The sequence below is a fragment of the Engystomops pustulosus genome, chromosome 1 (assembly GCF_040894005.1).
Source record: "Engystomops pustulosus chromosome 1, aEngPut4.maternal, whole genome shotgun sequence".
Taxonomy (NCBI): domain Eukaryota; kingdom Metazoa; phylum Chordata; class Amphibia; order Anura; family Leptodactylidae; genus Engystomops; species Engystomops pustulosus.
In genome coordinates this window covers 280,637,084-280,709,172 of record NC_092411.1, presented here as the reverse complement: position 1 = coordinate 280,709,172, position 72,089 = coordinate 280,637,084, and the positions used below count along the sequence as shown (strand labels likewise).

The window sequence follows — 72,089 nt, the reverse complement described above, 5'->3', positions numbered from 1 at the left end:
CGCACCTTCGTGAGCAAATCAGACAGATTGGGGTATGTCTTGAGGAAACGCTGCACTATCAGATTTAACACATGGGCCAGGCATGGCACATGTGTCAGTCTGCCGAGTTGCAGAGCCGCCACCAGGTTACGGCCGTTGTCACACACAACCATTCCCGGCTTGAGGTTCAGCGGTGCCAGCCACAGATCAGTCTGCGCCGTGATGCCCTGTAATAGCTCTTGGGCGGTGTGCCTTTTGTCGCCTAGGCTCAGCAGTTTGAGCACCGCCTGCTGTCGCTTAGCGACGGCACTGCTGCTGTGCCTAGAGCTACCGACTGATGGCGCCGTGCCCACGGATGGTAGTTCGGAGGAGGAGGTGGAGGAGGGGTGGGAGGAGGAGGAGGCATAGTAGGCCTGAAACACCTGGACCGAGGTAGGCCCCGCAATCCTCGGCGTCGGCAGTATATGAGCAGCCCCAGGGTCAGACTCGGTCCCAGCCTCCACCAAGTTAACCCAATGTGCCGTCAGCGATATATAGTGGCCCTGCCCGGCAGCACTCGTCCACGTGTCCGTGGTCAGGTGGACCTTGTCAGAAACGGCGTTGGTCAGGGCACGGATGATGTTGTCTGACACGTGCTGGTGCAGGGCTGGGACGGCACATCGGGAAAAGTAGTGGCGGCTGGGGACCGAATACCGAGGGGCGGCCGCCGCCATGAGGTTGCGAAAGGCCTCGGTCTCTACTAGCCTATAGGGCAGCATCTCCAGGCTAAGCAATCTGGAGATGTGCACATTAAGGGCTTGGGCGTGCGGGTGGGTTGCACTATATTTGCGTTTCCGCTCCAGCGTCTGGGGTATGGAGAGCTGAACGCTGGTGGATGCTGTGGAGGATCGTGGAGGCGACGATGGGGTTTTTGTGCCAGGGTCCTGGGCAGGGGGCTGACTAGCAGCTGACACAGGGGAAGGAGCAGTGGTGTGCACGGCCGGAGGTGAACGGGCTTGTTGCCACTGAGTGGGGTGCTTAGCATTCATATGCCTGCGCATACTGGTGGTAGTTAAGCTAGTAGTGGTGGAACCCCTGCTGAGCCTGGTTTGGCAAATGTTGCACACCACAGTCCGTCGGTCATCCGGTGTTTCCTTAAAGAACCTCCACACTTCTGAAGATCTAGCCCTCGCCGCAAGAGCCCTCACCACGGGAGCTTCACTAGTTGACAGTGGCGCTGATGCACCAGCTCTGGCCCTGCCTCTCCGTCTGGCCCCACCACTGCCTCTTCCAACCTGTTCAGGTCGAGGACTCTCCTCCGTCTCAGAAGCACTGTGTTCACCCGGCCTCTCAACCCAGCTTGGGTCTGTCACCTCATCATCCTCCGATCCCTCAGTCTGCTCCCCCCTCGGACTTCCTGCCCTGACAACAACTTCCCCACTGTCTGACAACCGTGTCTCCTCATCGTCGGACACCTCTTTACACACTTCCACTACGTCAAGAAGGTCATCATCACCCACAGACTGTGACTGGTGGAAAACCTGGGCATCGGAAAATTGCTCAGCAGCAACCGGACAAGTGGTTTGTGACTGTGGGAAGGGTCCAGAAAACAGTTCCTCAGAGTATGCCGGTTCAAATGCCAAATTTTCCTGGGAGGGGGCAGACTGGGGGGGAGGAGGCTGAGGTGCAGGAGCTGGAGGAGTGGGGATTTCGGTGACATGGGTGGACTGCGTGGAAGACTGACTGGTGGTGGACAAATTGCTCGAAGCATTGTCAGCAATCCACGACATCACCTGTTCGCACTGTTCTGGCCTCAACAGTGCTCTACCACGAGTCCCAGTAACTTCAGACATGAACCTAGGGAGTGTAGCTCTGCGGCGTTCCCCTGCTCCCTCATCAGCAGGTGGTGTCTCACCCCGCCCAGGACCACGGCCTCTGACCCCTGCAGTAGTTGGACGCCCACGTCCCCGCCCTCGTCCTCTACCCCTAGCCCTCGGGTTAAACATTTTTAAAATGAGAGTTATAACTTTTTTATTTTTTTTACTTCTTTTTGTTTTTTTTTGTGTTTTTTTGTGTTTTTTTTTTTTTTTTGTGTTTTTTGTTTTTTTTTGAGTTTTTAAAACCAAACAATCCTATCCTATTGCTATGGCTATTTTCTAGCCAAGTATCAAAGGAAGCACACTACTATGCCAGATGAGATGACACTGAGTTAGTGCCTAATAGAAATCCAACCCCTACTGAATTTTGCCACTTCGGCCTTTGCTATGGATATGTGCGCCACTAAGCGCAGAACACAGCGGTCGCAAGTCTCACTACAAATTGCTCAGAATTGGCAAGTACATGCACTGCAGAAACTACAGCCACCAGCAGATCAACCAGAAATCAAATATATAGAACGCTACTGTAGGCTTCAAGAAGCTGTTTGTATTCTCCTATGGCTATTTTCTAGCCAAGTATCAAAGGAAGCACACTACTATGCCAGATGAGATGACACTGAGTTATTGCCTAATAGAAATCCAACCCCTACTGAATTTTCCCACTTCGGTCTTTGCTATGGATATGTGTGCCACTAAGAGCTAAACACAACGGTAGCAAGTCCCCCTGCTAATTCCTCACAAAATGGTAAAAGATGCAAATTAAAATAAAAAAAGTAGAACGTTATTGTAGCCCTAAGAAGGGCTGTTGGGTTCTTTGAGAATCACTCCTGCCTAACAGTAAGCTAATAGAACACCCTAACGCTTTCCCTGACCAGCAGCAGCTCTCTCCCTAGCGGCATCCAGAGACAGAATGATCCGAGCAGCGCGGCCAGCGGCTAGTCTATCCCAGGGTCACCTGATCTGGCCAGCCAACCACTGCTATCGACGTGTAAGGGTACCACGTCATGCTGGGTGGAGTGCAGAGTCTCCTGGCTTGTGATTGGCTCTGTTTCTGGCCGCCAAAAAGCAAAACGGCGGGAGCTGCCATTTTCTCGAGCGGGCGAAGTATTCGTCCGAGTAACGAGCAGTTTCGAGTACCCTAATGCTCGACCGAGCATCAAGCTCGGACGAGCATGTTCGCTCATCTCTAGTTAAAACCAAACACGTTAATAGACCAAGGCTGAGAGTCGAAAGCTTAGTCGTAATTCAAACCGAGGTCAGAAACATGCAGTTGAGAATAAACATCTTTGAGGGAACAAACAAGCTGGGGAGCGTCTGTATAACATGTAGAGAATTTTTGTAGGAAGTCTGCATGAAACTGTGGAACATCAGAAGAACTTTGGTGGCAACTCGAAAAGATGCCAACCCTGTGGAGGAAAGAAGCCTGTCAAGGGAGTAGAAGGAAATCAACCACATAAAAAAACAAACAAAAAATATTATACTCAACCTCTTCACCTTGATCCTGGCGCTGTCCGTCGCTAATCTTGGCACGCTGGGATCACCAAGAAAAGAAAGTTATAATTAGTAGCACAGAGTGTAAGGACAACATGTCCGCACCTCCCTCTTCAATGCCTCTCGCGTGACGTCACCTCCCTCTCTCGTGCTCCTATGAATTCACAGCTAAGCTTCATGGTACTTGTTGATCTGAGTTTATGTACGGGAGATAGTTCTAGTTATCCATGTGCTCTCTATAAGAAACATCATAGCATCCAGTCTCCAGCTGAACAGCATGTAGATGGGAAAACTGGGAAGAATCTGTTTGCGAAAACAGTAGTCGTGGCACTATTGCCAATTAACCCCGATCCTCAACAAAATGCTGGGGGTTAACCTACAAACAGTGAGACCAGTGGCCTACGGAGGGACGGAGTATGCTTTGTGGGGAAACGGCTTTCATATGAAGATTTGAGGCAGTTTCTAGTCTGCAATGCGACAAATGGCGCCCCCAAAGCCAACGCAATTGACTCTCTGAGAGGTTCTGCCAGGAAAAGAAACCCTTATGTGACATAAGTAACATAAAAGGTTTCCAATCCCTTTCCAGAGTGATTTCCCAGACTCTTACTCACTCTCCTAGCAGGTATTCTTGGGTGACAACCATTGTGCTTTTTAAAGTAATTTCCTGGTGTCCTCTCCTTGTCTTAATGTGAGAACAAGAAGTGGGGGAGTCCATGAGAAGACAGGATGCAGCTCCTTAATAAGCTCGGCCTCTGCCATAGCGTCGCGATAGATATTAAAACCTCCATCGGTGTAAAGGGAATTAAAGAGAACATTAAAGGAGCAGAACAGAACACGATCAACAACAGCCACAGTTCAATGAGTAAATTAGAGAACAATGTTTGTGGCCCAATCACCGGCCGCAAGACGGAAAGCAATTAAATCCCTGCATAGACTCTGTCAAATGAAACAGATGAACCTGAAGAGCTGAGCCCAGCACCAAAAATTACACATTTTTTTTTCTTAACTCCGTCTCATAAAACTGGAGGAAAGTGCAGCGAGAAACACTGAATAAAATGGTAAATTGTGTATCACCAGACGTAATTCCTGCCTCTTCAACCAGAGGGTAATGTATACGAGAAGGAACATAACTCACAATCATAACTATTCACTGGGAAGACAGGAGGCAGGCAACACACACTGGAGATAAAAATTAGAGAACAACGTATGACCACTTGATTTTCTCAGAAATAATGTAATTTCCATTGATGAACATTTGATGGATATTTTGTGAGGGGTCACCGGGTCACTAGAACAGGGTTTTACAAAATTACCAAAGTATCAACATAAAACCTTTATTTTGCAAAGAATGTGATGATAATTAGGGAACAGAAATGACTGGAGCACAGAGAAAGATTATAATTACCGTATTTTCCGGACTATAAGGCGCACAAAAGATCCTTTGATTTTCTCAGAAATCAAAGGTGCGCCTTATAGTCCGGTGCACCTTATATATGAACCATACTTACAGACAACAGCTGCCTTGAACTGTGCACAGGTCTGCCACCTGCTGGTCATTCATCCTTATAATCAGGTGCGCCTTATAATCCGGTGCGCCTTATATATGAACCTAGACGTTTTAGCTGGCATTTATTGATGGTGCACCTTATAATCTGGTGTGCCTTTAAGCCCAAAAACTACTTTACATTTACTGAAGGTCCCAGTAGTCACCAATCAGTAGGGAGAGCACAGGACCTCAGCCCCGGCCACAGGACATCGCTGGTCTCTCTGCTCTGCTGGGATCTGCTCGGCTCTTCTTCCAGTCTCTTCCACAGTTCTGTGACTGTTGTGGGTTTATTGCCCATAATTTTGTCACCAAGGATGTTCCAGGGGTTTTCTATTTGGTTTAGATCAGGACTCTGGGCTGCCGCCATTTCATTGTTTTAATGTTTTAATTTCAAAGAACTGCTTTACCCATTTTGCTGCGTGACAGGGGGCATTGTCCTACATGAAAATTGCTGGCTGATTGACTGATGGACATGAGGAAGAAACCACGTGTTGTTGAAGGAGGTTCTGATACACACTTGCATTCATTCTGCCATGTAGCTGTATGAGAGGCTCTTCTCCTGCTGCAGAAAACATTCCCTAAACAATGACACTTCCTCCACCACCTTCCACTGACTTCTTTACACACTATGGGGGAAATTATCATGTACTGGTTTATGATAAAAGCCACACCGTTCCTGTCCTGGCAGATACATCAAGACGTAAAATCTTTTGCTGTATCCGTCGGAAAGCCTCACCGCCATGCAAAACTATGCAAGGTCCGACCCGGCATAGTTTTGCTTAAAAACCTGTGAATAAATGTTCACAGGCTTATAGAACGTGTGAAGACACAGGGCAGGAACATAACATCATTATTTCAGTTCTTCTATGCCGGAAAACTGATAAATGTCCTGCTATTAGGGTTGCACCGATACAAGAATTTTGAGTGTGATACAATACCCAGAGAAGTATCACGATCCTCGATACCGATACAATATTTTCAAGAAAAGAAAAAAGTATTATCTGAATGTTTAGGGTGTGGTCACATGGGGCGTTTACATTGCGTTTAGAAATGCAATACAAATGTCTGGGGGGGCGGGGCTCAGCCTGATCCCATATGTATTTTAATTGAAACACATGCGATCGATAACGGTGAGCAGTGAATTGGTAGGAGAAGCTTTAGTGTTTTGTGACAGTGTAGTATATGTGTTGTAAAGGTTATCCTGGGAATGTTAACATAAATTACATAATTTAGGGATCATTTCGATCAGCGTTTTTTAATGTCTATGGGAAACGGACTCGTTGGGGCTCAATTACTAAGGGGCGCCCTGCACTTTTGTTGGACTGTTCACCGTTTTAGCGGCTAAAACAGCTTGCACAGGTACATATGTTAAAAAACGGATGGCCTATGAACACAGATATCATGTTTGCAATTTTTTACAGATGCGCAGCAGATACGCCCGTCTGAATGAGCCCTTTTTTTTGTCTTACACATTTTTATTAATTTAATTTAACTGAATGATATGCTTGAAAAATTATTAAATAATTTAGAGCCCTGGGAGATGTAGTGACAGCATATTTGGACAGATGGTGATATCTCTCTGCCACTAACCTGACACATCTTTACAAAGGATTCCCCGACCCGACACATCTACACAAAGGATTCCCTGCCCAAAAGTCTTCTGTGGGGAAGCCCTGTGAGATGTAGAGACACCATATGTGGACAGGTGATGATATCTTCCTGATGACGTTCTCCCTGCTCTGCCGCTAACCCTACACATCTAAACAAAGGATATCCTGCCCAATGTCTGCTGTGGGGAAGCCCTGGGAGATGTAGAAACACCATATATGGACAAATGGTGATATCTTCTTGATTACATGGTCCCTGCTCTGCTGCTAACCTGACACATTTAATCAAAGGATACCCTGCCCGATGTTTGCTCTGGGGAAGCCCTGGGAGACGTAGAGACACCATATATGGACAGATGATGGTATTTCCTTGATGACGTGGTCCCATCTATTAAAAGGATTCCCTGCCCGATGTCTGCTCTATGGGAATCACCTGCAGACAGATAATAGGGTTCTGTAGAACAGTAGAAGTCCCTCAGTACCACAAGTTACAGAAACCTGGTATTGAACTGTTCTCACACAAGTATCGATGTTTATGCATCGTGCAACCCTACCCCCCTATATTGGGGTATATGAGGCTGACACCATGTGGGGGGTAAATGTCGTAGACGCTATATGAGAGAGGCACTATGCAGCGGATACTTAATGGGGTGCACTACATGGGGTTTACGGTGAGCCAGACAATAGTATATATATATATATATATATATATAAATATATATTGTGGGAGATTTGGCCCAGTAGAGACCGTGGTAGCAGGGTGCTGTGATGCAGTTCACGACAGTGACACCAAAGTACAGTCCAAAACAGGTCTTGCCTGCGTTTATTTCAGCAGGAACAAAATAAAACAGCCTTCACATTCAGGCATAAAAAACAAAATAATATCCTACCCGTCAGGGTGCTAACTATACAATGGTTCTCTGACTCACCACTAACAAAACACTTTTGCTGTTTCAGGCACAGAGGTCAGGGCTGCGTGCTCTCCAGCCTCCTTCCAGAGAGACAACACTTTCAGCTCTGCTGAGCGGCTTTATGCGGGCTGATTGGGCTGTTCCCACCACCTGTGTCCAAGGTGCTGGACAACACAACCTCAGCACTCAGGCCTCGCATAATAGCAAAACCTAGGGGAAACATACCGCCCATCCACAGTTAACCCCTTCAGTGTCTCACATACCCTCCCCCTCTGTTTGACCCTGTGGGGGAGAACACTTTTGGCCATCAGACAGTGGGTACGAGACAGGGCATTGGCATTCCCATGCAGCTTTCCTGCTCGATGTTCCACCGTGAATTTGAAATTCTGCAACATTAGGAACCACCTTGTGACCCTGGCGTTCCTCTCTTTAGCCTGACTCATCCAGGTGAGGGGAGAGTGATCGGTCACTAGTGTAAACTGTCGCCCTAGCAAATAATACCTCAGGGATTCCAGAGCCCATTTTATCGCCAAGCACTCCCTCTCAACTATGCTATAGTTCTTTTCAGGAGGTGTGAGCTTGCGGCTCAGGAATGTCACAGGATGTTCCTCACCCTCCACTACTTGGGACAGGACAGCCCCTAAGCCTACGTCAGAAGCGTCAGTCTGCACAATAAAGGTCTTGGTGAAGTTAGGGGTGATGAGTACCGGTCCCTCGCACAAAACCGTCTTAAGTCGCTGAAACGCCCCTTCAGCCTCTTCACTCCACTTTACCATCACCGCCCTGCTACCCTTGGTCAGGTCAGTCAGGGGTGCCGCTATGGTAGCAAAATCTGGGATAAATCGGCGATAATAGCCCACTATGCCTAGGAAAGCCCTCACTTGCTTCTTGCTCATAGGTCGTGGCCACTGCTGGATCGCCTCCACTTTATTTACTTGGGGTTTGATGACACCTCGCCCAATACGGTACCCCAGGTAACGGGCCTCTTCCAGACCCAGTGCACATTTTTGGGGGTTCGCTGTCAACCCTGCTGCCCTCAGGGAGTCTACCACTGCTTGCACCTTGGCCAGGTGACTCTCCCAATCGTTACTATAATTTATGATGCCATCCAGGTAGGCCGAGGCATATCTCCGGTGAGGTTTTAGCACAAGATCCATTAACCTCTGGAATGTGGCGGGAGCCCCATGTAGCCCAAAGGGGAGTACCACGTACTGAAAAAGCCCATCAGGAGTAACAAAAGCGGTCTTCTCTTTGGCCCTGTCAGTAAGGGGTACCTGCCAATACCCTTTCGTCAGGTCAAGGGTGGAGAAGAACCTAGCCTGTCCAAGTCGTTCTATCAACTCGTCAACCCTGGGCATGGGATAAGAACCAAATTTGGACACCTTGTTCAACTTCCTAAAGTCATTGCAGAACCGTAGGGAACCATCAGGTTTGGGAATCAACACAACAGGACTCGACCAGTCACTTTTGGACTCTTCGATAACCCCCAGGTCTAACATCTGCCTGATTTCTTCGGATATGGCAAGCCGGCGCGCTTCAGGGACCCGGTAGGGTTTTTGGTGTACCCGGATGTGGGGTTCGGTTATGATGTCAGGCTTGATGACTGAAGTACGACACGGTAACTTAGAGAACACATCCACGTTTCGGAGCACAAACTCCTTCGCTTCCTGAATCTGGGCCCAGGAGAGGGACTCCGAGATCCGTACTTCAGGCACCTTGGCATCGGGTACACCTACCTCCGGTGTCCCCTTCTTGGGGACAGACGATTTTTCTACTCCCACGGTCATCAGGGACTCTCTTTCCCTCCATGGCTTTAGGAGGTTCACCTGGTATATCTGTTCGGGTTTCCTCCTCCCCGGCTGAGATACCTTGTAGTTTACCTCCCCCACTTTCTCCATGACCTCATATGGTCCTTGCCATTTTGCCAAGAACTTGCTCTCAACGGTGGGCACCAGAACTAGCACTCTGTCGCCTGGGTTAAAGGTCCTGAGTCTGGCTGACCTATTGTAGACCCTAGACTGGGCCTCTTGTGCCCTTGTCATGTGCTCCTTTACAAGGGGCATTACTGCCGCTATGCGGTCCTGCATAAGGGAGACGTGTTCTATCACACTACGGTGGGGGGTCCTCTCCTGTTCCCAGGTCTCCTTGGCTACATCCAAAAGCCCACGTGGGGAACGGCCATATAACAGCTCAAAGGGTGAGAAACCCGTGGAGGACTGGGGAACTTCACGTATGGCAAACATCAAATAGGGCAACAAACAATCCCAGACCTTCCCATCTTTGCTGACCACCCTCTTTAGCATCCCCTTCAAGGTCTTGTTAAACCTCTCGACCAGGCCATCTGTCTGAGGATGATACACAGAGGTGCGGAGCTGTTTAACCTGGAGTAATTTACACATCTCCTTTATTACTCTAGACATGAATGGGGTACCCTGGTCAGTCAAGATTTCCTTGGGGAGGCCTGTACGGCAGAATACCTGGAACAGCTCCCTAGCAATGTTTTTGGAGGAGGTGTTCCTTAACGGGATTGCCTCCGGGTACCGCGTAGCATAGTCCACGATAACCAGGATGTACTGGTGCCCCCTTGTGGACTTGACTATGGGGCCAACCAAATCCATTGCAACCCGTTCAAGCGGTACCTCTATGATTGCTAACGGTACCAGAGGAATCCTAAAGTGGGACACCGGGGCAGTAAGTTGGCACTCAGGGCAGGAGCTACAATACCGGCTTACCTCCTCCCACACCCCGGGCCAGAAAAATCTCTGCAGGATCCTCTCTCGGGTCTTCTCAGCACCTAAGTGCCCTCCCAGCACATGTTTATGTGCCAAATATAGCACCAGCCTACGGTGAGATTGGGGTACTACAAGTTGCTCAACCTCCTCACCCCGTATCTGGTCAACCCTGTACAACAGTTCCCCAACAATCACCATTCGGGGGTATATTTTGTCAGCCCCTGGTATTTGAAGTACCCCATTTATCACTTTAACATTCTCCCGTGCTTTAAACAAGGTAGGGTCCTGTAGCTGTGCAGCCCCAAAATTTTCACGGGAAATCTCAAGGTCCGGCAGGTCGGCTACCTCCTCGTGGCCCTCGACCTCACCAGCAAGGACCTCTAGGGGAGAGAATTCATCACATGGGGTCACCCCTACTGCTGGTGTGGGTACATCGGCCTCAAAGGGTTCAGGGGCCAAGGCTGGACATACCTGATGTCCATTATCTGCAACAGCACCTGAGGAGGGTCTTCGTCTCCAGAGGTCCCAAAACACCGGTAAGTCTCTGCCGATAATAGCCTCATGAAACAGGGTCCCCACCACCCCCCACTTCATGGGTAATAGTACCACAAGGTGTATGTAGGTTGATGACAGCAGTGGGATATTCGCGAGTGTCCCCATGTATACACAACACTCCCACTTTCCGCCCACTGTATAGTCCAGGATCAACCAAAGTTGACCAGACTCCCTGAGTCTAGCAAGGCTTCCACTGTGTGACCCCCGATTGTGACCATACACACTTGGGGTTCTGCATCCGTGACCGACTCGGCTGCCAGAACCGGCCGGGCAAACAGTGACACTCACGGGGTCTGGTTGCAGTCCATTGGCTCCACTGACAGTGGACAGTTGGCAGCAATATGGCCCATTTCATGACATCACCAGCACTGGATACGGCTATGACCTCTGTCACGAGCCTCACTGGGTTTCTGGGTATCCACGCCCCCCAATGAACCCCCTCCCAACCTGACCTGTCTCCCCTTTTCCGCAGTAGTAGTCTTGCCAGATGGTTTGGTGACCTTGTCACTGGCACTGCTTCGTGTGGGAGAGGTAAGTAGAAGATCCTCCGTAGCCCGATATCTCTCTACTAGGGACACGAGTTCCTCAGCATTTGTGGGACCGGCCTGTCCAACCCATCGCTGGAGCCGAGAGGGCAGAGAACGGGTGAACTTGTCAAGAACCACTCTCTCTACCATCTGTGCTGGGGTGCAGTCCTCTGGTTGTAGCCACTTCTGGACTAGATGGATCAGGTCATGCAATTGGGAGCGTGGGGGTAGTTTTTCTGAGTAAGCCCACTGGTGGACCCGGCTGGAACGAACTTGAACGGTGACCCCAAGACGAGCCAGAACCTCCGCCTTTAGCTGGGGGTACTCACGGGCCTCCGTTTCACTCAGGTCGTAGTAAGCCTTCTGCGCTTCGCCCGTCAGGAACGGTGCCAGGACATCTGCCCACTGCTCAGCTGTTAACTCCTCTCGCTCAGCTACTCGCTCGAACACAGTGAGATACGCCTCCACGACGTCGGTCGCCGTCATTTTTTGTAAAGCCTTTTGTACTGCAGCCCGTGCGGAACGCTGGACAACCGGGTACCCTTGCAAACCAGTATGGGACCCCTCAGTAGTTATCGCTTGCGGTGCTGCCATAATGCCGGAAAACTTTTCCATCATCAGCTGGAACATGGCTCGGGACTCTTCCTGCTGCTGGCGGGACCTCTCCTCCTGCAGCTGGAACATGGCTTGCTGCTGGCGGGACCTCTCCCCCTGCTGCTGGAGCATGGCTTGCTGCAGCTGCCGATTAGCCTGGGACTCTTCTTGCAGGTATTTAATAAAGTCCTCCATCTTGGCTTTATCCTGCAATTTGCCTGCTGCTTTCACCCAGGCCATGCAATGTTGCAGGATGTAGCGAGCCTTTCAGGTGTGTGTCTTTTGAACTGCCCGCAATCCGAAGCACCATATGTGGGAGATTTGGCCCAGTAGAGACCGTGGTAGTGGGGTGCTGTGATGCAGTTCACGATAGTGACACCAAAGTACAGTCCAAAACAGGTCTCGCCTGCGTTTATTTCAGCAGGAACAAAATAAAACAGCCTTCACATTCAGGCATAAAAAACTAAATAATATCCTACCCGTCAGGGTGCTAACTATACAATGGTTCTCTGACTCACCACTAACAAAACACTTTTGCTGTTTCAGGCACAGAGGTCAGGGCTGCGTGCTCTCCAGCCTCCTTCCAGAGAGACAACACTTTCAGCTCTGCTGAGCGGCTTTATGCGGGCTGATTGGGCTGTTCCCACCACCTGTGTCCAAGGTGCTGGACAACACAACCTCAGCACTCAGGCCTCGCATAATAGCAAAACCTAGGGGAAACATACCACCCATCCACAGTTAACCCCTTCAGTGTCTCACAATATATATATATATATAGTGTATGGACATCTGAGGAAGGCAGCAAAACTTTGACTACCTCAGTGGGATTTTTTTTGACAACTTTGCAATATTTTTCGCCTTTCCAGAAAAAAAAATAAAGCGCCTGAAGTATCTGAGGTTTATTACATAAGTGGAAAATGATAATTATGCAAATCCCTGTGTGATGATTAGAAGAAATGCTTGGCTCAGCACCGGGCTGGATACAGACGGCTTCTTGTCTCACAATAACCCTTCAATCTTCTCCGCAATATTAATAAGGCAAACAAGTCAATATCGCAGTGATAAAGATAATGGGGCAGATTTATTTACCCGGCCCATTCGCGATTCAGCGGCGCGTTCTCTGCGGTGGATTCGGGTCTTCCGGCGATTTACTAAGGTAGTTCCTCCGACGTCCACCAGGTGGCGCTGCTGTGCTGAAGTTCCCCGAGGTCCGCCAGAATGCCCTGAAGTTCACCGGCCTATTCCTAGTCCAGGTAAGCGCGAGTCCCGCAACACTTTTTTTTTTTTTTAATGCAGCGGTTTTTCCGAATCCGTTGGGTTTTCTTTCAGCGTGCATGGCAGCGCCGATGCGCCACAATCCGTTCGCGTGCGCCAAAATCCCGGGGCAATACAGGGAAAATCGGCGCAAATCGGAAATATTCGGGTAACACGTCGGGAAAACGCAAATCGGGCCTTTAGTAAATGACCCCCAATGTATCACAATAGCGCAGGTGGTTACCATCCCTGCACCATGATGCTATGCCTCTCGTCCTATGTACTCTGCCAATGCAGACCGGATGGATCGAGATCATCCGTGGGACACCCGAGGCGACACAACTTCTGATTTTATACAGAAAACTTCTCACAACCTTGAGGATGATATACGGAGTCTTTTTGCCTTCTGTTGACTGCATTACGGTGTTACGGTTTTATATGATTTTTTTATTAGTTTTTTTTTTTTTTTTTTTTTTAGATTTAGGCTCAGGGATATAATAATAGCAAATTGCACGTCAAGATAAAGAGTTATTTCATCCGATATAAAATGATGTGCCTTTTGTTTTATTTTTTTTTCCACGGTGATACGATGTTTCACTGCATAACATTTAACATTTTATATTACACCTTAAGACAACAAACTAAGTGCAATTTAAGTGATTTCTTAGTTTACTATTGTATTTTTCAGTTTTATTATTTTCTTTATTCCTACTTTTTAGTCATTTATTTTTGTATGATCATAGTAGGGAATTTTTGTTAGATTTTAGTAGGTTTTTTACTTCACGTATGTGCAGTTCTCTGCAAAAGTTTAAGGTTGGGGGAAGGAAGATTGGTGCGAAGTCCAAAATGTTTTAAAAGGAGTGTAATCAGAAGTTTTAAAACACTGACAGCGTTGGATTCCATTAGGAGACAAAAGGATTTCAGTGAATCTACATCCAGAAGATCTTTGCTTAGTTCCCCGAAATGTCTGGAACAACTTCCCTGTAGAGTTCCTTCAGAACCTTTGTATAAAACAAGTGATGTTGTGAAGTTAAAGGTAGATTTTGAAGATTATTTTGGGAGAATTCAAATAATTACATCCTTTCTTTTAGGATAGGTCAACATTGAAATGCTACGGTCCTCCATGGGCGAAAGAGTAAGCACCTGGTTCACTTCTCTGGTGAGGGTCTCTGACATTATCTCAATTGATGACTGTGACAGTGAAGATTCATGTCCACCACCATGTCTCCTGCCATATCCGCTGTCCTGTTGGCCCAGTCACATCCTCCTCCTCCTCCTGTCCTCCAGCTTCTTGGTCGTAACACGTCAGTTCTAGAGATTTCAAAGTCCAGCGTGGCCCCCCTTCAAATATGTCCCCCACCAACCCCTGGTAACAATAAGCACCCTCACCCATTGACAGTGTCCAGAGTGTCCTTAGAAAGAAATACTTTTCAGCTGTTATCAGGATTTCTGGAGGCTCAAATTCTGCTCTATTGACTTCCGTCTGACTTGACCTTGTCCATTATCGGCGTGCTCCAACCTCAGTCCTATACATGGGATTCTGCCTGAGCTTGACCTAGGGCTTGTACTTGGTTTTCAGCAAATTGTCACCAGCCTTGAACTGGGATTGTTTGACTATTTTCTGCCGGACACCTGGTGCTTCGTCTCGGCGTACTTTGACCCACCTGTGCCATGTGCCACCTAGAGCCAAATTACTTGCATGCCTGTGTCCTTGTCACAGCAAAGCCCAGATCCCTGCACAGGGGTTAAAGGGTGAAAACCAATGAAGAAACTTGGGGTAAACCCTTGGGATTAAGCCAACACCAAACTGGTTAGGTGGGACAGTTTCTCCTTAGCCTGGTTGCAGCTCAAGTGGAAGGGGCTGCAATACCAAGCACCGCCACTATATAAAAAGGCACGGCATGGTGAGCAGTAGAGTGACCACAGCTCTGGGCTACAGTTTCTTAAAACAGGGTATTGGGTGTCATACATCGATCAAATATTGATAACCTAATCAAGGACAATTTGGACTATTCCCACCAAAAAGTGAACAACCAACACGACCCATGACCAGATATTCTCCTCAAGATGCTATTTATTTATTGCATATGGCATCTGACCATATCACCACATGATTTGTTTCTCATCCTCAATAGTTGTTGTTGACTATGGTTCTTGTCCTCAGAAGGTCCTACAGCCTGAGTCCGTCCTGCATGAAAAACCAGGCGCCTGCTTTGTATTCCACAAGGCAATCCCACTAATATGGTTTAAGGACATAACAAGGCTGTAATAAATGTGAATTGATCACAATTAGCGGGAGAACAGTGACAATTAATAGAGATAATTATTAATCATCCACTTAATAATGAGGGAAATGAGGCTCTGTAGACATCTACTATCCGGAAAGAGAAACAAGCTCCTGACGCCAAGGGGAAACATTCGTGTCCTGCAAAGATCCTTCACCAGCCGTGTGTATGATATTTGTGAAATTTTTATTATCATTATACATTTTTTAGATTATTTGAGGTAAATGGCCAGGTGATCAGTGTTCGCTTTCACCCAGAGGGCCACCACAACAACCAGCAGAAGTTCCCAACATTATCTACAACTAGGACTGCGAGATCTTAAAGCTTCACCATTGATTGACTTTGGAATCACAATGTGGTGGCAAAATCGAATTCCGGTAAAGTATCTCTATTTCATGATTGTCACCTCTCATCTTTGGGGAATTTTATGATTTGGGATGATTCCTGACCTGGACTTAGATGACAATGTCTCTGACATATCATTGTGTATACTAATTCTTGGTGACTTTCAAAACCTTCCATGACTCTGAACTGACTCTGCCCTGACCTCAGACACCTTCTACCACTGACATCCACCTGCCCTGACCTCAGACACCTTCTACCACTGACATCCACCTGCCCTGACCTCAGACACCTTCTACCACTGACATCCACCTGCCCTGACCTCAGCCTTTGTAATATTATTCCACCAGCATATGGTCTGGTCCAGTTTATAATAGTGCTATGAGGGGTAGTGGCATTTTGATCAAGTCATGGCCAGATCGCCAACCAGAGTTAAAAGTTAAAAGTCCGGTAGGGTCATTTGGATGCCACCCTTGGGATTACCCCTAAACAAAATTAGTCTGGTGGCAAAATGGTTACATACTCCAGGTTTTAGTAGGCCCCTTGAGCTTTAGTGGGCCCTTTCGTGGGTCTCCCTACATTAGCCCCACTGTCTACGACCTACATAACCACACTGTAATACCTTGCGTAGCCAGACAGTGTCACCCCTATTTAGCCACACTGCCCCCCCTCCCCCTGTAGCCACACTGCCCCCCTCCCCTGTAGCCACACTGCCCCCCTCCCCCTGTAGCCACACTCCCCCCCCTGTAGCCACACTGCCCCCCCTCCCCCTGTAGCCACACAGCCTCCCTCCCCCTGTAGCCACACTCCCCCCCTGTAGCCACACTGCCACCCTTCCCCCTGTAGCCACACTGCCTCCCTCCCCCTGTAGCCACACTGCCCCCCTCCCTCCCACTGTAGCCACTCTGGCCCCCCACTGCAAAGGGAAAGAAAAAAACCTCACCTCTCCTCATTCCCCCAGAGCAGCGCCTGTAGCTGCCTTCTTTCCTCGGCATGTGCCTGCCGTACGCGCCGGCTCGGAAGCCGTGATCTGATGACATCATCATGTGCGCCGGCTTCAGAGCCGTCGCATACAGTTCGGAGCGCAGCTTCGGGGGAACGAGGAAAGGTGAGCTTTGGATTCTGCTTCTATGCTGCTCTCCTGACGAGTGCAGCATAGAGGCAGAAAAGTACACAAACCGGATGGTGATCGTTTGTACCAGTGTCTTAAAGCGACACTGGCACAATTCATCCGGGGATCCGTGTGGGCCCCTCCAGCACCCTTGGGCTGGCGCTGGGCATGATACTTATGATGACCAGCCCTACCCTGATGTCTTTCAGCTTGTACTTTGGACTCCATCAGTAACTTCCATCTGTCCTGACCTTAACCCATCTAGAATTATTTCCTGCTTGAAGCCTTTAACCAGCATCTTCTAACCCTTCTGGTCCAGCTAATACCAGAAGTATGAGAGGTGGTGGCCAATTGATCTTGTTTCAGCATAGTCTAATTCCTCAAATATGGGTTAAAAGGTAAAAACATTAAGGGTAACCTGTAAAGATCAGTCAAATTAGATTTCACAATTTTTAGCTGGTGATGGAGTACAATAGCCTCTGATATGCTGATTGCTGTAGTTTATATAAGTTTTTATTACATTACCGCCTTCCTGCTAGTGGCATGTGGTGAGTCCAGGGGGGAGCAGCTGCAGCCTGTGTGTGCCTTGAGAAGCATTGAGCAGGTAAGAGAGGGATGGTGTGGAGGAAAGGAAGAATGTATGAGGAGATACAGGCACACACAGGCTGCAGCTGCCCCTCTCCCCAGGACTCACAACATGCTGCTAGCAGGGAGCCAGATAATGTGAAATAAACTATTATTAACTTATTAGCAGTTAATAAACTAGCAGTTAATAAACTATTATTAACTGCTGAAATTATTCAGAATGCTGACAAAGGCATTTTTAAAATTGCCATAGCTTAAGCTATTGGAACCTGTCACCAGCTAAAAATTACATGACCAGTGACAGGTTCCCTTTAAAGGCTAAAAATCAACAGGATCACTTGAACTTGTTTTGGGGTTAGTCCTCAGCCAAACGTGTCTGATGCCTAAGTGTATCCATAACCTACTGTCTGTTAGGATAGAATCATTACTTTGGATACATATGGTGGGATGTCCTCCGTTTATCTCTCTTATTAATAAATGTGCATAATTATAGTGAAAAAAAGTATGATTTTTCTGCTGTCTGTTATAAAGAATACGATATAACTGAGATTTTGCAGAGTAGACAAGTCAAGAAATTAAGTTTTTAATACAGCAACGTGTCTAATTATGAGAACGTCTTCTTACAGGGAATGTGTCGACAATTTTTGTTGCGACGGATTAAAACCAGATCACGAAATGTATCTTTTTTTTATTTGGTTGTTTTTTTTTTTCAGTTTTATTAAATGTATATAGTTATTTTTATTTTTTGCTTTTATTTGAGGTTGGTACGGAGGTTGCCATCGTACCTACCATATTTTTCAAGTGGCATTGAAAAATGAGTGCACTACCCCCCGCCCCCTTCCCCGGTCCTCTGCTGCCCCCCGCAGGTGAGGGCCTAAAATATCAAACATAGAAATTAAAACTTCAGAAACCAATTAAACTTGAAATAACATCACACTATTAAAAAATTGGACCCAGGAAGGATGTTTCCGAAAGCGTTGGGGGGGAGGGGGAGTGGGCGGGGGGTCAATAGGAAGGCCAAACCCATAAATAATTTAATAAGAGAAATCCAATGTATAATAGCTTTGTGTTTTGTAAGATTCTCCGATAAAGCGAGGCTTTCTATCAGCGACTACTAATAAAGCGGAGCCCCTCCACATATTAATAATGTTTATAGACTGGAAATTGCCATAAAGCTCAGGATGAAAGATACTCGGCTTCACGGGTGCAATGAGGGAGTTATATCATTCACGGTGACAGAGACCAGAAAGGAGCGTAGCATTACACTAATAAAACTTTATTAATACCATAAACAAGGTGTTTGCTGATACATTTGGACATTCTTTACAGCAAACGAACGTGAAATCTCAATATACGGACTCCGGCTTCCATTCGTCTGTCAGCGGCATTAGCCGTAAAGAGGATGATCCATCACATTTAATGATTGTCAGAGGCGGAGTAATGGATCGGCTTTTAATTCACAGAGCTAGGAATGAGGCAAGGAATGGGGGAAAAGTGCTGGATAGATCACCTATATGTAGTGTGTATATACGACAGGAGAAATGTGGGGATGGCGGTATTAATCGGCAGTGGCGGCCATGCTTCTGCTATTCCTGGCAGGACATCCTGTATACTGGGATATTGCTTATCCTGATTTATTCTTGGTCATACATTGATGATATTTGCAAGAACATGGCAGAAACCCCCTTGTTATAAGTGTAGGTGGGCCCTACCTACATGCATACACACTGTAAATGCACTTACACATCTAACATGTCGCATTCACGCTGGATACATGCAATAAATGCACTGCTTACATACTGTAGACATGCACATGCTGCATATTCACCACTTATACACCCACAAAATATTCAGCATTTTCACCACTAACATAGAGGCACATGGAAGTAATATGCAGGCAGAACAATCTGATTTATTGTGGTGTATATATTATTTAGGAGCGCAGTGTTGGACATAATTGTTATGCAGATGACAAAGACATCACTCACTATATGTAAAGAGATCTGAAAGCCCCCAACCAAATATCTTTATTTTATAGTTTCCAAAAAGAAATGGGTGTTAATGGATAGTACAAATTAAATAATATCATTCATAACAGATTATAAAACAATGCAACAGAATATTGGCAATATCTTTGATATAACCACTTTTGGTGCCATCTGGGCACCTGATCTGTGTCATAGAGTGTCTCTTGCTAACTTCAGGCCTGTTATAGTGTCCAAACGTAATAACAAATGACCTTCCTTTTAAGTGACTGTGGTATTTTTAGGGGTGCAGTGTGGAGATGTGCTGCAATAAGCTGAATACTTCTTGAGATGAATACAAATACAAGTCAGGAGAAGTTGGCGGGAAGTTGTGTACCCGAAGGTTAAGATTATTACCTGTAAGTTGGTGGATGCCACTTCTGACTATGTCACTGACTAACCTTCTTTTGTTGGAGACATTGATATGTATGTTATATAGTGCATGATGGTAAACTCTAATAATTATGATGGGACACGGGGGCGTCAAAAATTCCTGTTTTAAGCAGCCTGCTTACATGCTATAGATATGTTGCACTTACACCACTAGCATGCTGGACACATACTGCATATATAACAAGCACATGCTCACACACACTGCCCTTGAAGCACTACATATGAGGGGAATATAAGACTGTTGTGTTCTACTTATAGACCTGCTTTTAGCTCTAAACTGTAGGAAACAATGGGGCACATTTACTAAGGGTCCACGGACTGCATTTTCTTCGGGTTTCCCGGTTTCGCTGCATTTAACTGGGTATTTTTGGCGCACGCAATCGGAATTTGGCGCAATTGCGCCTAATTTCATGTGACATAAATTGGGGGCGTGGCCGTCGGACAACCCGATTGATTCGGACTAAGCACAGGATTTAACATTCAAAATTGTGTCGCAAGCCAAGCATTTACATGCACCGGGAAGAAGATGGTGAACTCCGGTGGACCTGAGCGGGGAAGCAACACATGCAGGAAATTGGACGCACGATCTTAGTGGCAGCTCCGAATCCACGTTGGACAACGCACCTCGGGGATCGCAACGGGACGGGTCAGTAAATGTGCCCCAATGTGTTGCACCCCCCTTATTTTTTTGCTGCACACAAACTACCACACCCCTTTCTGGAGACCATGCCCCTTTGTCAGACGAGCCGCAAAAGTGCCAAACAATGGTCTAAAAGCCTTGATTAAAATGTCGGAAAGAGTTTTAGACTGGATTTTTTGGGACAAATCTGTACTTTTTTGGCACAGGTGCAATGATGATTTCACCCTACCAAAAATTACACATACAAATCTTTTGCTTCAAGGCTGAAAGTTTATAGAATTGTAACTTAAAAAGCCGGAACCAACACTGCAATGACCTCCCCACAGCAGTAGGCAGTGGTCCCCACTTGGCAGCCCTGTTGCGAGGATACGTATGAGTCCAGTCTATCTATAGCAAGGTTCTACACAGCGGTTCTGTACAACTGCTCCACTCATGTCCGCCATTACCAAAGCTTACCCTAGCACAGCAGTGTGAGGATGCCTCATCAGTGCCAAAGTCCTCGATATACATCCATATATAACAGTCCTGCTGCTACATTCCCTGGCAGTTACAGTCTGGATAGTAAAAGGGGTTGGCCACTTTACCTCATGGGGGGGGTGGGATATTAGGTAATTTACCAATATACATCTTTTAATAGTTCTCCTCTGCTTTCCTGATATATAAGATGAAGCCTCCCATCTTTTACCAGACATTCGTGACCATAAAATGGCTGCAGATGGAGGGTCATGTGATCTCTATCTGTCCATGAACAATCACCCTGCCAGGACCATAATCTTATATTCATGATTACCATCACAAGGTCCTGGCAGAGCAATTGTGCATGGACAGATAGAGATCACATGAACCTCCATCTGCGGCCATTTTAAAGTCAGGAATCTCCGGCTGATGAGATAAAAGAACAGAAGGCTTCACGTTACATGTTAGGAAAGCGGAGCAAACCTTATAATGGATATTGGTAAATTACCTCATATCCTGCCCCCTCCACACTCTTACACACACATATTACAAAAAACAAATGACAAAGTGGTCAACCCCTCTAAAGGCTCAATGAGAAACCCAGCTTGTTCCTGTGAATCCCATTCTCCCGTGGATGCTAAAAAATTTAGGCAAATGTTATGTCCCCTGGTGGTCTAGGGCAGGGAAGGGGGTCGATAAGAAATTCCCCTGGGGGAGCGCTGATCAGTGATGTTGTATAATCCATGCTGTCTACATGTATACTGTGTTTGGGCCTAGTCGGGGGTTACACACACGTCCTGGAGGTATTACTATGCCACAGGCAGAGAAGAAGCTGTAAAGAAGAACCTGTCTTTATATACGAAAGTCGTCATGTGTCAGTGTCGGAGACGTTTCCTGGAAAACCAATCACTGATCATTCTTCCGGATACATGGCCAAGTGATAAATATGTCAGGGACGCGAGTTGTGTCTACGACGAGGCAACAACAAAATGTGGCTTTTATGGGGTTTTTTCTATTCCCTCAGGGCTCGGTCATAGATCTCCTGCTCTTCAACTATCCGCGAGGAGCTCTCAATAGACAATGCTCTCCCAGATCCATCCGATGATGACTGATCCTGAAGACTTCAACACAAATTCCTTGGAAAACCCCTTTAAGCAGCTTTCCTGGCTCCTTGGGGTGCACCACAGATCTCTAATTGCCGATGCTGAGCACAAACTCTAGGGTTGTCGTTTTTTCTTGTTTTACATATACAGGGACACATTTACTTACCCGATCCGAGGAGTTCACCGAAAGTGCATTGTCCGACGATCATGCACTGTGCTGCGATTCACTAAGATCGTGCGCCCGATATCCTGCATGTGTCGCTTCCCCGCTCAGATCCGCCAGAGTTCACCTTCTTCTTCCTGGTGCATGTAAGTGCATTGTCTTGCGACACAATTTGAACGTTAAATCCCGCGCTCAGTCCGAATCCGTCGGATCGTCCAAAGCCCCGCCCTCAATCTCTGTCGCATGGAAGCAGCCCGGCTGCACCAAAATCCGATCGCGTGCAACACAATCCCAGCACAGACCCCTGTTAAATACCTGTCAAAGCTGCGCAAATCCTGAAAAAGCCGAATAGTACGACGAAAGTGCAATCCGCGACCAATAGTAAATGAGCCCCATAATCTATATTATCACATATAATTTAAAGAATATTTTATATGAATTTATTCTTGAATAAATGTGACAACATATAAAGTAAAACAATAATTTATGGCCATTAAATTGTTAAATAAGATAATCGTATCCTTTCGCACAGTGTCATGAAGGGGTTACCTCTCCCCGACTACAGCAGGACCCCCCCTCCCCATCGGAGGTTGATATGTAGTTACCAGGTTTCTATTGTTCCGCTGGGATTTGATTCCTCTTTGTAGGATCTCATTGTCACAGCAGCCTCTAAATGTTTACAATGAATTAACCTCTCATGGCTCCCGCTACAGTCATCGCGGTTATTCCGGTGACGTTGTGGCATCTGGACGCCAAAGTAATTTTCCATGTCTTGTGCCTGTGAGCAGGTGCAGCCCGGGCATCACATGTGGCACTTAGGAGATGTCAGCTGAATGACAGATGTACGGGTGAAGCGGAGGATGTCACGGTGACATCTCACACTACAACTCCTGTAAATAATGACATGACGGGAGAGGCGCACGGGCTGCCGACCTGATAATGGCTGCTGACGTGACGGCAGAGGCAGATGTGCTCTGCTGGTACCGACTTACACAACGTATTCCTATGAAACCTGACGAAGGTCTCAGACAACGACAGATCTTACATCAACAGCAATTCACCTTTTGATAAGGATAATGTGTAGCAGGTACCTGGTTGTCCTTATTTTATCCGCTTTGCCCTTTTTGCCACTGTTGCTTTTTTGTCTGCCCCATTGAGTCTGAACTAAAATTGCTTTAGGGACCACTACACTGTACTAGACCTATCATCCTGAAAAAGACCACAGCTACTTTAGGAGAACCCTGAAGAAGGAACCAAGGGCCACATTTATCACTTTTGTGCGCCTAAGTGTAGTAGTTGCGCCTAAATTCTGGCGCACTGTTTTGCCAGAATTATCACAAGCTACAACCATCTGTGATAAGTATATTTTCTGCCTCTTATTAATCACTTTACTTTAACACAGTTTAGGCGCAGTTTAGGCGCAGTTTAGGCGCAATGTTAGATTCGGGCACTTACATGTGATCCTGCTACAAGCTCCTCTCTGCTTCTCCCACAGCCCAGAATGAAGATAACACTCACAGCAGCACCCAGGTGTGTGACACCCTGCACCCAGTGACCTCCTCAGCAGCACCCAGGTGTGTGACACCCAGCACCCAGTGACCTCCTCAGCAGCACCCAGGTGTGTGACACCCAGCACCCAGTGACCTACTCAGCAGCACCCAGGTGTGTGACACCCAGCACCCAGTGACCTCCTCAGCAGGGGCTTCTCCTGGAGGGGATCCCCCAGTGCTGGTCTCCTGCTGCACCCCTGTAATTCTGCACAGTATCCCCCTCAGACACTGTGCAGAATTACATGGGGGACACTTGTTTGTAGTATCTGCAAAATTCTGCAAGCTTCTGCAAACTTGTGCAAACTTCTCCTCTCTCTTGCTGTGAGCTCAGGTTTTGCCGAATATTTTGTAAATAGAAGGTGATGAACTGTAAATAGAGTCTGCAGCTCCTGTCTGTAATGTATCTAATGTATCTATTATATGTTTCAGTGTCTGCAGTGTCTGGCTGAGCTTTGCTGCTAGAAATGAGCTCTTCTGCACAGGGGCTCAGTGCTTTCTTCTCAGATAACGCCACCTTCGGGCTGGAGTGTTTTTGCGCGCGTTTTTGCGCCTAAATGAAAACGTTGCAAGTGATGAATATCATTAGGCGCAGCAAAACATCTGGATTGGTAAGATAGATGTGGGAAAGCTGCTTATTTTTGCGGCGCGGCTAGTTTGGCGTTTAATCGCAAAAATGGCGCAAAAATGGTGCGCCTGAATGAAAAGGCGCAAAAACAACAGAAAAAACGAGTGATAAATGTGGCCCCAAGTGTTGGTTTACTAGTTACCAGTCCTTTAGGTTCAGACAAGGTGACATTTTTTGTTTTTGAAGAATGTATCCATCAAAATCCAAGCAGACTGATTACTACACCAGTTCCAGCTTTGGAAGTCGACCAAGCTTTGGGTAATCTAACCGCAGGACACCATGCTCTTTAGGGAATGGGCCAAGACTTTCTGTAGACCTTCCTTGTGCAAGCAGACTTTACCGAGATCCTGGTAATAAGATTTAGCCGTAAGCTATGAGAAGATCACTTGGTCAAAGTCCACCAACAAAGATCAGACATTGGAGACTTAGATATTTACCATCAAAAAGGCTTTGAAAGACTGTAAAAACTTTGCCAACCCACGCTACCAGGTGGGATAGTCACCATATTACCATGCACCTGGCCCTTACAAGGATTAGCATTAATTTGTTTGGAGCTCCAATGGACATGTAGCTCCACAAAGGTGGGAAAGTCATTCCTCCTTGTCTGTAGCCACAGGACTCACAACAGCCCCTTTTACAGTCAGGATGAACACCACAAATTCTAGATCATGGAGCTCTGTAAACATCAAATTTTAATTGAAAACTAGTTGGCAACATTCCTGTAACTGAGGATGACGGAAATGACGGAGCAGTGAATGGCAGCATTAATTGAGCTGTGGATGAGGGTCGAAAGTAGTCGTAGTTAATTGGAACAAACCTGAAAACATTCATAGTGACTGATGAGTGACATCAACTTTCCATTTTTTTTTTGCTTTTTTCAATAGTCGAGACTGATTTTTGTATGAATTCGCAGTAATGGTAACGACAGTTACCTCCTTAAGGACCAGGTCTACTTTGGGAGTATATGACTTTCTCGAGACTTTGGAATTTATAAGATAGATCATCAGATTGGTGAAGGCCCTGACACCAAGAAGCCTCAGCAATCTGCAAGTAGACAGCTCTGTTTAGTGTGTGAGCTGGGAGTCGTGGGATAAGTACAAGTAGACAGCACTGTGTAGTGGGATAGGTGGAGGTAGACAGCTCTGTGTAGTGTGTGGGAGACATGGGATAGGTACAAGTAGACATAACTGTGTAGTGGGTGAGCTGATAGTCGTGGGATAGGTACAAGTAGACATAACTGTGTAGTGGTATAGGTGGAGGTAGACAGCTCTGTGTAGTGTGTGGGAGACATGGGATAGGTACAAGTAGACATAACTGTGTAGTGGTATAGGTGGAGGTAGACATAACTGTGTAGTGTGTGAGCTGGGAGTCGTGGGATAGGTACAAGTAGACAGCACTGTGTAGTGGTATAGGTGGAGGTAGACAGCTCTGTGTAGTGTGTGAGCTGGGAGTCGTGGGATAGGTACAAGTAGATATAACTGTGTAGTGGGATAGGTGGAGGTAGACAGCTCTGTGTAGTGTGTGGGAGACATGGGATAGGTAGAAGTAGACATAACTGTGTAGTGGGATAGGTGGAGGTAGACAGCTCTGTGTAGTGTGTGGGAGTCATGGGATAGGTACAAGTAGATATAACTGTGTAGTGGGATAGGTGGAGGTAGACAGCTCTGTGTAGTGTGTGGGAGTCATGGGATAGGTACAAGTAGATATAACTGTGTAGTGGGATAGGTGGAGGTAGACAGCTCTGTGTAGTGTGTGAGCTGGGAGTCGTGGGATAGGTACAAGTAGACATAACTGTGTAGTGGGATAGGTGGAGGTAGACAGCTCTGTGTAGTGGGTGAGCTGGGAGTCGTGGGATAGGTACAAGTAGACATAACTGTGTAGTGGGATAGGTGGAGGTAGACAGCTCTGTGTAGTGTGTGAGCTGGGAGTCGTGGGATAGGTACAAGTAGACATAACTGTGTAGTGTGTGGGAGACATGGGATAGGTACAAGTAGACAGCTCTGTGTAGTGGGTGTGCTGGGAGTCGTGGGATAGGTACAAGTAGACATAGCTGTGTAGTGGTATAGGTGGAGGTAGACAGCTCTGTGTAGTGTGTGAGCTGGGAGTCGTGGGATAGGTACAAGTAGACAGCACTGTGTAGTGGTATAGGTGGAGGTAGACAGCTCTGTGTAGTGTGTGAGCTGGGAGTCGTGGGATAGGTACAAGTAGACATAACTGTGTAGTGGGATAGGTGGAGGTAGACAGCTCTGTGTAGTGTGTGGGAGACATGGGTTAGGTACAAGTAGACAGCTCTGTGTAGTGGGTGTGCTGGGAGTCGTGGGATAGGTACAAGTAGACATAACTGTGTAGTGGGATAGGTGGAGGTAGACAGCTCTGTGTAGTGTGTGGGAGACATGGGTTAGGTACAAGTAGACAGCTCTGTGTAGTGGGTGTGCTGGGAGTCGTGGGATAGGTACAAGTAGACATAGCTGTGTAGTGGTATAGGTGGAGGTAGACAGCTCTGTGTAGTGTGTGAGCTGGGAGTCGTGGGATAGGTACAAGTAGACATAACTGTGTAGTGGGATAGGTGGAGGTAGACAGCTCTGTGTAGTGTGTGGGAGACATGGGATAGGTACAAGTAGACATAGCTGTGTGGTGGGATAGGTGGAGGTAGACAGCTCTGTGTAGTGGGTGAGCTGGGAGTCGTGGGATAGGTACAAGTAGACATAGCTGTGTGGTGGGATAGGTGGAGGTAGACAGCTCTGTGTAGTGTGTGAGCTGGGAGTCGTGGGATAGGTACAAGTAGACATAACTGTGTAGTGGTATAGGTGGAGGTAGACAGCTCTGTGTAGTGTGTGGGAGTCATGGGATAGGTACAAGTAGACATAACTGTGTAGTGGGTGTGCTGGGAGTCGTGGGATAGGTACAAGTAGACATGACTGTGTAGTGGGATAGGTGGAGGTAGACAGCTCTGTGTAGTGTGTGAGCTGGGACTCGTGGGATAGGTACAAGTAGATATAACTGTGTGGTGGGATAGGTGGAGGTAGACAGCTCTGTGTAGTGTGTGGGAGACATGGGATAGGTAGAAGTAGACATAACTGTGTGGTGGGATAGGTGGAGGTAGACAGCTCTGTGTAGTGTGTGGGAGACATGGGATAGGTAGAAGTAGACATAACTGTGTGGTGGGATAGGTGGAGGTAGACAGCTCTGTGTAGTGTGTGAGCTAGGAGTCGTGGGATAGGTACAAGTAGACATAGCTGTGTGGTGGGATAGGTGGAGGTAGACAGCTCTGTGTAGTGTGTGGGAGTCATGGGATAGGTACAAGTAGATATAACTGTGTAGTGGGATAGGTGGAGGTAGACAGCTCTGTGTAGTGTGTGGGAGACATGGGATAGGTAGAAGTAGACAGCACTGTGTAGTGGGATAGGTGGAGGTAGACAGCTCTGTGTAGTGTGTGAGCTGGGAGTCGTGGGATAGGTACAAGTAGACATAACTGTGTAGTGGGATAGGTGGAGGTAGACAGCTCTGTGTAGTGTGTGGGAGTCATGGGATAGGTACAAGTAGACATAACTGTGTAGTGGGATAGGTGGAGGTAGACAGCTCTGTGTAGTGTGTGAGCTGGGAGTCGTGGGATAGGTACAAGTAGACATGACTGTGTAGTGGGATAGGTGGAGGTAGACAGCTCTGTGTAGTGGGTGAGCTGGGAGTCGTGGGATAGGTACAAGTAGACATAACTGTGTAGTGTGTGGGAGACATGGGATAGGTACAAGTAGACAGCTCTGTGTAGTGGGTGTGCTGGGAGTCGTGGGATAGGTACAAGTAGACATAGCTGTGTAGTGGTATAGGTGGAGGTAGACAGCTCTGTGTAGTGTGTGAGCTGGGAGTCGTGGGATAGGTACAAGTAGACATAGCTGTGTGGTGGGATAGGTGGAGGTAGACAGCTCTGTGTAGTGTGTGAGCTGGGAGTCGTGGGATAGGTACAAGTAGACATAACTGTGTAGTGGTATAGGTGGAGGTAGACAGCTCTGTGTAGTGTGTGAGCTGGGAGTCGTGGGATAGGTACAAGTAGACATAACTGTGTAGTGTGTGGGAGACATGGGATAGGTACAAGTAGACAGCTCTGTGTAGTGGGTGTGCTGGGAGTCGTGGGATAGGTACAAGTAGACATAGCTGTGTAGTGGTATAGGTGGAGGTAGACAGCTCTGTGTAGTGTGTGAGCTGGGAGTCGTGGGATAGGTACAAGTAGACATAGCTGTGTGGTGGGATAGGTGGAGGTAGACAGCTCTGTGTAGTGTGTGAGCTGGGAGTCGTGGGATAGGTACAAGTAGACATAACTGTGTAGTGGTATAGGTGGAGGTAGACAGCTCTGTGTAGTGTGTGGGAGTCATGGGATAGGTACAAGTAGACATAACTGTGTAGTGGGTGTGCTGGGAGTCGTGGGATAGGTACAAGTAGACATGACTGTGTAGTGGGATAGGTGGAGGTAGACAGCTCTGTGTAGTGTGTGAGCTGGGAGTCGTGGGATAGGTACAAGTAGACATAACTGTGTAGTGGTATAGGTGGAGGTAGACAGCTCTGTGTAGTGTGTGAGCTGGGAGTCGTGGGATAGGTACAAGTAGACAGCACTGTGTAGTGGGATAGGTGGAGGTAGACAGCTCTGTGTAGTGTGTGGGAGACATGGGATAGGTACAAGTAGACAGCACTGTGTAGTGGTATAGGTGGAGGTAGACAGCTCTGTGTAGTGTGTGAGCTGGGAGTCGTGGGATAGGTACAAGTAGACATAACTGTGTAGTGGGATAGGTGGAGGTAGACAGCTCTGTGTAGTGTGTGAGCTGGGAGCCGTGGGGTAGGTACAGTAGAATTAAACATAGTGGGATAGGTGGAGGTTGACTGCTCTATGTAGTAGAGTCATCTATTGCCGATTCCCTCAGGGACCCCCAGGAATGGCTTTATGTGTTGCGTGTCATAGGCTGTCCACTCGCCCGTGACGCCGGCTCTGTGGTGGGGAACGGATTAAAAGCCGCCACTTGTAGAACATGATTATATTACGAGCTGTCATGTACAACTACTTTCATCTGTCACAATTTCTGCTGAATAAGGGAGAAAAAAACATTTAAAAAAAATATTAAGAATTGACCATTGAAAGCGACATGAAAGCAGACGTTCATTCATCACCTGCCGCCCTGACAACTGGGTAATTGTATTTCTCCGCACTGTTATAATACACAGTCCGTGTCAGCGCCCAAGGTGTGGACATTGTGATATCAGCATTACCACCAGAGACCACCAGAGCTTATTCCATAAGAATAGATGGATGGATAAATATGAAATAGATGGATAAATAAATGCGCTTAGCTCCTGCTTAAACTCTGCCTCATGCCTGGTCTCTATCCCGGGTCTGGTCTCTATCTTGGGTCAGGCCTTTGCCTCAAGAACAAACTCTGCGTGAGGCCAGGTCTCTTCCTGGGGCAGTCCTTTGCCTCGGGCCTAAATTCTGCCTCATGCTTTGCCTCCATCTCAGTCCTGGTCTCTACCTTTGGCCACGCCTTTACCTCAGGCCTAAACTTTGCCTGAAGCCTGGCCTCTGTCTTGAGTCTGTTCTTTGTGTTTGGCTTTAAACTTTATCCATCAGGTTTTAGGCCTACTCCTTCATCTTGATTATTTTGGCCTTGTCAGCAGCCATCTTCACTATTTCAAATCATACCTCCCAACTTTTGGGCTTGAGAAAGAGGAACAAATAGTCCCTCCTTTCTTTCCTCACCCCAAACATGGTACAATATTGACATTAACCCCTTAACGCTCTGCGCCGTAGCTCTACGGCGCAGAGGTATAAGGGATGTATGAAGAGGGCTCACGGGCTGAGTCCTCTTCATACAAAGGTGGGGGTTTTTGCATAATGCATAAAACCCCCACCGCTAATAACCGCGGTCTGTGCTAGCACCGATCGCGGCTATTAACCCCCCCCCCGTTGCCGCCGGCAAAGTCGGCGGCGGCATTAAAAAGACGGTGGCGCGCGGGCGCCGCCATCTTTTTTTCGATCGCCACGCCCCCGAACGTCATCGGGGGGCGCTAATCGGTTGCCATGGTAGCCTCGTGTCTTCTTTTGACACCAGGCTATATGGCAGCTGCAGATTCGTTACAATGAGCCAGTGGCTCATTGTAATGAATGTGCTGCAAAAATGCCATATATTGCAATACAGAAGTATTGCAGTATATGGTAGCAGCGATCTGATCATCTAGGGTTAATGTACCCTAGATGGTCTAAAAGATAGTGAAAAAAAAAAGAAAAAAAAAAGTTTAAAAAATAAAAAAAATTAATAAAATATTAAAAATTCAAATCACCCCCCTTTCCCTAGAATTGATATAAAACATAATAAACAGTAAAAATCACAAACATATTAGGTATCGCCGCATCCCAAAATGCCCGATCTATCAAAGTATAAAAACGGTTACGGCCGGCGGTGACCTCCGGGGTGGGAAATGGCGCCCAAATGTCCGAAATGCGACATTTACACCTTTTTACATAACATAAAAAATGAAATACAAAATGATCAAAATGTCGCACAGACCTCAATATGGTAGCAATGAAAACGTCGCTTCATTTCGCAAAAAATGACCCCTCACACATCTCCGTGTGCCAAAGTATGAAAAAGTTATTAGCGTCAGAAGATGGCAAAAAAAATTTTTTCTTTTTTGTACACATTTGTTTAATTTTTGAAAATGTATTAAAACACAATAAAACCTATATAAATTTGGTATCGCGATCGCACCGAACCAAAGAATAAAGTAGGCATGTTATTTGGAGCGAAGAGTGAAAGTCGTAAAAACTGAGCCCACAAGAACGTGACGCATGTGCGTTTTTTTTTCAATTTTTCCACATTTGGAATTTTTTTTCAGCTTTGCAGTACATGGCATGTTAAAATAAATAACATTACGGGAAAGTAAAATTTGTTACGCACAAAATAAGCCATCACACAGGTCTGTACACGGAAAAATGAAAAAGTTATGGATTTTTGAAAGTGAGTGAGATGTGTGAAAGCAGCAGGACTTGGTCCTGCCTCCTGGTTACCAGGTGTCGGGACAATGTGGGACACAATGGGACATTCTTCCAACTGCCTGGGATGGCAGGACAGCACCCCAAAAACCGGGACTGTCCCGCCGATACTGGGTCAATTGAGGGCTATAGATACTCCTCTTCCCTGCCCAGTCCTCAGTCGCATAGAAGGGGGACCTTTTCCTCCATGTGTCTCCTCACCTTGACTCCCCCTTTATCATCCTCCCCAAATAAAGAACCACCGCTGTTTCTTGTGTGGGGTTAGCCACATAGTTATGGTGATTAGTAGACTTATCAAAAAAAAAAAAAAAATTATAAAAAGTTGTTAATCATTTTTAACTTTCCTGACAGTAAATGTTGTCTTGTGGCAGAGGACATGTGCGAGCAACATGTGGGTCACGGTAAAACTTAGTACCGTTGTTGTTACATTAAAGGGGTATTCCGGGAATATGAATGTCTGACACAAAAACCCATGATGATATAAATAAATGAATACAACAATACTGAATGTCATTAGTCACAAAATGGAGCTTAAATAGTTTGATTTTATGATTTAGAAAATTTATGGCCTCTCTAAAGTAGGTGGAGTTATCACTAAGATGGCCGCCACTGGAAACTACAAGTCCCATGATCCTTTAGTTCTCAGTAACTCCTCCTCCCTCTTATGCTCTGCTCCCAGTGATGATGTAACAGGTTTTCTTGCTCTGTTACCATAGTAATGATGTATAACTGCCATCACCACAACACTGGCCATACTGGATGCGCTGCAACCAACTGACTACAGCCAAACTTAGTGGTGATCACATGACCTGCCCAGGCAGGTGCAGGACATGTGATGTGGACATGTGACCAGCGGCCATCTTCTGTCCTGCAACGGACCGCGCGGAGGAAATTAACAGACTGATTAAAGGGCCAGTAGCATTTTAATTCTTCATTACAGTCTATGTCACCAGCATTTTCTGCTAAGGGGAGCAACATTTTAAATAACAACTAATTACACATTAGCTTATATTTTAAGGACCCATTTATATATGAATTATGCTGTTCCTGGAATACCCCTTTTACCACCAGTTTCAACCATTTGGGAAAAAGGTTGGGGGTGGTCCTCTCTCTCCTCCATCCAGGGCAGGCACCAAACACTGGGCATACCTGGGCAAGTGCCAGGGCCCAGGAGCTGCTGGGGGGCCCACATAAGGCTGTACATAAAAAATCCATGGGGGTAAGAGGGGCTGTATCTAATGAATCCATAGGGTCTGAGGGGAGCTTATATAAAATAACCATGAGGTAAACCCCAGCCTTTCAGGATCTTTTTGCTTAAATAAATAGGCCCCTACTTGAATTAGTAACCTTTCAGGACCCTTGCATTGCAAACAGGCGATACGCCTGTAGTGTACAACCAAAACATGACACAGAACCCATCCCCAACCCCAGTCCCCTCCCCCTTTTCCCGCCCAGTTATTCCCTTCTCGTCTATGTCTTGTACTGTCTACCCCCTGTTCGTACTTTTGTCTTGTTCTACCATTGGAAAGGATGGGCGGACCCCCGCAGCCGGTACTTTACGATCTCTATCTCAATATAATTTCACAGCCTGCTGCCACGTCACTGTGTGCAATGATGTAATATGTATCTTAATGCTGGGGTCCTGCGAGACCACCCTTCTTGCCTTGGAAATACTGTTCGCAATTGTTACTCTTTTCCATCAATAAATGTTGATTGAACATAAAATAACCATGAGGGGGCTGTTTGGGATGTATAAACTAGGGAATATTTTAGAGAACAGGAGACTGTTATAGTTTCTGAATTTTGCATGCTGCTAAGTGAGTTTACTGCAAAGGGGCCCACTGAGGCTCTGTCACCAATGGGCCCACTGAGACATGGAGCCGACACTGCCTCCACTCATGAGGAGGTGTGGTTTAACTATGTGCCCCCAGGATTAATCTACTGTTTGACTCCACCCCAAGGTCCAGCCCTAGAGGAGCAGGTGTCGTCTTCTTCGGCCATTGTACCCTCTGACACTGTAGCTGTGCCCACTCACTATAGACAGCAGGGTCAACACTGCCAACACTGGTGGAACTCAGCACCTCTGCAGCCAGTATTCCCCCATATGGCTGGTATGGCATGGCTGGTATTCTAGGACCCATGTATATATATATATATATATATATATATATATATATATACATACTATACTACTATATATGGACTATATGCAATGCTCTATCTATATTTTTGCTTTCTCGTTTTGTACATCCCAATAGTAATACTTGCTCAGAGCCCAGGACTGGTAGACCTGTCCGCTCTGCCTGCTCCCTCTATGGCTTGGCCTGGGCTGTTGTAAAACCCATTTCATCTCCCCATTATATTTATCGGATTGGTCCAGCACGCGGCTTGCGATGGAGGGTCAGCACCGGGGCACGCCATTTCCCTGTAAATAAAGCTGTGTTTTATGCATCAAGTTTGGCATTGTCTGGATTTGCTGTGATTTGAAATGAAGGACTTATTTCAGCATATCGACTCTCCAAGACTTCCTTCTGCTGCCAAGTGGAGGCTCAACAAAGGTGTGCGACAACCGGCGGTGGGACAACACTGCCACCTAATGGACAAAAGCCGGTATAGCAATGCATTTTTTCACTGGAATTTTTTTTATGTTATCTGAGCAGACTTTTTAAGGGACAAAACTTTCTTAAAATAAATTTAGGTTATTATGAACACAAAACCGGGTGTCCCTTCACTTATTACAGGACTTCTGGAGAGACCTGGAGAAATCACAGAGACTCCTCCATACAAGAAAGTGTTAAAAATCCTATTTAAAGGGGTTTTCTTGGTCAAAACGGATCAGTATCAGATCAAACTCTGTATAATGAGTGATTCAGATCACTCCAGCTTATATGTAGTGGACCACTACATATACAGTGGCGCTGTCTGCGTCCTGCATGTAATGAGATCCGGTGGGGAGGTGCTTGGTGTTGGTTTCCGCCCAATCTGTATAGGGACTTCCCAGACAATAAACCAGCAGGGGCTGTCAGGAGATGTGACTGTAGTCTGTGTATAGTGATTTCCCACCCCAAACATATAGGGGGCAGGCATCTATACAATGGACCTCTTCCCCCAAACTGTGTGTTTTCACATGTGATTTTTAGGTCTGAATTTTGGTACTGAATTATTATACCTATAATATACTTTTTTAGGATTGTTGCTCTATTTCATAAAAGAACACAATAAAAAAAAGTTTGTCTGCATCCACCACTAGGGGGAGCCTTATGCATGCAGATGTACATAATTAACATTGGAAGTCAATATTAGTTCAATCTTCAGCTGGCTCCCCCTAGAGGGGAGAGAAGACATATAATAAAATGGATCACCACAAAATATTAACCATAAACTCAAAGTTGGAGTAACACCTTAGCCCAGTGGTTTCCAACATCTTTTCTGTCCCTTTTTTACAGGGACCTGCTGTAAACATACATTTTCTCCAGGGACCGATGGGTGGGGGGGTGCAGTCTGGTTTCATTGCCAAAAACGTATGCATGCCCCACCATAACTCCCTGTGTGCCTACTTATATTGTCCTATTTCCTAGAGAAGCCCCCCCTTATATTGTCCCATTTCCTGCAGAATTCCCCCTCCCATGTCTCCTTTCTCGCATCATGCCTTCCTCCCATGCCCTCTTTCCTTTAGCTGCCCCCCACCCACTGCTTCCAATGTCCCTTTTGCAGTGGAACTAAAAAAAAATAAATACTCACCTTCCTCATTCCCCTGCAGCAGTCTTCTCTTCCTCCACTTCTTTTCAGCATTAATGCATGGTACTATTGTCGGCAGATACGATGTGATGACATCGCTGTCTATAGAGCTGTGCATTAACGTGGAAATTAAGTAAGGGAAGAGAAGACTGCTGCAGGGGAACAGGGAAGGTGAGTATTATTTTTTTTGTTTGTTTGTTTTTTACAGAGTTCGTCCGCAGACCGGAACCAGGTGTTCCACTGTCTGGTCTTTTGCCACAGACCGATGGTTGGGGAACAAAGCCTTAGCCTATATTTAGAGACCAGCCCTCCCAGAGCTCTTTGCCAGCTCTTCACCGTCTTCTTATTTGGAAGTTTGACATATACAAGTCACAGGGTGTCTCAAGGAGAGCTCAGGAGATAATCCTTCCCCGGCTTTCCGAGGAGTCAGCAGGGACCGTGTAACCTTGGTGATGATTGTTTCCTTTCATTGTAGATGTTCCAACTTCATCCACTTCATTACAGAAGACAAAAGATCCTTGTGAGGAGCCACATTAACATTTCTTTGATGCGGCTGCTCCTCACTTTGTAGTCAGAGCAGTTTATTCACTGTATTAATTGGAAAAAGGAAAGATGTGAAAAAAAATTAAAGGGATTTTCCACTCTGGATGATTCAGGCTATTAGCAACCTCCCCTGACCATGAGCTGTCTGACACAGATCCTGCAGTACCCTAGTCATTTGTAATTTACATGGGCCAGCAGAAGAAAATACAGTAACAACACACACACACACACGCTGATATAGGAACAGTGACACTACAACGGACAAAATAGCAACAGGGCTCCCACAGTAGCCAAAATAGTAACAGGGCCCCCATAGTAGCCAAAATAGTAACAGGGCCACCACGGTAGCCAAAATAGTAACAAGGCCCCTACAGTAGCTAATATACTAACAGTGCCTCAAGGTAGGGTATCTTATAACCATGCCCACCTCTACAGAAAATTTGTAACAGAGCCTCCAAAGTAGACAAAATAGTAAAAGTTCCCACACTTTAGCAAGTATAGTCACAGTGTCCCCACAGTAGCCAGTAAATTACAGGGACTACATAGTAGAGTGTTCCTATAAGCCTAGTAGCCAACATATTACAGAACACTCATAGTGGCTAGTCTGCACAGTACCCAAAACAGTCCTACCCTGAGAGGGCACACAACACAATAATTACACTGTAGTATAACACAAACTGGAGCAATAAGCACAATGTTATATACAAATCAACCACCAGGAGGTTATATAATAAATACACTATACAGGCGGTCCCCTACTTAAGAACACCTGACTTACATACAAGCCCTAGTTACAAACGGACCTCTGGATATTGGTAATTTATTGTACTTTAATCCTAGACTACAATGATCAGCTGTAACAGTTATCACAGGCGTCTGTAATGAAGATTTATAGTTAATATTGATTCTTATGACAACCCAACATTTTTAAAATCCAATTGTCACAGAGACCAAAAAAGTTCTGGCTGGGATTACAATGATAAAATATACAGTTCCGACTTACATACAAATTCAACTTAAGAACAAACCTCCAGACCCTATCTTGTATGTAACCCGGGGACTGCCTGTATTATAACACAGACTGATGGCAATAAACAGAACCACCACCAGAGGGCACTGTACAATAACCACACTGTGTGGGGCCTGGCTCAAGCATGTAAAGACACGTTGAGGCTGTGCTCCTGGGTCCAAGACCTCCCGATACTCTATACAGGTCAGTAAACCCTAGCAAATCTCTCATGGGCACCCAGAGGAAGACCCGATCCTACAGTGTTTGCCACACTGGTGACCACAGCTCTATTGCCTCATATTTTGACTCTGTTGAGTCCCCAAGCAGTGCATCCAGGGAACCCAAGATGGCGGTGGCCGGGAACTCTCCTGCCCGCTCGGAGAATGGACACGTGTCACCACCCTCATCCGCTGCCGGACCCCTGGGTTGGCATAGAGCATGGATTGGGACATTATATCTCACCTGGAGTCGTTTCCCACAAAAGCAGATCTGGAGGGACTGGTGAGACACCTGGAAGCCTCATATAAGAAGGAGGTGGAATCAGTGATACAGGAGTCAGAATGGCTGACGCGGGGACAGGAGCACACAGTACGGGACACTCTAGCTGAACACCACAGGATGACCCAAGATCACTCCATATCCATTCAAGATTTGCTCTCCTCCCAGAAGGACAATGAAAATCATGATAGACGTTACAACATTCGCATTAGGGGTGAAAGATCAGATCATGGGTGTGGCCAGAACGAAAGGACACGTTTCCTATCTAGAAAAGGAGATCACCGCCTCAGCTTCTGGATCTTCCACATCGAGAACAGTGGGTGACATCTGAAAAATCTTCCAATAATAGATCCTCTGCCACTACATGACTTACTTGATATCGGTGGATACCTTACTTGTCTCATGAGCAACTTTCTTTATCGGGTTTGCTGTATATTGTTTTTTTTTCTATAATATGGGATTTCTCATCCTGTTTGAGTTCATCTGGGGGCTAGAAGGCTTAGGTCTAGGTAGTTGGGAAGTCATGTGTTACATCATGTTGTGGTTTATTAGGGCAGGAGCCAGTGCTGGGCCCGGGACTCCTGGAGGTTGACATCCACCAAGGGTTTCTATGTCCCCAGTTCGCTACTTAGGCGATGACGAGCTCCATCGCTGGTTAACTGTATGGTTCATTCGGCCCTCGGCCTTCTGGTTCTTATATGTTCATTTTACATCAAGCATTTGTGTTTCCCGGGTCTTCCTTTTTGTCTTCGTCTTGATGGTCTTGTTTTGTCATTGCCTGTTTTCCTACATTTTACTTCCTCTTCCCGCTCCCTCTCCCTAAGATCATTACATTACTTTGAGCAAAATAAAACAGCCCACTTCAGGGATCACTATTACCCCACTTTCTTTTCCTGAGCCTGTTGGTTGCTCCAAGGGGGTGTCCATTGGTTTTCACTATTCTGTTCCTCCAGAGGTGCTGGAGTCACAAGTTGACCCTGGAGGCCGCTATTTATTTGTAATTATTTCATATGAATCTAATTGTTATACCCTATCTAACATGTACTTCTCTTGAGGTCTTGGCAGCCTTGGATTCCTTAGCTGGCACCTCCCAGATAATCCAAGCCGGGGACTTCAATTGGGCCTGGGGCTGATCTGTAGATCCTTCTTTCGGTAAGTGATCCCTCTCCTCGGCAGCAGTGTGTAGACTCAGGAAGGAGTTCCAGAATCGGCCGCTGGTGGACGCCTTGATAATCTTGAACCCCCTTGATAGGAATTATTCATTTTACTCTGCAGCCCACAAATCATATAGGCATATTGATACGATCCGCTTCTGGATATCGCCAAAGAGGCCTCTATCGATTCTATTCCGTTTTATCGTACCCTCTCGGTTTTTCCCTACTCAAGACGTTCACTTGACGCTTAAATGAAAACCTTTTAAATGATGTTCATTATGTGGAGGAGGAGAGGTGGACCTTGGATAAGATTGCACAGACACATTCTGACTCCCTCTCTATCCCCCTATCTTATCGGAGGACCTTGAATGCAAGATAAGGGGTGTTTCTATCTCACATGGAGCCTTACCCAACTGGAGTTGATCACATTTACCTCCTCTATTCAGGTAGAGGTTTCTAATTCACGTCAGGAACTGCTCGGTTTTGTGCGAGAGAGAGGCTGTATAGAGGGTACTGTGAACATGCGGATAAATGCCACCATTGGACGTCTCGCGCCCTGAACCAAAGACCCAGGGCTTCATATATCACGTTCCTTAAATCTAAAGATTTCATACATACCACTCCCCAAATTGTGGAGCAATTCCTTAAGTATTATTCTCCATTATACAGCATTTGTTCCAAATAAGCAGAGTTGTCGGAGAGGGATAGGCTGGCTAAGATAAAAGCTTATATTGCCCCTCACAGGTTGCCTTCTTAGACAATGAACAACTGGAGGCAGGTCTCACCCCCCAGGAGCTAGTGCTGCCTAATAAAGGACTCAAAAACAGCAAGAGCTCAGGTCCTGATAGGCTTACCTCTAGGTTTTTAAGCTGTTCTCTGAGACATTATCACCATCCATGCTCCGGTTGTTCAATGACATCTCTAAGGGCAAGGCTTTCCCTCCACCAGTGTTACAGGTCCACCACATCACCGTTCTCCCAAAACCGGGGAAGGCCCCTTAAATTTCTGGTAATAATAGACCGATCTCATTGATCAATATCGACTTGAAACTTTATTCAAAGATTAGACTGAAAAAGCATTGGACAGGGTCACTTAGGACTTCCTTAGAGCTCCACGGCTTGGGGTTGGGACACCTATGGCTCCCTATAGCTGCCCATCTGCTCAGGTGAGGGTCAATGGTGTATTGTCAGATCCATTCCCTATCCTGAACCGCACCCGGCAGGGATGCCCCCTGTCTCCAATACTTTATGTTCTCACTATGGAGCATCTTGCAGTGGCAATCAGAAGTAGCCTGGATATAGGGGCATCTCTGTATGATTCCAGCTGATTTACCTAGATGATTTGCTATTGTACGTCTCTGCCCCACACATAAGCATCCCCAACTTGCTTTCAGAAAGAGTAACTTTAAGGTAAATATGAATACAGCCAAAATCATGAATATCTCCATGTCCTCTGGTATCTGGGCTTTGGAACGAGACAACTTTACTTCACCTCTCGTCCTTGGCATATGATATCCGGGGTCTACGCACTGCTTATAGATGGGGTGGGGATGTGGATTCAGTGCCACCTCTGTCTTCTTTAACCAAATGAGAAGAGGTCCTTCTCCGAGAAGAAGAAAATGAAGATATTTGCTATGACTATGCTATGAGGTCTCAGGAAAGTAACTGAAATACTTTCCTGGTGCTGTTCTATGGTGGTATACGGGCTCTTTCCGGAGGCGGATGATACTTGTTGGCGCTGCCAGGAGTACCCAACTCCACACCTGGTTGAGACAGTTTTGGGAGGTGATCTTTGATCTCCACTCTAGAGTAAGCGGCATTACGATCTCTCCCTTTCCAGGATTATCCGTGTTATCTTTGTTGCCATGTTCGATAGCCAGGGCCAAGAAAGGTCTCCTTAGGCGGTCTACCTGCGCCACTCTCCCCCAACCAGGGCTGAATTTGTTGAATGCCTTCATCAAATAATGAGAATGGAGGAGCTCACTGCCCTCGATAAGAAAGTTGCAGATACCTTTTTCCTTATTGGGTCTAGTTGGTTGGCGTTTCGACAGCCATGACATCTTGGCTCTCAGAAGTCATTGTGAAGACAGAAGACAGGTTCCTAGTCCCTACCACCCTTTCCACTGCTCCTTGTGTGTCTTCCTTTCACTTCTGTACCTCCTTGTTTCTTTAACATGTTTCCGAGTCACGTTCTTTAGTCATACTAGTCTATTATAATATGCATAGGAGGCTGTACCATTGCTGAGCTATTATTGGGCAGGGTTATAATGTGACTGGACTGTTGTCCTCTGCTAAACTGTCTCTTGTTACTTTGCTGTCTTTATATGATACAGAATTCTCAATAAAGATGGATTTACCCATAACTGCACAGTGTCCAACATATAGTGGCTACTATATACAGAACAACCACCAGGGGGCAAGCTATAATAATTAAACTTTATAAAAAAATAGATTGACTGCTAAAGACACAACCACCACCAGAGGGCACTGTACATTACACTGTGTTATATAACAGCCTGGCTGCTATATACACAACCACCACCAAAGGGCACTGTACATTACACTGTGTTATATAACAGCCTGGCTGCTATATACACAACCACCACCAGAGGGCACTGTACATTACACTGTGTTATATCACAGCCTGGCTGTTATATACACAACCACCACCAGAGGGCACTGTACACTACACTGTGTTATATCACAGCCTGGCTGCTATATACACAACCACCACCAGAGGGCACTGTACACTACACTGTGTTATATCACAGCCTGCATGCTATATACACAACCACCACCAGAGGACTCTGTACATTACACTGTGTTATATCACAGCCTGGCTGCTATATACACAGCCACCACCAGAGGGCACTGTACACTACACTGTGTTATATCACAGCCTGGCTGCTATATACACAACCACCACCAGAGGTCACTGTACATTACACTGTGTTATATCACAGCCTGGCTGCTATATACACAACCACCACCAGAGGGCACTGTACATTACACTGTGTTATATCACAGCCTGGCTGCTATATACACAACCACCAGCAGAGGGCACTGTACACTACACTGTGTTATATCACAGCCTGGCTGCTATATACACAACCACCACCAGAGGGCACTGTACATTACACTGTGTTATATCACAGCCTGGCTGCTATATACACAACCACCACCAGAGGGCACTGTACATTACACTGTGTTATATCACAGCCTGGCTGCTATATACACAACCACCAGCAGAGGGCACTGTACATTACACTGTGTTATATCACAGCCTGGCTGCTATATACACAACCACCAGCAGAGGGCACTGTACACTACACTGTGTTATATCACAGCCTGGCTGCTATATACACAACCACCAGCAGAGGGCACTGTACATTACACTGTGTTATATCACAGCCTGGCTGCTATATACACAACCACCACCAGAGGGCACTGTACACTACACTGTGTTATATCACAGCCTGGCTGCTATATACACAGCCACCACCAGAGGGAACTGTACATTACACGGTGTTATATCACAGCCTGGCTGCTATATACGCAACCACCACCAGAGGGCACTGTACATTACACGGTGTTATATCACAGCCTGGCTGCTATATACACAACCACCAGCAGAGGGCACTGTACATTACACTGTGTTATATCACAGCCTGGCTGCTATATACACAGCCACCACCAGAGGGCACTGTACATTACACTGTGTTATATCACAGCCTGGCTGCTATATACACAGCCACCACCAGAGGGCACTGTACACTACACTGTGTTATATCACAGCCTGGCTGCTATATACACAGCCACCACAAGAGGGCACTGTACATTACACTGTGTTATATCCCAGTCTGGCTGCTATATACACAACCACCACCAGAGGGCACTGTACATTACACTGTGTTATATCACAGCCTGGCTGCTATATACACAACCACCACCAGAGGGAACTGTACATTACACTGTGTTATATCACAGCCTGGCTGCTATATACACAACCACCAGCAGAGGGCACTGTACATTACACTATGTTCTATCACAGACTGGCTGCTATATACACAACCACCACCAGAGGGCACTGTACATTACACTGTGTTATATCACAGCCTTGCTGCTATATACACAACCACCACCAGAGGGCACTGTACATTACACTGTGTTATATCACAGCCTGGCTGCTATTTACACAACCACCACCAGAGGGCACTGTACATTACACTGTGTTATATAACAGCCTGGCTGCTATATACACAACCGCCACCAGAGGGCACTGTACATTACACTGTGTTATATCATAGCCTGGCTGCTATATACACAACCACCACCAGAGGGCACTGTACATTACACTGTGTTATATCACAGCCTGGCTGCTATATACACAACCACCAGCAGAGGGCACTGTACATTACACTGTGTTATATCACAGCCTGGCTGCTATATACACAACCACCACCAGAGGGCACTGTACATTACACTGTGTTATATCACAGCCTGGCTGCTATGTACACAGCCACCACCAGAGGGCACTGTACACTACACTGTGTTATATCACAGCCTGGCTGCTATATACACAACCACCACCAGAGGGCACTGTACATTACACTGTGTTATATCACAGCCTGGCTGTTATATACACAACCACCAGCAGAGGGCACTGTACACTACACTGTGTTATATCACAGCCTGCATGCTATATACACAGCCACCACCAGAGGGCACTGTACATTACACTGTGTTATATCACAGCCTGGCTGCTATATACACAACCACCACCAGAGGGCACTGTACATTACACTGTGTTATATCACAGTCTGGCTGCTATATACACAACCACTACCAGAGGGCACTATACACTACACTGTGTTATATCACAGCCTGGCTGCTATATACACAACCACCACCAGAGGGCACTGTACATTACACTGTGTTATATCACAGCCTGGCTGCTATAGACACAGCCACCACCAGAGGGCACTGTACACTACACTGTGTTATATCACAGCCTGGCTGCTATATACACAACCACCACCAGAGGGAACTGTACATTACACGGTGTTATATCACAGCCTGGCTGCTATATACACAACCACCACCAGAGGGAACTGTACATTACACGGTGTTATATCACAGCCTGGCTGCTATATACACAACCACCACCAGAGGGAACTGTACATTACACGGTGTTATATCACAGCCTGGCTGCTATATACACAACCACCAGCAGAGGGCACTGTACATTACACTGTGTTATATCACAGCCTGGCTGCTATATACACAACCACCACCAGAGGGCAGTGTACATTACACTGTGTTATATCACAGCCTGGCTGCTATATACACAGCCACCACCAGAAGGCACTGTACATTACACTGTGTTATATCACAGCCTGGCTGCTATATACACAACCACCACCAGAGGGCACTGTACACTACACTGTGTTATATCACAGCCTGGCTGCTATATACACAGCCACCACCAGAGGGCACTGTACATTACACTGTGTTATATCACAGTCTGGCTGCTATATACACAATCACCACCAGAGGGCACTGTACATTACACTGTGTTATATCACAGCCTGGCTGCTATATACACAACCACCACCAGAGGGCACTGTACATTACACTGTGTTATATCACAGCCTGGCTGCTATATACACAACCACCACCAGAGGGCACTGTACATTACACTGTGTTATATCACAGCCTGGCTGCTATATACACAACCACCAGCAGAGGGCACTGTACATTACACTGTGTTATATCACAGCCTGGCTGCTATATACACAACCACCAACAGAGGGCACTGTACACTACACTGTGTTATATCCCAGTCTGGCTGCTATATACACAACCACCACCAGAGGGCACTGTACATTACACTGTGTTATATCACAGCCTGGCTGCTATATACACAACCACCAACAGAGGGCACTGTACACTACACTGTGTTATATCCCAGTCTGGCTGCTATATACACAACCACCACCAGAGGGCACTGTACACTACACTGTGTTATATCACAGCCTGGCTGCTATATACACAACCACCACCAGAGGGCACTGTACATTACACTGTGTAATATCACAGCCTGGCTGCTATATACACATCCACCACCAGAGGGCACTGTACATTACACTGTGTTATATCACAGACTGGCTGCTAAATGCACAACCACCACCAGAGGGCACTGTACATTACACTGTGTTATATCACAGCCTGGCTGCTATATACACAACCAACAGCAGAGGGCACTGTACATTACACTGTGTTATATCACAGCCTGCATGCTATATACACAACCACCACCAGAGGGCACTGTACATTACACTATGTTCTATCACAGACTGGCTGCTATATACACAACCACCACCAGAGGGCACTGTACACTACACTGTGTTATATCACAGCCTGGCTGCTATATACACAACCATCAGCAGAGGGAACTGTACATTACACTGTGTTATATCACAGCCTGGCTGCTATATACACAACCACCACCAGAGGGCACTGTACATTACACTGTGTTATATCACAGCCTGGCTGCTATATACACAGCCACCACCAGAGGGCACTGTACACTACACTGTGTTATATCACAGCCTGGCTGCTATATACACAACCACCACCAGAGGGCACTGTACATTACACTGTGTTATATCACAGCCTGGCTGCTATATACACAACCACCACCAGAGGGCACTGTACACTACACTGTGTTATATCACAGCCTGGCTGCTATATACACAACCATCGCCAGAGGGCACTGTATACTACACTGTGTTATATCACAGCCTGGCTGCTATATACACAACCACCACCAGAGGGCACTGTACATTACACTGTGTTATATCAAAGCCTGGCTGATATATACACAACCACCACCAGAGGGCACTGTACACTACACTGTGTTATATCACAGCCTGGCTGCTATATACACAGCCACCACAAGAGGGCACTGTACATTACACTGTGTTATATCACAGCCTGGCTGCTATATACACAACCACCACCAGAGGGCACTGTACACTACACTGTGTTATATCACAGCCTGGCTGCTATATACACAACCACCACCAGAGGGCACTGTACACTACACTGTGTTATATCACAGCCTGGCTGCTATATACACAACCACCACCAGAGGGCACTGTACACTACACTGTTTTATATCACAGCCTAGCTGCAATATACACAACCACCACCAGAGGGCACTGTACATTACACGGTGTTATATCACAGCCTGGCTGCTATATACACAACCACCAGCAGAGGGCACTGTACATTACACTGTGTTATATCATAGCCTGGCTGCTATATACACAACCACCACCGGAGGGCACTGTACATTACACTGTGTTATATCACAGCCTGCATGCTATATACACAACCACCACCAGAGAGCACTGTACATTACACTGTGTTATATCATAGCCTGGCTGCTATATACACAACCACCACCAGAGGGCACTGTACATTACACTGTGTTATATCACAGCCTGCATGCTATATACACAACCACCACCAGAGGGCACTGTACATTACACTGTGTTATATCACAACCTGGCTGCTATATACACAACCACCACCAGAGGGCACTGTACACTACACTGTGTTATATCACAGCCTGGCTGCTATATACACAGCCACCACCAGAGGGCACTGGACATTACACTGTGTTCTATCAAAGCCAGGCTGCTATATACACAACCACCACCAGAGGGCACTGTACACTACACTGTGTTATATCACAGCCTGGCTGCTATATACACAACCACCACCAGAGGGCACTGTACACTACACTGTGTTATATCACAGCCTGGCTGCTATATACACAACCACCACCAGAGGGCACTGTACATTACACAGTGTTATATCACAGCCTGGCTGCTATATACACAACCACCACCAGAGGGCACTGTACACTACACTGTGTTATATCACAGCCTGGCTGCTATATACACAACCACCACCAGAGGGCACTGTACACTACACTGTGTTATATCACAGCCTGGCTGCTATATACACAACCACCACCAGAGGGCACTGTACATTACACTGTGTTATATCACAGCCTGGCTGCTATATACACAACCACCACCAGAGGGCACTGTACACTACACTGTGTTATATCACAGCCTGGCTGCTATATACACAACCACCACCAGAGGGCACTGTACACTACACTGTGTTATATCACAGCCTGGCTGCTATATACACAGCCACCACAAGAGGGCACTGTACATTACACTGTGTTATATCACAGCCTGGCTGCTATATACACAACCACCACCAGAGGGCACTGTACACTACACTGTGTTATATCACAGCCTGGCTGCTATATACACAACCACCACCAGAGGACTCTGTACATTACACTGTGTTATATCACAGCCTGGCTGCTATATACACAACCACCACCAGAGGGCACTGTACATTACACTGTGTTATATCACAGCCTGGCTGCTATATACACAATCACCACCAGAGGACTCTGTACATTACACTGTGTTATATCACAGCCTGGCTGCTATATACACAACCACCACCAGAGGGCACTGTACATTACACAGTGTTATATCACAGCCTGGCTGCTATATACACAACCATCAGCAGAGGGAACTGTACACTACACTGTGTTATATAACAGCCTGGCTGCTATATACACAGCCACCACCAGAGGGCACTGTACATTACACTGTGTTATATCACAGCCTGGCTGCTATATACACAACCACCACCAGAGGGCACTGTACATTACACTGTGTTATATCACAGCCTGGCTGCTATTTACACAACCACCACCAGAGGGCACTGTACACTACACTGTGTTATATCACAGCCTGGCTGCTATGTACACAGCCACCACCAGAGAGCACTGTACACTACACTGTGTTATATCACAGCCTGGCTGCTATATACACAACCACCAGCAGAGGGCACTGTACATTACACTGTGTTATATCATAGCCTGGCTGCTATATACACAACCACCAGCAGAGGGAACTGTACACTACACTGTGTTATATCACAGCCTGGCTGCTATATACACAACCACCACCGGAGGGCACTGTACATTACACTGTGTTATATCACAGCCTGGCTGCTATATACACAACCACCACCAGAGGGCACTGTACACTACACTGTGTTATATCACAGCCTGGCTGCTATATACACAATCACCACTGGAGGTCGGAATGTGTAACTAGAGCTCTGTGTCCTGTATACGGTGCAGAGCTGTGTGTGTCCTGTGTATACGGTGCAGAGCTGTGTGTGTCCTGTATACGGTGCAGAGCTCTGTGTGTCCTGTGTATACGGTGCAGAGCTGTGTGTGTCCTGTATACGGTGCAGAGCTGTGTGTGTGTCCTGTGTATACGGTGCAGAGCTCTGTGTGTCCTGTGTATACGGTGCAGAGCTGTGTGTGTCCTGTATACGGTGCAGAGCTGTGTGTGTCCTGTGTATACGGTGCAGAGCTGTGTGTGTGTCCTGTATACGGTGCAGAGCTGTGTGTGTGTCATGTATACGGTGCGGAGCTGTGTGTGTCGTGTATACGGTACAGAGCTGTGTGTGTCCTGTATACGGTGCAGAGCTGTGTGTGTCCTGTATACGGTGCAGAGCTGTGTGTGTGTCCTGTATACGGTGCAGAGCTGTGTGTGTGTCCTGTATACGGTGCAGAGCTCTATGTGTCCTGTATACGGTGCGGAGCTGTGTGTGTGTCCTGTGTATACGGTGCGGAGCTGTGTGTGTGTCCTGTGTATACGGTGCGGAGCTGTGTGTGTGTCCTGTGTATACGGTGCGGAGCTGTGTGTGTCCTGTATACGGTGCAGAGCTGTGTGTGTCCTGTGTATACGGTGCAGAGCTGTGTGTGTGTCCTGTGTATACGGTGCGGAGCTGTGTGTGTGGCCTGTATACGGTGCGGAGCTGTGTGTGTGGCCTGTATACGGTGCAGAGCTGTGTGTGTCCTGTATACGGTGCGGAGCTGTGTGTGTCCTGTATACGGTGCGGAGCTGTGTGTGTCCTGTATACGGTGCAGAGCTGTGTGTGTCCTGTGTATACGGTGCAGAGCTGTGTGTGTCCTGTATACGGTGCGGAGCTGTGTGTGTGTCCTGTATACGGTGCGGAGCTGTGTGTGTCCTGTATACGGTGCGGAGCTGTGTGTGTCCTGTGTATACGGTGCAGAGCTGTGTGTGTCCTGTATACGGTGCAGAGCTGTGTGTGTCCTGTGTATACGGTGCAGAGCTGTGTGTGTGTCCTGTGTATACGGTGCAGAGCTGTGTGTGTCCTGTGTATACGGTGCAGAGCTGTGTGTGTCCTGTATACGGTGCAGAGCTGTGTGTGTCCTGTGTATACGGTGCGGAGCTGTGTGTGTCCTGTGTATACGGTGCAGAGCTGTGGGTGTCCTGTATACGGTGCAGAGCTGTGTGTGTCCTGTGTATACGGTGCAGAGCTGTGTGTGTCCTGTGTATACGGTGCAGAGCTGTGTGTGTCCTGTGTATACGGTGCAGAGCTGTGTGTGTGTCCTGTGTATACGGTGCAGAGCTGTGTGTGTCCTGTATACGGTGCAGAGCTGTGTGTGTCCTGTATACGGTGCAGAGCTGTGTGTGTTCTATATACGGTGCAGAGCTGTGTGTGTCCTGTATACGGTGCAGAGCTGTGTGTGTCCTGTATACGGTATACTGTGTGTCCTGTATACGGTGCAGAGCTGTGTTTGTGGTGTATACGGTGCAGAGCTGTGTGTGTCCTGTATACGGTGCAGAGCTGTGTGTGTCCTGTATACGGTGCAGAGCTGTGTGTGTCCTGTATACGGTGCAGAGCTGTGTGTGTCCTGTGTATACGGTGCAGAGCTGTGTTTGTGGTGTATACGGTGCAGAGCTGTGTGTGTCCTGTATACGGTGCAGAGCTGTGTGTGTCCTGTATACGGTGCAGAGCTGTGTGTGTCCTGTGTATACGGTGCAGAGCTGTGTGTGTCCTGTGTATACGGTGCAGAGCTGTGTTTGTGGTGTATACGGTGCAGAGCTGTGTGTGTCCTGTATACGGTGCAGAGCTGTGTGTGTCCTGTATACGGTGCGGAGCTGTGTGTGTCCTGTATACGGTATACTGTGTGTCCTGTATACGGTGCAGAGCTGTGTGTGTCCTGTGTATACGGTGCAGAGCTGTGTGTGTCCTGTGTATACGGTGCAGAGCTGTGTGTGTCCTGTGTATACGGTGCAGAGCTGTGTGTGTCCTGTGTATACGGTGCAGAGCTGTGTGTGTCCTGTGTATACGGTGCAGAGCTGTGTGTGTCCTGTGTATACGGTGCAGAGCTGTGTGTGTCCTGTGTATACGGTGCAGAGCTGTGTGTGTCCTGTGTATACGGTGCAGAGCTGTGTGTGTCCTGTGTATACGGTGCAGAGCTGTGTGTGTCCTGTGTATACGGTGCAGAGCTGTGTGTGTCCTGTGTATACGGTGCAGAGCTGTGTGTGTCCTGTGTATACGGTGCAGAGCTGTGTGTGTCCTGTGTATACGGTGCAGAGCTGTGTGTGTCCTGTGTATACGGTGCAGAGCTGTGTGTGTCCTGTGTATACGGTGCAGAGCTGTGTGTGTGTCCTGTGTATACGGTGCAGAGCTGTGTGTGTCCTGTGTATACGGTGCAGAGCTGTGTGTGTGTCCTGTGTATACGGTGCAGAGCTGTGTTTGTGGTGTATACGGTGCAGAGCTGTGTGTGTCCTGTATACGGTGCAGAGCTGTGTGTGTCCTGTGTATACGGTGCGGAGCTGTTTGTGTCCTGTATACGGTGCAGAGCTGTGTGTGTCCTGTGTATACGGTGCAGAGCTGTGTGTGTCCTGTATACGGTGCAGAGCTGTGTGTGTCCTGTGTATACGGTGCAGAGCTGTGTGTGTCCTGTGTATACGGTGCAGAGCTGTGTGTGTCCTGTGTATACGGTGCAGAGCTGTGTGTGTGTCCTGTGTATACGGTGCAGAGCTGTGTGTGTCCTGTATACGGTGCAGAGCTGTGTGTGTCCTGTATACGGTGCAGAGCTGTGTGTGTTCTATATACGGTGCAGAGCTGTGTGTGTCCTGTATACGGTGCAGAGCTGTGTGTGTCCTGTATACGGTGCAGAGCTGTGTGTGTCCTGTATACGGTGCAGAGCTGTGTGTGTCCTGTATACGGTATACTGTGTGTCCTGTATACGGTGCAGAGCTGTGTTTGTGGTGTATACGGTGCAGAGCTGTGTGTGTCCTGTATACGGTGCAGAGCTGTGTGTGTCCTGTATACGGTGCAGAGCTGTGTGTGTCCTGTATACGGTGCAGAGCTGTGTGTGTCCTGTGTATACGGTGCAGAGCTGTGTTTGTGGTGTATACGGTGCAGAGCTGTGTGTGTCCTGTATACGGTGCAGAGCTGTGTGTGTCCTGTATACGGTGCAGAGCTGTGTGTGTCCTGTATACGGTGCAGAGCTGTGTGTGTCCTGTGTATACGGTGCAGAGCTGTGTTTGTGGTGTATACGGTGCAGAGCTGTGTGTGTCCTGTATACGGTGCAGAGCTGTGTGTGTCCTGTATACGGTGCAGAGCTGTGTGTGTCCTGTATACGGTGCAGAGCTGTGTGTGTCCTGTATACGGTATACTGTGTGTCCTGTATACGGTGCAGAGCTGTGTGTGTCCTGTGTATACGGTGCAGAGCTGTGTGTGTCCTGTGTATACGGTGCAGAGCTGTGTGTGTCCTGTGTATACGGTGCAGAGCTGTGTGTGTCCTGTGTATACGGTGCAGAGCTGTGTGTGTCCTGTGTATACGGTGCAGAGCTGTGTGTGTCCTGTGTATACGGTGCAGAGCTGTGTGTGTCCTGTGTATACGGTGCAGAGCTGTGTGTGTCCTGTGTATACGGTGCAGAGCTGTGTGTGTCCTGTGTATACGGTGCAGAGCTGTGTGTCCTGTATACGGTGCAGAGCTGTGTGTGTCCTGTGTATACGGTGCAGAGCTGTGTGTGTCCTGTATACGGTGCAGAGCTGTGTGTGTCCTGTGTATACGGTGCAGAGCTGTGTGTGTCCTGTGTATACAGTGCAGAGCTGTGTGTGTCCTGTGTATACGGTGCGGAGCTGTGTGTGTGTCCTGTATACGGTGCAGAGCTGTGTGTGTCCTGTGTATACGGTGCAGAGCTGTGTTTGTGGTGTATACGGTGCAGAGCTGTGTGTGTCCTGTATACGGTGCAGAGCTGTGTGTGTCCTGTATACGGTGCAGAGCTGTGTGTGTCCTGTGTATACGGTGCAGAGCTGTGTGTGTCCTGTGTATACGGTGCAGAGCTGTGTGTGTCCTGTGTATACGGTGCAGAGCTGTGTGTGTCCTGTATACGGTGCAGAGCTGTGTGTGTCCTGTATACGGTGCGGAGCTGTGTGTGTCCTGTATACGGTATACTGTGTGTCCTGTATACGGTGCAGAGCTGTGTGTGTCCTGTGTATACGGTGCAGAGCTGTGTGTGTCCTGTGTATACGGTGCAGAGCTGTGTGTGTCCTGTGTATACGGTGCAGAGCTGTGTGTGTCCTGTGTATACGGTGCAGAGCTGTGTGTGTCCTGTATACGGTGCAGAGCTGTGTGTGTCCTGTATACGGTATACTGTGCGTCCTGTATACGGTGCAGAGCTGTGTTTGTGGTGTATACGGTGCAGAGCTGTGTGTGTCCTGTATACGGTGCAGAGCTGTGTGTGTCCTGTATACGGTATACTGTGTGTCCTGTGTATACGGTGCAGAGCTGTGTGTGTCCTGTGTATACGGTGCAGAGCTGTGTGTGTCCTGTGTATACGGTGCAGAGCTGTGTGTGTCCTGTGTATACGGTGCAGAGCTGTGTGTGTCCTGTGTATACGGTGCAGAGCTGTGTGTGTCCTGTGTATACGGTGCAGAGCTGTGTGTGTCCTGTGTATACGGTGCAGAGCTGTGTGTGTCCTGTATACGGTGCAGAGCTGTGTGTGTCCTGTATACGGTGCAGAGCTGTGTGTGTCCTGTATACGGTGCAGAGCTGTGTGTGTCCTGTGTATACGGTGCAGAGCTGTGTGTGTCCTGTGTATACGGTGCAGAGCTGTGTGTGTCCTGTGTATACGGTGCAGAGCTGTGTGTGTCCTGTGTATACGGTGCAGAGCTGTGTGTGTCCTGTGTATACGGTGCAGAGCTGTGTGTGTCCTGTATACGGTGCAGAGCTGTGTGTGTCCTGTGTATACGGTGCGGAGCTGTTTGTGTCCTGTATACGGTGCGGAGCTGTGTGTGTTCTGTATACGGTGCAGAGCTGTGTGTGTCCTGTATACGGTGCAGAGCTGTGTGTGTCCTGTATACGGTGCAGAGCTGTGTGTGTCCTGTGTATACGGTGCAGAGCTGTGTGTGTCCTGTGTATACGGTGCAGAGCTGTGTGTGTCCTGTGTATACGGTGCAGAGCTGTGTGTGTCCTGTGTATACGGTGCAGAGCTGTGTGTGTGTCCTGTGTATACGGTGCAGAGCTGTGTGTGTCCTGTATACGGTGCAGAGCTGTGTGTGTCCTGTATACGGTGCAGAGCTGTGTGTGTTCTATATACGGTGCAGAGCTGTGTGTGTTCTATATACGGTGCAGAGCTGTGTGTGTCCTGTATACGGTGCAGAGCTGTGTTTGTGGTGTATACGGTGCAGAGCTGTGTGTGTCCTGTATACGGTGCAGAGCTGTGTGTGTCCTGTGTATACGGTGCAGAGCTGTGTTTGTGGTGTATACGGTGCAGAGCTGTGTTTGTGGTGTATACGGTGCAGAGCTGTGTGTGTCCTGTATACGGTGCAGAGCTGTGTGTGTCCTGTATACGGTGCAGAGCTGTGTGTGTCCTGTGTATACGGTGCAGAGCTGTGTTTGTGGTGTATACGGTGCAGAGCTGTGTGTGTCCTGTATACGGTGCAGAGCTGTGTGTGTCCTGTGTATACGGTGCAGAGCTGTGTGTGTCCTGTGTATACGGTGCAGAGCTGTGTGTGTCCTGTGTATACGGTGCAGAGCTGTGTGTGTCCTGTGTATACGGTGCAGAGCTGTGTGTGTCCTGTGTATACGGTGCAGAGCTGTGTGTGTCCTGTGTATACGGTGCAGAGCTGTGTGTGTCCTGTGTATACGGTGCAGAGCTGTGTGTGTCCTGTGTATACGGTGCAGAGCTGTGTGTCCTGTATACGGTGCAGAGCTGTGTGTGTCCTGTGTATACGGTGCAGAGCTGTGTGTGTCCTGTATACGGTGCAGAGCTGTGTGTGTCCTGTGTATACGGTGCAGAGCTGTGTGTGTCCTGTATACGGTGCAGAGCTGTGTGTGTCCTGTGTATACGGTGCAGAGCTGTGTGTGTCCTGTGTATACAGTGCAGAGCTGTGTGTGTCCTGTGTATACGGTGCGGAGCTGTGTGTGTGTCCTGTGTATACGGTGCAGAGCTGTGTGTGTCCTGTATACGGTGCAGAGGTGTGTGTGGCCTGTACCCGGTGCAGGGCTGTGTGTGTCCTGTATACGGTGCAGAGCTGTGTGTGTTCTGTATACGGTGCAGAGCTGTGTGTGTCCTGTACCCGGTGCAGGGCTGTGTGTGTCCTGTATACGGTGCAGAGCTGTGTGTGTCCTGTATACGGTGCAGGGCTGTGTGTGTCCTGTATACGGTGCAGAGCTGTGTGTGTCCTGTATGCGGTGCAGAGCTCTGTGTGTCCTGTGTATACGGTGCAGAGCTGTGTGTGTGTCCGGTATACGGTGCAGAGCTGTGTGTGTCCTGTGTATACGGTGCAGGCTGTGTGTGTCCTGTGTATACGGTGCAGAGCTGTGTGTGTCCTGTGTATACGGTGCAGAGCTGTGTGTGTCCTGTGTATACGGTGCAGAGCTGTGTGTGTCCTGTATACGGTGCAGAGCTGTGTGTGTCCTGTATACGGTGCAGAGCTGTGTGTGTCCTGTACCCGGTGCAGGGCTGTGTGTGTCCTGTATACGGTGCAGAGCTGTGTGTGGCCTGTACCCGGTGCAGAGCTGTGTGTGTCCTGTATACGGTGCAGAGCTGTGTGTGTCCTGTATACGGTGCGGAGCTGTGTGTGTCCTGTATACGGTGCAGGGCTGTGTGTGTCCTGTATACGGTGCAAAGCTGTGTGTGTCCTGTATACGGTGCAGAGCTGTGTGTGTCCTGTATACGGTATACTGTGTGTCCTGTATACGGTGCAGAGCTGTGTGTGTGGTGTATACGGTGCAGAGCTGTGTGTGTCCTGTGTATACGGTGCAGAGCTGTGTGTGTCCTGTATACGGTGCAGAGCTGTGTGTGTGGTGTATAGGGTGCAGAGCTGTGTGTGTCCTGTGTATACGGTGCAGAGCTGTGTGTGTCCTGTATACGGTGCAGTGCTGTGTGTGTCCTGTATACGGTATACTGTGTGTCCTGTATACGGTGCAGAGCTGTGTGTGTGGTGTATACGGTGCAGAGCTGTGTGTGTCCTGTGTATACGGTGCAGAGCTGTGTGTGTCCTGTATACGGTGCAGAGCTGTGTGTGTCCTGTATACGGTGTAGAGCTGTGTGTGTCCTGTGTATACGGTGCAGAGCTGTGTGTGTCCTGTATACGGTGCAGAGCTGTGTGTGTGGTGTATACGGTGCAGAGCTGTGTGTGTCCTGTGTATACGGTGCAGAGCTGTGTGTGTGTCCTGTATACGGTGCAGAGCTGTGTGTGTGTCCTGTGTATACGGTGCAGAGCTGTGTGTGTGTCCTGTGTATACGGTGCAGAGCTGTGTGTGTCCTGTGTATACGGTGCAGAGCTGTGTGTGTCCTGTATACGGTGCAGAGCTGTGTGTGTCCTGTGTATACGGTGCAGAGCTGTGTGTGTCCTGTATACGGTGCAGAGCTGTGTGTGTGGTGTATACGGTGCAGAGCTGTGTGTGTCCTGTGTATACGGTGCAGAGCTGTGTGTGTCCTGTGTATACGGTGCAGAGCTGTGTGTGTGGTGTATACGGTGCAGAGCTGTGTGTGTGGTGTATACGGTGTAGAGCTGTGTGTGTGTCCTGTATACGGTGTAGAGCTGTGTGTGTCCTGTGTATACGGTGCAGAGCTCTGTGTGTCCTGTATACGGTGCAGAGCTGTGTGTGGTGTATACGGTGCAGAGCTGTGTGTGTCCTGTATACGGTGCAGATCACATGCTGATGACATCATGCAGCTTCCTCATTGTCCTGTCGGCTCCTCCCCCTGTGGTCACATGGTGCAGCACAGTCATGTGACGCTCCCGGTAGTGATCCCGGTGGGTGAGGATGCTGCGGGGCGGCCGGGTGCTGGGGCGAGTCCCGGAGCGGTGCCAGGGGGCGGCTTTCCTGCAGGGCCTGGCCGTGGTGTGCGCATGCACCGCCCTGTCTGACCCCAGCTGGATCCTGGTGCAGGTGGAGGGTCACGACTATGTGTACGGAGCCGCATACATCCTGCACCTCGCCTGCAACCTGACCGAGACCGGTGAGACAACGGGGAGGGGCCTGTCACCATAGCAATGGCTACAGAGTCACATGACGCGCATGCTATCATCCGATCCATACCTGGGAAAGCTGGGTGACCTGCCTTGGATCCTGTCTCATAGTCGCACGCTGTATCCACATTCCCGGGCCTGTGGATGCATCGCTTGCCCTCTATGCTGTAGCAGTCAGGAGTCTGGGAAAACTGGGTGACTACATGACTTCCATAATATATCCTGTAGTTATCTCCTAGTCCAGAATGTCAGTCCTCTGTAGTATACAGCATCATATCAGGAGTCTGGGAAAGCTGGGTGATTACCTGGCTTCCATAATATATCCTGTAGTTATCTCCTACTCCAGAATGTCAGTCCACTCTAGTATACAGCGTCATGTCAGGAGTCTGGGAAAGCTGGGTGACTACATACCTTCCATTATATATCCTGTAGTTATCTCCTAGTCCAGAATATGAGTCCTTTCTTGTATACAGCGTCATGTCAGGATTCTGGGAAAGCTGGGTGACTACATAATATATCCTGCAGTTATCTCCTAGTCCAGAATGTGAGTCCTTTCTTGTATACAGCGTCATGTCAGGAGTCTGGGGAAGCTGGGTGACATCTTTGAGGGCTATGGATTTTAAGCTAGTGATCACCCAGCTTTTCCAGATCTGCCTGTTCATACAGATGAATAGTGAGTGGTGATATAAGTAGATGCATATCACATGCAGGACTTAGGGGAAGCTGGGTGACCTGAAGTACAGACCTAGCACATAGTCACCCATTTATCCTCAGTCCCAGGTGTGATTGTTTCCCATGTGTATCACTTACTCTTTATAAAGTGACATTCAGGATTCCGGGAAAGCTGGGTCACCTGCAGCATGGCTCTTGTCACACAGTGGCCCGCTTTTATCACAGTCTCGGGTGTGATTGTTACCCTTATGTATCACTTCCCCCTCTATAAAGTATCATGCAGGATTCTGGGAAAGCTGGGTGTCTGGTCTGGTCTTGCGCTGATATTTGTGTCGTTGTCAGGTCCACACAAGCTCCTGCACCGGGGCGGCCTGTACTCCCTGCTCCTGCTGACCGCCTGCTGCTACGTCAGCATCCTCCTCGGCCTGGCCGCCTTCCTGATGGACTTTCTGGGGACAAAGTACATGGGGATCAAGAAGCTGGCGGGGGTCCTGCTGCCCCCCATCCTGCACTTTACCACAGGTAATACACCTATACACAACACTCTGCATCTTGTCGTTTATTTCTGTACCTCTGCTTGCTGTCAGCGAGTCTGAAAAGCCGTCCTGACCTGATACTTCTCACAGCTGAGGGGTTGTTACAATTGTATCCAGCCTCTGAATACATCGGCACTTCTCTCCTGTGGAGTTGGTTTCTTGGAGGACATCAGTCTTCTGGATTTAACTGACACGAAGCAGAGATCCTGAATTATCCAGTCACCAGGAAAAGAGGGAGCTCCCTGGGATACAGGGAATGGATCTGCCCGGGGAATGGCGGGAGAATTTATACATCTTGTCGATTTGCTTGTAAATATATATTCTGTATATTTTTAGAAAAAATTCCTACAATGAAATCTAGAGGAGGGAGGAAGATGCTACTTCTTCTAAAGGGTTAATCGGATCAAATGAGTAGGATATAGTTGTATCTAAAGGGTTAATCTGCTAAAGGAGGAGTATACTGCCCCTTGTAGACACTGCAGACACTGCTGCTTGTAAAGGGTTAACCTGCTAGAGGAGGAGGAGGAGGACACTGTTGCTTTTAAAGGGTTAATCTGCTAGAGGAGGAGGAGGACACTGCTGCTTTTAAAGGGTTAATCTGCTAGAGGAGGAGGAGGACACTGCTGCTTTTAAAGGGTTAATCTGCTAGAGGAGGAGGAGGACACTGCTGCTTTTAAAGGGTTAATCTGCTAGAGGAGGAGGAGGAGGACACTGCTTCTTTTAAAGGGTTAATCTGCTAGAGGAGGAGGAGGACACTGCTGCTTTTAAAGGGTTAATCTGCTAGAGGAGGAGGAGGAGGACACTGCTGCTTGTAAAGGGTTAATCTGCTAGAGGAGGAGGAGGAGGACACTGCTGCTTGTAAAGGGTTAATCTGCTAGAGGAGGAGGAGGACACTGCTGCTTGTAAAGGGTTAATTTGCTAGAGGAGGAGGAGGACACTGCTGCTTGTAAAGGGTTAATTTGCTAGAGGAGGAGGAGGACACTGCTGTTTGTAAAGGGTTAATCTGCTAGAGGAGGGGGAGGACACTGCTGCTTGTAAAGGGTTAATCTGCTAGAGGAGGAGGACACTGCTGCTTGTAAAGGGTTAATCTGCTAGAGGAGGAGGACACTGCTGCTTGTAAAGGGTTAATCTGCTAGAGGAGGACACTGCTACATGTAAAGGGTTAATCTGCTAGAGGAGGAGGAGGACACTGCTGCTTGTAAAGGGTTAATCTGCTAGAGGAGGAGGACACTGCTACATGTAAAGGGTTAATCTGCTAGAGGAGGAGGAGGACACTGCTGCTTGTAAAGGGTTAATCTGCTAGAGGAGGAGGACACTGCTGCTTGTAAAGGGTTAATCTGCTAGAGGAGGAGGACACTGCTGCTTGTAAAGGGTTAATCTGCTAGAGGAGGAGGAGGATACTGCTGCTTGTAAAGGGTTAATCTGCTACAGGAGGAGGACACTGCTGCTTGTAAAGAGTTAATCTGCTAGAGGAGGAGGAGGACACTGCTACTTGTAGAGGGTTAATCTGCTAGAGGAGGAGGAGGACACTGCTGCTTGTAAAGGGTTAATCTGCTAGAGGAGGAGGAGGACACTGCTGCTTGTATAGGGTTAATACAGAAAAAACTATCACAAAGATACTTTTGTGAAATCAGCTCACCCTCTCCGTTTGAACAATCCTCTTGGTCTTGACTCTGGACACTCCAGCACGGACAAACCTCGGTCACAGGTGCAGGCAGCATTAGACAGGAAAAAGAACTATTTCCAGCTGGACATCAGACGTCAGTTTTTAGGATAAAAAGTAGCAAAATTTTATTTGAAATCCATTAAAAAGGAGTACAATGGTACATGACACAGCATAAGGAATAAAAAATAGCATTAAAGCTAATCTGCTAGAGGAGGAGGAGGACACTGCTGCTTGTAAAGGGTTAATCTGCTAGAGGAGGAGGAGGACACTGCTGCTTGTAAAGGGTTAATCTGCTAGAGGAGGAGGAGGAAACTGCTGCTTGTAAAGGGTTAATCTGCTAGAGGAGGAGGACACTGCTACATGTAAAGGGTTAATCTAGAGGAGGAGGACACTGCTGCTTGTAAAGGGTTAATCTGCTAGAGGAGGAGGACACTGCTGCTTGTAAAGGGTTAATCTAGAGGAGGAGGACACTGCTGCTTGTAAAGGGTTAATCTGCTAGAGGAGGAGGACACTGCTGCTTGTAAAGGGTTAATCTGCTAGAGGAGGAGGACACTGCTGCTTGTAAAGGGTTAATCTGCTAGAGGAGGAGGACACTGCTACTTGTAAAGGGTTAATCTGCTAGAGGAGGAGGACACTGCTACTTGTAAAGGGTTAATCTGCTAGAGGAGGAGGAGGACACTGCTACTTGTAGAGGGTTAATCTGCTAGAGGAGGAGGACACTGCTACTTGTAGAGGGTTAATCTGCTAGAGGAGGAGGACACTGCTACTTGTAGAGGGTTAATCTGCTAGAGGAGGAGGAGGACACTGCTACTTGTAGAGGGTTAATCTGCTAGAGGAGGAGGAGGAGGAGGACACTGCTACTTGTAGAGGGTTAATCTGCTAGAGGAGGAGGAGGACACTGCTGCTTGTAAAGGGTTAATCTGCTAGAGGAGGAGGAGGACACTGCTGCTTGTAAAGGGTTAATTTGCTAGAGGAGGAGGAGGACACTGCTGTTTGTAAAGGGTTAATCTGCTAGAGGAGGGGGAGGACACTGCTGCTTGTAAAGGGTTAATCTGCTAGAGGAGGAGGACACTGCTGCTTGTAAAGGGTTAATCTGCTAGAGGAGGAGGACACTGCTGCTTGTAAAGGGTTAATCTGCTAGAGGAGGACACTGCTACATGTAAAGGGTTAATCTGCTAGAGGAGGAGGAGGACACTGCTGCTTGTAAAGGGTTAATCTGCTAGAGGAGGAGGACACTGCTACATGTAAAGGGTTAATCTGCTAGAGGAGGAGGAGGACACTGCTGCTTGTAAAGGGTTAATCTGCTAGAGGAGGAGGACACTGCTGCTTGTAAAGGGTTAATCTGCTAGAGGAGGAGGACACTGCTGCTTGTAAAGGGTTAATCTGCTAGAGGAGGAGGAGGATACTGCTGCTTGTAAAGGGTTAATCTGCTACAGGAGGAGGACACTGCTGCTTGTAAAGAGTTAATCTGCTAGAGGAGGAGGAGGACACTGCTACTTGTAGAGGGTTAATCTGCTAGAGGAGGAGGAGGACACTGCTGCTTGTAAAGGGTTAATCTGCTAGAGGAGGAGGAGGACACTGCTGCTTGTATAGGGTTAATACAGAAAAAACTATCACAAAGATACTTTTGTGAAATCAGCTCACCCTCTCCGTTTGAACAATCCTCTTGGTCTTGACTCTGGACACTCCAGCACGGACAAACCTCGGTCACAGGTGCAGGCAGCATTAGACAGGAAAAAGAACTATTTCCAGCTGGACATCAGACGTCAGTTTTTAGGATAAAAAGTAGCAAAATTTTATTTGAAATCCATTAAAAAGGAGTACAATGGTACATGACACAGCATAAGGAATAAAAAATAGCATTAAAGCTAATCTGCTAGAGGAGGAGGAGGACACTGCTGCTTGTAAAGGGTTAATCTGCTAGAGGAGGAGGAGGACACTGCTGCTTGTAAAGGGTTAATCTGCTAGAGGAGGAGGAGGAAACTGCTGCTTGTAAAGGGTTAATCTGCTAGAGGAGGAGGACACTGCTACATGTAAAGGGTTAATCTAGAGGAGGAGGACACTGCTGCTTGTAAAGGGTTAATCTGCTAGAGGAGGAGGACACTGCTGCTTGTAAAGGGTTAATCTAGAGGAGGAGGACACTGCTGCTTGTAAAGGGTTAATCTGCTAGAGGAGGAGGACACTGCTGCTTGTAAAGGGTTAATCTGCTAGAGGAGGAGGACACTGCTGCTTGTAAAGGGTTAATCTGCTAGAGGAGGAGGACACTGCTACTTGTAAAGGGTTAATCTGCTAGAGGAGGAGGACACTGCTACTTGTAAAGGGTTAATCTGCTAGAGGAGGAGGAGGACACTGCTACTTGTAGAGGGTTAATCTGCTAGAGGAGGAGGACACTGCTACTTGTAGAGGGTTAATCTGCTAGAGGAGGAGGACACTGCTACTTGTAGAGGGTTAATCTGCTAGAGGAGGAGGAGGACACTGCTACTTGTAGAGGGTTAATCTGCTAGAGGAGGAGGAGGAGGAGGACACTGCTACTTGTAGAGGGTTAATCTGCTAGAGGAGGAGGAGGACACTGCTGCTTGTAAAGGGTTAATCTGCTAGAGGAGGAGGAGGACACTGCTGCTTGTAAAGGGTTAATCTGCTAGAGGAGGAGGAGGACACTGCTGCTTGTAAAGGGTTAATCTGCTAGAGGAGGAGGAGGACACTGCTACTTGTAGGGGGTTAATCTGCTAGAGGAGGAGGACACTGCTGCTTGTAAAGGGTTAATCTGCTAGAGGAGGAGGAGGAGGACACTGCTGCCTGTAAAGGGTTAATCTGCTAGAGGAGGAGGACACTGCTGCTTGTAAAGGGTTAATCTGCTAGAGGAGGAGGAGGACACTGCTACTTGTAGAGGGTTAATCTGCTAGAGGAGGAGGAGGAGGACACTGCTACTTGTAGAGGGTTAATCTGCTAGAGGAGGAGTATACCTGCAGATTTAACTCCTTGAGAGTAGACCTCTTTCTTCTCATGTAGTGGTATCACACAGGCAGTACACAATCTTCACACCGGGTGTCGCTGTTACCCACATTTTTGGATCGGGGTCACATGATCTTCTCATGGTTCTCTCTCTCCCGTTTTCTGGCAGTGCTGTCCTCAGCCGGGTCGGTGGCCACCTGTACCTACCTCTACCTGGTCCTGTACCATGAAGTGCACTTCCAGCTCATCACGTCTCCTGCGAGCACCCTGTCCCTGGGCGAGAGTTACTATTTCGCTATTTGCGCCTGTATGGCGTCCGTCGCTGCCAGCGCCCTCAGCGTGTCCTATGCCCGGCAGTACCGCAGGGAGAATGGGACCATCATGGCTACAACCCAAACTGAGGAAAGCTCCCCGCTCCTGCAGGAACCAGAGACCCCCGAGACCCCGGAGGAGTATGGATGAGCCCCCCGCCGGGGAGCGATAATCTGCACGGGTGTCAGTGTTATGTGTGTGCACGGTGTCATGTAGGATTCAGACCGTACCACTAGCTTATGTTTTATACTAGTAATTACATGTGTTTTATCGACCAATGAGAGCGCAGTATTAGGCTTGGGGAGTTCCTGGGGGCACAGAGAACAGATTATCGCCCTGACACATGTATATGTCATAACATTACCCCCCCTAGAAAATAGGGAGATGTCCGAGAGCAGAATTGTTCTAGATTTCCAGGACAACCAATCAGAAACCAGCTTTTATTTTCCCATAGCGGTTAAGAAAATGAAAGCTGATCTCTGATTGGTTTCCATGGGCAACTAGAACAGTTTAATCTGATAAATCTCCCCCTATGTATATATGTATCTCCACTGTAACAGACTACAAACAAACCCTGTGTAGTCAGATGCTCCTCTCCCGCTACACCACGGAGGAGGAAGCAGGATACACACAGGGGAACCACGAGGATATAGTGGTGCGCACCGGAGCTGAAAACACAAAACGGCAAAAAGTTACAATTAGTTTTATTTATTATGTCATTGGGAGGTTTTTTTTCGTCCTTCAGATACATTGGAGCAATAAAACATTTTGCAAAACAGTTGACTCCCTTCAGTTATTTTGGTTTTCAAGACCTCTGCTTGCTGTGATGAATGAGACTGAAATTATCTCTGTGTTATCTCTGACGGACCGAGCTTTTTTTTTTTTCCATTGAATGACTGATTGTATCATACGGAATTGGGGATGAAAGGAATTCTACAGCGACATCATGAAACCCAACATTCTACTATTAAAAACTACATTTCGTCCTAAAAAAACAAGAAACCAAACTCCTCTCCACCTCCATCCAAGTTCTAATCTCTTCTCCAGTCATTACTCAGTTTATACCCAAACTTTTCCAAAATCCAAAAGCTTCCATGAAATAATTTCCTTGCTTTCCCCATATAGAGGCTCTATCAGAGCTGCATCTGCCATGAGGCAACATGAAAGTCTTGCCTCAGGCGGCAGATAGCAGCTTCCTGAGGGGGGCAGCAGAGCACAACCTGACAGTGTAGGTGGACCCAACCCAACAGCAGGTGGACCTGAGGTGCACGCTTATAGAACTGCCCCTACAATAAGTCCCTGCGGTAGAGCCGGTGTCCCAACTACCAGTAAACCGAGCAGGAGAAGCTGCTGATTGATGGCGTGTACGTTCCGTGCAGGGGAGTGGCTAATCCGTACTTCCAAATTGGATGGAGCCAGACAGAATCCTCCTCCCCTATCTAGTACCTGACTCATTGGGGCTCATTTACTTACTCGGTCCAGTCGCAATCCAGCGGTGCGTTCTCCAACGAGGATTTGGGTTCTGCCGGGATTCACTAAGGTTGTGCGCTCAATGTCCACCAGGTGTCGCTGCTGCGCTGAGGTCCGCCGGAGTTCACCTTCTTCTCTTCGGTGCATGTAAGTGCGTGTCAAGCGACACAAATTCTTATTTAAATATCGCGTTTTTTCCGAATCCGTCAGGTTTTCCGAAGGCCACGCCCCTCGATTTCCATCACGTGCAAGCTGGCACGGATGCAACAAAATCCGATCACGTGCGCCAAAAACCTGAGGCATTTTAGGGAAAAACGTTGCAAATCGGTTATATTCGGGAAACCCGGCGATTCAGCCCCTTATTAAATGAGCCCCATTGTGTCTTGTCGAAAGGAAGTTGCAGTGACACAGCCAATCAGAGGCTAGCCCAGTGTGACCGCCCCTTCCTGTAGAATAACGATAATCGGTTTGGATACCTTGTGCTCGGGCCTCGAGATATTAGGCGTAGAGAGGAGCGGACCCATTGGTCGGCGTTTGGGTACGGCCGCCTGACACGGACATATTTCCATGTTGGTGGCAAATTGATATAAGATCAGAGCACAGCTGTGTGAGGACGTGGCCACATCACACTTAACTGCAACATAGAATTGTAGCAAAACCTCAGCAGTGAAACCTCTTGGGCTACTTTCACCCTAATGTTAGTCCATCATATCAGAGGGGATGAGCCGCTCTAGTGGGATCTGACCCGTACTTAACTGGCTAAAACATGAACTATAACATGTATTACACCCAGCTTTCCCAGACTCCTGAATGTAATTTCTTACTATCTAGGGAGAGATGCTTCCTCTACTCCCATATTGTTGTATGATCAGGTTTAGTATAGACATAACAACAGGAGCCTATAATGGCAAATAAATAGTAAGTCACTCAGCTTTCCCAGGCTCCTGAATGTCATTTCCTACCAACTAGGGAGAGATGCTTCCTCTACTCCCATATCATTGTATAATCAGTATCAGTATAGAAATAACAATAGGAACCTTTAATGGAAAATATATAATAAGTCACTCAGCTTTCCTAGACCCCTGAATGTAATTTCCCACTGTCTAGGTAGAGATGCTTCCTCTACTTTCATATTACTGCACAATCATAATCAGTATAGACATAACAATAGGACACATTAATGGCATCTATATAGTAAGTCACTCAGCTTTCCCAGGCTCCTGAATGTGTTTTCCGTTTGTGTTTAACACAGAGGATCTATTATCCAGGACCCTTAAAAAGAGATGCATAGAGGCAGCTATACCGGCAGCAGTATGTACAGTCACCCAGCTTGAGTCACCAGATAGATCTGAAATAAAATATGGTGAAACATTGAAAATAGTGATTGTATATAGTCACCCAGCTTTTCTAGAAGCTTGAAAAATGCAGCAATATTTCCTACTAATGAGTCATCTCCTCTTGTTCCCTGCATTATCAGGCACAATGTAGGATTGTAGATTAGTCAGTGTGGGGAGCATCAGGGAAGCCCTTTACACCCAGCTTTTTTAGAATCCTGAATAGCAAGACTTCCTGTTTTAGAAGGTCTTCTGCTCTTGTATTGCTGCATACACAACGCTAGGACAGCTGCTGACCAGTCTTGTGGATTATGTAGTGCCAGGCATATTGGTAGTCACCCAGCTTTTCCAGAGTACTGAATAGTACACCTGCCCCTATATATATGCGCAATGTACCTGCCTGTCTGTAGTAATGCTGAATAACTGGGCAGGTCATCCTAGAGGATGAGATGAAAGAAGGAAACCCCTGCGGTAGCTATAATTGTCACATGATCACCCAGCTTTCCCAGGGACAGATAACGCTTGATGGCAGTTTGTACAGGCGGAGCTGGTACCATTAGGGTGCAGTAATAAGCGAGACGTCGCGCCTCGTCCTGACATGATGTGAGTTTTCCTACATGTCACTCGACGCGCAGAACTAATTGTGTAATTAGAGGATGAGATTAGATTAAGATTATGATGAAGACTCCGACAGAGGATGGAACAGGGAAAAACTCTGATGGGGGTTATACTACACAACTGGAGCAACACCGAGCCCTCAACACAAAAAACTATAGCTCTAACTTTCTATCCAGCTACACATACCTGCTCATGGGAAAGCTGGGTGATCAAGAAAGTCAATGTTACAGCCTCTAAAAGGGATTGTTTGATGTGTTTAATCATCCTCGTGGCAGATGGATCCATTTATACTGTACTATGGCAGGTATATTGTATACACAGGCAGATCTGTTATTCAGGAGTATGGAAAAGCTGGGTGAGTAGCTCTTCCACTACATAATGTACAAGACATGAGAACATTTATTCTTGAGCTACAGATGGTTAATGTTCCTGACTATGCAGCAATACAGACGCAGAGGACTCATCACTATATAATCTTGCCATTCAGGCTTCTGGAAAAGCTGGGTCAACATGCAAATGGTTGCAATGGGATTCACACTCACTTCCCTATAGTCTATATATTGTAGATCTGCCACATTATGCAACAGATCTTCAGCAGAGAGCTATATCCTAGCAAGCCTTGCTGTCCAGGCTTCTGGAAAAGCTGGGTGACTAACTCTATGGCTTTACTGCAGTTCTACATTGCAGATCTGCCTGATCATATAGCGACATCAGAGCAATGTATGGACAGGGGTAGGGGGACGCCACATGACCACAAGTAACGCACATCTATACCCCCAGCCAAGGACACTGTGGATCAAATACTCCTTCTACACAGAGGGAGGTATTATAGTAGGTATATTCCTGTACATAGGGGGCAGTATTATAGTAGTTATATTCTTGTACATAGGGGCATTATTATAGTAGTTATATTCCTGTACATAGGAGGCAGTATCATAGTAGTTATATTCTTGTACATAGGGGGCAGTATTATAGTAGTTATATTCTTGTACATAGGGGGCAGTATTATAGTAGTTATATTCCTGTACATAGGGGGCAGTATTATAGTAGTTATATTCTTGTACATAGGGGCAGTATTATAGTAGTTATATTCCTGTACATAGGGAGCAGTATTGTAGTAGTTATATTCTTGTACATAGGAGGCCGTATTATAGTAGTTATATTCCTGTACATAGGGAGCAGTATTATAGTAGTTATATTCCTGTACATAGGGGGCAGTATTATAGTAGTTATATTCCTGTACATAGGGGACAGTATTATAGTAGTTATATTCTTGTACATAGGGGGCAGTATTATAGTAGTTATATTCTTGTACATAGGGGGCAGTATTATAGTAGTTCTATTCTTGTACATAGGGGGCAGTATTATAGTAGTTATATTCCTGTACATAGGGGGCAGTATTATAGTAGTTATATTCCTGTACATAGGGAGCAGTATTGTAGTAGTTATATTCTTGTACATAGGGGGCAGTATTATAGTAGTTATATTCCTGTACATAGGGGGCAGTATTATAGTAGTTATATTCTTGTACATAGGGGGCAGTATTATAGTAGTTATATTCTTGTACATAGGGGGCAGTATTAAAGTAGTTATATTCTTGTACATAGGGGGTAGTATTATAGTAGTTATATTCTTGTATATAGGGGCAGTATTATAGTAGTTCTATTCTTATACATAGGGGGCAGTATTATAGTAGTTATATTCCTGTACATAGGGGGAGTATTATAGTAGTTATATTCTTGTACATAGGGGGCAGTATTATAGTAGTTATATTCTTGTACATAGAGAGCAGTATTATAGTAGTTATATTCTTATACATAGGGGGCAGTATTATAGTAGTTATATTCTTGTACATAGGGGGCAGTATTATAGTAGTTATATTCTTGTACATAGGGGGCAGTATTATAGTAGTTATATTCTTGTACATAGGGGGCAGTATTATAGTAGTTATATTCTTGTACATAGGGGGCAGTATTATAGTAGTTATATTCTTGTACATAGGGGGCAGTATTATAGTAGTTATATTCTTGTACATAGGGGGCAGTGTTATAGTAGTTATATTCTTGTACATAGGGGGCAGTATTATAGTAGTTATATTCTTGTACATAGGGGGCAGTATTATAGTAGTTATATTCTTGTACATAGGGGTAGTATTATAGTAGTTATATTCCTGTAGATAGGGGGCAGTATTATAGTAGTTATATTCCTGTAGATAGGGGGCAGTATTATAGTAGTTATATTCCTGTACATAGGGGGTAGTTATATTCTTGTACATAGGGGGCAGTATTATAGTAGTTCTATTCTTGTACATAGGGGGCAGTATTATAGTAGTTATATTCCTGTACATAGGGGGCAGTATTATAGTAGTTATATTCCTGTACATAGGGAGCAGTATTGTAGTAGTTATATTCTTGTACATAGGGGGCAGTATTATAGTAGTTATATTCCTGTACATAGGGGGCAGTATTATAGTAGTTATATTCTTGTACATAGGGGGCAGTATTATAGTAGTTATATTCTTGTACATAGGGGGCAGTATTAAAGTAGTTATATTCTTGTACATAGGGGGTAGTATTATAGTAGTTATATTCTTGTATATAGGGGCAGTATTATAGTAGTTCTATTCTTATACATAGGGGGCAGTATTATAGTAGTTATATTCCTGTACATAGGGGGAGTATTATAGTAGTTATATTCTTGTACATAGGGGGCAGTATTATAGTAGTTATATTCTTGTACATAGGGGGCAGTATTATAGTAGTTATATTCTTGTACATAGGGGGCAGTGTTATAGTAGTTATATTCTTGTACATAGGGGGCAGTATTATAGTAGTTATATTCTTGTACATAGGGGGCAGTATTATAGTAGTTATATTCTTGTACATAGGGGTAGTATTATAGTAGTTATATTCCTGTAGATAGGGGGCAGTATTATAGTAGTTATATTCCTGTAGATAGGGGGCAGTATTATAGTAGTTATATTCCTGTACATAGGGGGCAGTATTATAGTAGTTATATTCTTGTACATAGGGGGCAGTATTATAGTAGTTATATTCTTGTACATAGGGGGCAGTATTATAGTAGTTATATTCTTGTACATAGGGGGCAGTATTATAGTAGTTATATTCTTGTACATAGGGGGCAGTATTATAGTAGTTATATTCCTGTACATAGGGGGCAGTATTATAGTAGTAATATTCATGTACATAGGGGGCAGTATTATAGTAGTAATATTCTTGTACATAGGGGGCAGTATTATAGTAGTTATATTCCTGTACATAGGGGGCAGTATTATAGTAGTTATATTCTTGTACATAGGAGGCAGTATTATAGTAGTTATATTCTTGTACATAGGGGGCAGTGTTATAGTAGTTATATTCTTGTACATAGGGGGCAGTATTATAGTAGTTATATTCTTGTACATAGGGGGCAGTATTATAGTAGTTATATTCTTGTACATAGGGGGCAGTATTATAGTAGTTATATTCCTGTACATAGGGGCAGTATTATAGTAGTTATATTCCTGTACATAGGGGGCAGTATTATAGTAGTTATATTCTTGTACATAGGGGACAGTATTATAGTAGTTATATTCTTGTACATAGGGGGCAGTATTATAGTAGTTATATTCATGTACATAGGGGGCAGTATTATAGTAGTAATATTCTTGTACATAGGGGGCAGTATTATAGTAGTTATATTCTTATACAAAGAGGGCAGTATTATAGTAGTTATATTCTTGTACATAGAGGGCAGGATTATAGTAGTTATATTCTTGTACATAGGGGCAGCATTATAGTAGTTATATTCTTGTATATAGGGGGCAGTATTATAGTAGTTATATTCTTGTACATAGGGGGCAGTATTATAGTAGTTATATTCTTGTACATAGGGGCAGTATTATAGTAGTTATATTCTTGTACACAGAGGGCAGTATTATAGTAGTTATATTCCTGTACATAGGGGGCAGTATTATAGTAGTTATATTCTTGTACATAGGGGGCAGTATTATAGTAGTTATATTCTTCTACATAGGGGGCAGTATTATAGTAGTTATATTCTTGTACATAGAGGGCAGTATTATAGTAGTTATATTCCTGTACATAGGGGGCAGTATTATAGTAGTTATATTCTTGTACATAGGGGGCAGTATTATAGTAGTTATATTCTTCTACATAGGGGGCAGTATTATAGTAGTTATATTCTTGTACGTAGGGGGCAGTATTATAGTAGTTGTATTCCTGTACATAGGGGGCAGTATTATAGTAGTTATATTCTTGTACGTAGAGGGCAGTATTATAGTAGTTATATTCTTGTACGTAGGGGGCAGTATTATAGTAGTTATATTCTTGTACATAGGGGGCAGTATTATAGTAGTTATATTCCTGTACATAGGGGGCAGTATTATAGTAGTTATATTCTTGTACATAGGGGCAGTATTATAGTAGTTATATTCTTGTACATAGGGGGAAGTATTATAGTAGTTATATTCTTGTACATAGGGAGTAGTATTATAGTAGTTATATTCTTGCACATAGGGGGCAGTATTATAGTAGTTATATTCTTATACATAGGGGGCAGTATTATAGTAGTTATATTCTTGTACATAGGGGGCAGTATTATAGTAGTTATATTCTTGTACATAGGGGGCAGTATTATAGTAGTTATATTCTTGTACATAAGGGGCAGTATTATATTAGTTATATTCTTGTACATAGGGGGCAGTATTATAGTAGTTATATTCTTGTACATAAGGGGCAGTATTATAGTAGTTATATTCTTGTACATAGGGAGTAGTATTATAGTAGTTATATTCTTGCACATAGGGGGCAGTATTATAGTAGTTATATTCTTGTACATAGGGGGCAGTATTATAGTAGTTATATTCCTGTACATAGGGGGCAGTATTATAGTAGTTATATTCTTGTACATAGGGGGCAATTTTTATTAGTATAAACAAACAAAATACGTGGTACATTCCAATCAGAATTTAACAGAAATCATACATTGAAATTAATAAATAAATGTATAGTAAGTAACTTAAATGTCCATCATTGGTTAAAGGGAAAAGGATTAAACATAATTACATGATGCATTAGTCCAGACATAAATTCCTCCATAAATTCCTATTCCCATCACTTTTCCCAATCTCTATGGATCGGATCCACCTGAGCTCAGACATGATGAGTGTGACTGCGGTCATGTGCTGGAAGGCCTCGCTGTGGATGGAAACTCGGGTCCTGTTATGCCAGTGGTAATACTTTATGGTGGTTATAATGAGGTACATGGTCCCCCTGTCAATGTCCGTTATGTGTGATGTTACCCCATAGATGATCTCTGGGTAGCTCAGAGACTGTAGACGTGGTATTCTGAGCCTGCGGGACACCTCCTGCCATATCCGCCTCCCTCCCGGGCACTCGGTGGTAAAATGCTCCATGGTCTCCTCTTGGGGGCATCCTAGGGGGCACATACGGTCAGAGACGCTCAGGAATTTTAAATTGCCCCTAACAAAGAGCCTCCCATGCAGGGACAACCAGGCAATGTCAAATAATTTTGCAGGAAGCCTAGGACTATTCAGAAACTTCAGACTCTCCTGCAGGGTGGCCGTTGTGCAGTCCCTCAGAGCTGGCTGTAATGTATAGAATGATCTACAGACACTCATATAAAGGTCCTTCCTGGTCTTACTCTCCAGATAGGTCTTATCTATTCTCCACTTTTTCATGCACCTGAGACCATACTCCAGATACTGGGGGAGGAAGCCAGGAGTCCATCGGCCCCTCTTGAGACTGCCGCCTCGCACCCAAGACTCTGCAAAAGGCAATATCCAGTCCCTGACACTACTTACCCACAGGAGACCATTATTTGAGTCCAGGCAACCAAAATTAACTTTCAGAAACATGGAGTCAAAGAAAACCCTTGGATTTAACATATCCAGTCCACCCTCTCTCCTCTGCATGTAGGTGATCCCTCTTTTTACTGGGTTCAACCTGTTCCCCCATAAAAGCTGGAAGAACAGGCTAAAGAGCCTAGCGGAGAAAGATTCTGGCAAAGGAAATACGACAGAGACGTAGAGGAAGACAGGGACCAGGTAAGTCTTCAGCAGAGTAACCCTTTCTCTATAGGTCAGCCTCCAGTTCTTCCATCGCTGAACCTTTGCATTTCCGGTTTCCAACTTCTCTTCCCAATTTAGTTTGGCATTATCTTCCCTCCCGAATTTAACCCCAAGGATCTTAATATGGGTGGAGGCCTTGGCGAACTGCGGTAGATCAAAGCCAGGAGCAGTATCCAATGTCCAGAAAGCTTGACTCTTCTCTAGGTTGACCAGAGACCCGGAGGCCTCTGAGTAACTTCTGATGGCTGCAGACAACATCTCCACCTCACGAGGTTCAGATATCACCACAGTCACATCATCCGCGTAGGCGACTACCTTCAAAGGCAAGCAATGGGGGACCGGCACCCCCTGAAAATCGCACCGCTGCAGTGATCGCAGAAACAAGTCTATGGCAAACACATACAGCAGCGGACTCAGGGGGCAGCCCTGTCGCACCCCTGCCTCTACTTCAAAAGTGTCCCCCTGCCAACCATTGATCAGAGGAAAGCTCTTCGCCTCTCTATACAAAGTTCTCAGCCAATCTATAAATTGTCCCGGAATACCGTACTTTGACAAAGTGGCCCATAGATAATCGTGATCAACCCTGTCAAAGGCTTTAGCCTGGTCCAGACCTACAACATATCTCCCACACCTCAGAGCTTTACATCTCTCAAACATCTCCCTTATCGAGATGACTGCTCCAGAGAT

The 72,089-nt window shown here is 46.7% G+C and overlaps 1 protein-coding gene across 1 annotated transcript; it reads left to right on the top strand.

Annotated features, from left to right (window-relative positions):
• Positions 1–55,467: 55,467 nt before the first annotated feature.
• LOC140082946 (transmembrane protein 127-like) lies at positions 55,468–62,646 on the top strand. The gene is made up of 3 exons (XM_072126342.1): positions 55,468–55,720; positions 56,745–56,924; positions 61,726–62,646. The coding sequence occupies exons 1-3, from the start codon at positions 55,525–55,527 to the stop codon at positions 62,016–62,018; spliced, it is 669 nt and encodes a 222-aa protein (XP_071982443.1). The 5' UTR covers positions 55,468–55,524; the 3' UTR covers positions 62,019–62,646.
• Positions 62,647–72,089: the final 9,443 nt, after the last annotated feature.

Coding starts and splice junctions, on each gene's coding strand:
- LOC140082946 (XM_072126342.1), top strand. CDS start 55,525: ATGCTGCGGGGCGGCCGGGTGCTGGGGCGAGTCCCGGAGCGGTGCCAG. Junction 55,721..56,744: donor CTGCAACCTGACCGAGACCG/GTGAGACAACGG, acceptor TGTCGTTGTCAG/GTCCACACAAGCTCCTGCAC. Junction 56,925..61,725: donor CATCCTGCACTTTACCACAG/GTAATACACCTA, acceptor GTTTTCTGGCAG/TGCTGTCCTCAGCCGGGTCG.